The sequence below is a fragment of the Nicotiana tabacum genome, chromosome 7 (assembly GCF_000715075.1).
Source record: "Nicotiana tabacum cultivar K326 chromosome 7, ASM71507v2, whole genome shotgun sequence".
NCBI classification, from domain to species: Eukaryota; Viridiplantae; Streptophyta; class Magnoliopsida; order Solanales; family Solanaceae; genus Nicotiana; species Nicotiana tabacum.
Window position 1 is genome coordinate 102,065,191 of NC_134086.1, and position 72,089 is coordinate 102,137,279.

General features: G+C 40.8%; 1 protein-coding gene across 1 annotated transcript in view; it reads left to right on the forward strand.

Annotated features, from left to right (window-relative positions):
• The first annotated feature begins 70,666 nt into the window (after positions 1–70,666).
• Positions 70,667–72,089, forward strand: part of LOC142162205 (uncharacterized) — a 1,597-nt gene continuing 174 nt past the window's right edge. The window contains exons 1-2 of the mRNA XM_075218526.1: positions 70,667–71,009; positions 71,338–72,089. The exon at positions 71,338–72,089 is cut by the window's right edge and continues 174 nt beyond it. Of these exons, the coding sequence (XP_075074627.1) occupies positions 70,667–71,009; positions 71,338–72,089 (1,095 nt within the window). The remainder of the gene's footprint in view (positions 71,010–71,337) is intronic.

A 72,089-nucleotide genomic window follows, 5' to 3' on the forward strand; every position in this document is an offset into this window, starting at 1 on the left:
TGATGTCATTGATAAGATCAAAGAAGAAATCACTAAGCAGTTGAAAACAGGAGTGATCCGGGTAGTCCAGTACACTACGTGGTTGGCGAATGTAGTTCCAGTGCCGAAAAAAGATGGGAAGACTCGGGTATGTGTGGATTATCGAGATTTGAATAGGGCGAGTCCCAAAGACAATTTACCATTGCCCAACATCCACATCCTTGTTGATAATTGTGCCAAACATGAGATACAATCCTTCGTAGATTGTTACGCTGGATATCATCAGGTGTTGATGGATGAAGAAGACGCCGAGAAAACTGCCTTCACTACACCTTGGGGTACTTACTGTTATCGGGTTATGCCATTCGGTCTGAAGAATGCTGGGGCAACTTACATGAGAGCCATGACTGCCATTTTTCATGACATGATGCATCAAGAGATAGAGGTGTATGTGGACGACGTGATAGTCAAGTCCAGGACTCAGGAAGATGATATCCAAGACTTGAGGAAATTCTTTGAGAGACTGAGAAAGTACGACTTGAAGCTGAACCCGGCTAAATGCGCCTTATGAGTCCCATCAGGCAAGCTTTTGGGTTTCATAGTAAGCAGGAGAGGTATCGAGTTAGATCCAACAAAGATAAAATCTATCCGAGATCTACCTCCTCCAAGAATGAAGAAAGATGTGATGAGTCTATTGGGCAGGTTAAACTATATCAGTCAATTAATTGCCCACCTGACTAGCACATGTGAGCCCATATTCAAGCTATTAAGGAAGGATGCAGCGATCAAACGGACGACTGAGTGTCAAGAAGCTTTTGACAAGATCAAAGAATATCTTTCAAATCTCCCAGTTTTGGTCCCGCCAGAGCCAGAGAGACCCCTGTTCTTGTATCTGACAGTCTTGGAAAATTCTTTCGGTTGCGTCCTCAGGCAACATGACATAACCGGGAAGAAAAAGCAGGCGATCTATTACTTGAGCAAGAAATTCACCGGCTACGAGGCCAAGTACACTTTGCTGGAAAGAATGTGTTGTGCTTTGACGTGGGTCGCTCAAAAATTGAGACATTATCTCCAAGCTCACACTACTTACCTTATTAGCAGGTTGGATCCTTTGAAGTACATTTTTCAGAAACCAATGCCTACCGGAAGACTGGCCAAGTGGCAAATCTTGCTTACTGAATTTGACATAGTCTATGTCACCCGCACGGCAATGAAAGCCTAGGCGTTAGCAGATCATTTGGCCGAAAACCCGGTTGATGAGGAATACCAACCGTTGAGTACTTATTTTCCAGATGAAGAAATAAACACCATAGAAGTAGTCTCGGAAAACGCTCATGTTTGGAAGATGTTCTTTGATGGAGTCGTAAACGCCAAAGGTGTAGGAATTGGGGCAATCTTGATCTCACCCTCTGGTCAGCACTATCCTGCTACAGCTAGACTGCGCTTCTTTTGCACGAACAATACAACTGAATATGAAGCCTGCATCATGGGCATGCATATGGCGATCGATCAAGATGTTGAAGATTTATTGATTATGGGGGACTCTGACCTAATTATCCTGCAAGCCCAAGGTGAATGGGAAACTCGGGATGTCAAGCTTATCCTTTACCGACAGCACGTGGAGGATCTATCCAAGCGATTCAAATCGATAGAGTTCAGGTATATCCCGCGTTGTCAGAACGAACTAGCGGATGCACTGGCCACCTTAGCTTCAATGTTACCCTACCCAGGCAACGCCCACGTCGATCCCTTGGAAATCTAAATCAGGGAAAGACACGGTTACTATAATGTAATCGAGGCAGGATCGTGTACACAGTCATGGTACCACGATATCAAGAGGTTCTTGAAGACACAAGAATACCCCGAACATGCTACTGGAGATCAAAAGAGGACTATTAGGCGGCATGCAGGTGGTTTCTTTTTGAGCGGCGAGGTATTGTATAAAAGGACCCCGGACCTCAATTTGTTAAGATGTGTTGACGCCGAGGAGGCAGGAAGAATCATGCATGAAGTACACGCAGGAGTATGTGGGCCCCACATGAACGGGTATGTTTTGGCAAAGAAAATCCTTCGAGCGGGTTATTACTGGATGACCATGGAAAAGGACTATTTTAGCTTCGTTCGAAAGTGTCATCAGTGTCAGGTGCACGGTGATTTGATTCATGCACCTCCCACAGAACTGCATCCCATGTCTGCACCTTGGCCATTTGTAGCTTGGGGCATGGACGTCATTGGTCCGATCGAGCCGAAGGCCTCAAATGGACACAGATTCATATTGGTTGTTATCGACTACTTCACGAAATGGGTAGAAGCTGTCACTCTCAAATCGGTCACTAAGAAGGCTGTGGTGGGTTTTGTACATTCAAATCTCATTTGTCGTTTCGGTATTCCTGCAACTATCATAACAGATAACGCGGCAAACCTGAATAGTCACTTGATGAGGGATGTATGCGAACAGTTCAAAATAACGCATAGGAACTCCACTCCTTATCGGCCCAAGGCCAATGGCGCTGTTGAAGCAGCAAACAAGAACATCAAGAAGATTTTGAGGAAGACGATCCAGAGTTCCCGACAATGGCATGAATAGTTACCCTTTGCATTGCTGAGATATCGCACTACAGTACGCACATCAGTAGGGGCAACCCCTTACTTGTTGGTTTATGGGACCGAGGCTGTGATACCAGCAGAGGTGGAAATTCCTTCGCTCCGAACCATTGTCGAAGCAGAAATTGAAGATAGCGAGTTGGTTAAGACTCGATTGGAGCAGTTGACTTTGATTGACGAGAAACGAATGGCCGCGGTTTGTCACGGATAGTTGTACCAACATAGAATGGCAGTGCTTACAACAAGAAAGTACAACCCAGGAATTTTGAAGTAGGGAAGCTGGTATTAAGGCGCATTCTGCCACATCACCAGGAAGCGAAAGGAAAATTTGCTCCTAATTGGAAAGGCTCATACATCATCAGGAAGATATTGCCGAGATGAGCATTGTATCTGGGTGATATTGAAGGAAATGATCCTGAAACAGCAGTGAATGCGGATGCCGTCAAAAGATATTATGTCTGAGTTTTACTTCAGTGGTCTTGGCACGTTTGAGATGATAAAGGTTTTATTCCCACTACCCAAACACTATCAACTCTCCCTACAAGCCCTTTTGAGCCGGTCACATTTCTTTGGCTACCTTGTAAAAACAAAAAAAAAATTGAGCCTGAACTACGTCTGACTTGATTCCGAAAGGATACGTAGGCAGCCTCTCTCTGGGGTTCAGTCACACCAAAAATAAAATCCAATTTACCCTAAAGTTGAAACCGGGGCACACCAAATGGTTTAGAAGTTGTAGTTTCATCTACAATTCCTTTACCAAGCACAAGTCCTTCGGATCAATTGGCAAAGGCAGGGGAAGCCGAGAGACATCATAATTGGAGGCCGGTACATTCAAATTGAGAGAAATAAAATGAGAGAGTCTTGTCGCTGAAAACCTTCGGGCACCGTGAGGCGACAGGAGCAGAGAAATCGAAAATGAGAGAGCTTGTTTAGTAAAAACTTGCAAAGAGTGCTATCAAGCGACAACAAGAAGAGAAATGAGAGAGGTCGACTAGCGAAAACCCGCAAAGGGCGTTGTCGACCGAAAAGATGATTCCACCTCAGAAAATCTTGGCAAGGTTCCACTGGTTTGGAAACATAGATCCGTTTTGGTTCATGAGGAAATGCAAGTTCGTGAAGGTCGGGCATCCAGTCCAAAAAGCATGTCATATCAATTTAAAGTCAGCATGTTTCCTCAGATAAGTCTTCCTTGTCCTGAAAGGGACACTTCTCTTTTAAATTTGTTTTCTCCGCTCTTTGTTTTACCTTTCTTTGAATCCCTTTCATTTTAACCCCAAATTCCAAATATACTGGAAAGAATAGGTGGCAGGACCGATTTCACGGAGCTCCGTTTAGTAAGAAGTAAATACCCCGCTTCAGTGGTACGTCTGTCCAGTCCCGATTGATTATGATGTTGGTTGCCTTCGAAGTAAATCCACACACACCCACATAAAAAAAACCGACAAATCCCCATAGGGTCTCCCTTTGTACAAATCCCAACGAGTCTGCCTTGTAAAAAATCCCCACAGAGTCTCCCCTTGTAAAAATCCCAAAAGAGTCTGCCCCGACAAATCCCCAACGAGTCTGCCTTGTAAATATCCCCACTGAGTCTGCCCCAATAAAAATCCCCACTGAGTCTGCCTCGGTAAAAATCCCCAAGCAGAATGGGATGGAAGAACCAAAGCCTTACACGGGCAAATCATCGCGAAATCCGGGAATGCGAGTCTGATCAGTTTTAAAGGGGATCGCTTGTGAAACCAATCAACGACATAGTTTCTCAACAGGAATAAGGACGGGACCGAGCAATTGGAACAATCAAGGCCACCGAACCAACCACCATTTTCAAACTGACAATTGTTCTTTGTTTAGAAAATTGAAACATGTGCGATCCAAAGCAACAGTGCAAGAAGCAGGAAACAGCTTTGCAATAAGGAATCAACCCAAAAGGGAAGTTTCTCCAAAATTCTCTCATGCATTTTACTAAACAAAAATGAAAAAAATAAAAAAACGAAAAAGGAAGTAAGAAGAAAACTCAAAAAAGAGGGTTAGTTAGAATCCCCAACATTTGCTTTTAGCCGAAGTTCGGGCTCCAATCCCTGAGTTGAACATTTTTCCTTTAGCCAATATTAGGGCTCCAATCCCTGAGTTGAGTGAATTTCCCTTAAGCCAGCATTAGGGCTCCAATCCCTGAGTTGAGCAATTTTCTGTTAGCCAGCATTAGGGCTCCAATCCCTGAGTTGAGCGTTTTTTCCTTTAGCCAGCATTAGGGCTCCAATCCCTGAGTTGAGCGTTTTTCCCTTTAGCTGACGTTAGGGCTCCAATCCCTGAGTTGAGCATTTTTCCTTTAGCCAGCATTAGGGCTCCAATCCCTGAGTTGAGCGTTTTTCCCTTTAGCCGACATTAGGGCTCCAATCCCTGAGTTGAGCGTTTTTCCCTTTAGCCGACATTAGGGCTCCAATCCCTAAGTTGAGCGTTTTTCCTTTAGCTAGCATTAGGGCTCCAATCCCTGAGTTGAGAATTTTTCTTTTAGCCGACATTAGGGCTCCAATCCCTAAGTTGAGCATTTTTCCTTTAGCTGACATTAGGGCTCCAATCCCTGAGTTGAGCGTTTTTCCTTTAGCCAGCATTAGGGCTCCAATCCCTGAGTTGAGCGTTTTTCCTGTTAGCCGACATTAGGGCTCCAATCCTTGAGTTGAGTGTTATTCCTTTAACCGACATTAGGGCTCCAATTCCTGAGTTGAGTGTTTTTTCCTGTTAGCCGACATTAGGGCTCCAATCCCTGAGTTGAGCGTTTTTCCTTTAGCCAGCATTAAGGCTCCAATCCCTGAGTTGAGCGTTTTTCCTTTAGCCGAAATTAGGGCTCCAATCCTTGAGTTGAGCTTTTTTTCCTTTAGCCAGCATTTAGGGCTCCAATCCCTGAGTTGAGCGATTTGCTTTTAGCCGACATTAGGGTACCAATCCCTGAGTTGAGCAAGTTTTCTTTAGCCAGCATTAGGGCTCCAATCCCTGAGTTGAGCAATTTCCATTTAGCCAGCATTAGGGCTCCAATCCCTGAGTTGAGCGATTTTCTTTTAGCCGACATTAGGGCTCCAATCCCTTAGTTGAGCGTTTTTCCTTTAGCCAGCATTATGGCTCCAATCCCTGAGTTGAGCAATTTTCTTTAGCCAACATTAGGGCTCCAATCCCTTAGCTGAGCGACTTTCCTTTGGCCAGCATTAGGGCTTCAATCCCTGAGTTGAGCAATTTCCATTTTAGCCAGCATTAGGGCTCCAATCCCTGAGTTGAGCGACTTTCCTTTAGCCAGCATTAGGGCTCCAATCCCTGAGTTGAGCGTTTTTCCTTTAGCCGACATTCGGGCTCCAATCCCTGAGTTGAGAAATTTTTCTTTAAGCCAACATTAGGGCTCCAATCCCTGGGTTGCGCATTTTTACCTTTTGCGACATTAGGGCTCCAATCCCTGAGTTGCGCTTTGTAGACTAGAGTTTTCCAATCCCCTCATCAATTCTGTAAGTTTTCATGGCAATTAACTCACGAAATTTTCCTAGTGAAACTGGGGCAGAAAATTTCGTTCATTTGTTTTGTTGTTTCAGCAGGTCTGACCTCGAGGCGCATGGATCGAGATGACCTACGGTTTGAGTCTCAATCCAGAATAAAAGAAGAAAAATGAACGAAAAGAAGATGTTCCCAAATATTGGAACAAACGAAGGGCGGGTCGCTCAAAATTTGATCAAATTCCCGAGCTCCGCCAATCCCGTTTCACTCAATACTACAGAAATAAACAAGCGCCTACAACTTGCGAGCATCAAGATTCGGATCGAAGTCTACAAGCAGAATCAGCTAAGACCCAAGATCAAGTTGCAAAAGAATTATAGATAGGAATCTTGTAACTAGCGGTTGACAGGCATAAGTAGTTAGTTCAGTTTCAATTTCCTTTGGTTGTAATAAGGAGGTCAGTAAAGCAGTAGTGGCAACAGCAACAGCAGTAACAGCAAGCATTGCAATCTCATGGTAGTCCCAACTACCAATGTTTCACGAACTATATTGACCTGATTCCTGTTTAGCCCAGGATATGTAGGAAATCTTTGAAGCAAAGATTCGGTCAAATCTTTCAAAAATGTGCTTCACACGGAGTAGTCCAACGGGCAAAAAATCGCTCACATCCGCTCACTTTATCTTTGCACGAAAACCTCGCTGTTTTCGGGAAAAGAGGGGCAGCTATGAGCACGTGATTTTTGTTTACACGACAATTACTCCAAAAGAAATCGAAAAATAAAACAAATGGTTTTGTTGTACAATTTTTTGGAGTTTACGTGGCACTTTTGGCAGTTATTCGTAGTTTTGTTTGTGATTATTTAGTTTTGTCGAATAAAAATACAAAAAATATATGTCGCGTCTAAGTTTAGGATATCGTTCTACCATTAGGAATTAATCGAACCATAATTTGGTTTTAAAAGGAAAAATCACAAAAAATATGCATCTTTTATTCTATTTGTTGTCATTGAGTGATTTTATTTTAATTAAATGTTTAATGTGTGTGATAATTGTTGTTTAAGTATTAATTAATATTTGTATAGTTTTATTTTGATTTTATAATTTAGTTAGGAATTTTATTTAGAAATTAAAAGAAGGAAAAGAAAGGAGTTTAAATTGAAGAAAACCCGGATTTGGGCTCATGTCAAACCAAAGAAAATCAGGCCCAAAGCTATACATTGACCCAGTCCTTGGCCCAGCCTCTCAGACGAATGAAACGACGTCGTTTCGGGAGCTTTGATCAGAGCCGTTCATCTCCCTTGATCCCACGATCTTAAACACGCCTCATAGCCCGACCCGTTCCCGTTTGAGACAGACCCAGTCTCACGTTTTAAACCACACGACGTCGTTCCCACTGACGAAAGGATCCTGGCCATTTATCCCACTTGATCTAACGACCAGGATCAAACAACCCACCCCGTATATAATTCCTCATCCCTCACCCCGCACCCCCGAGCCAGACCCCCCTCCCCCATCTTCGTCTCTTTCAGAGACTGAACCCAAACACCCTTAGAACCCTAGCGCCGCCCCCCTTTCCCCTCACCGTAAACCCGGCAGCAACAACGTCGGTGACCCCCAAACTAACACCCCTAGTGCACCTCGACCCCCTGGACACGGATCTGCAAACCGTTGGGTTCGAATCAACCTACACCGTCTCGAATCTTCATCTGAAGATTCGAGCCAAACCTCAACTTGTACTAACCAACCCCAGACTAACACCCAATAATCCCCTTTAATTCCTTTCCCTTAATCCCTAACCAGATGGGCTCGAACATGAATAAAACCCGTCGACTGACGGATCTAGGGTTTCAGAGTCTCGAGGCACATCAAAGCTTCAAGATCGGTTGGCTTCTATTCAGTATTGTAGGCCTATTTCTCACAAAATAGACATATAATACTCACTAGGACTCAAATCCGAAATAACATACTGTTAAAATCTGAAGAAAGAACAGTAAGTTCCTCCTTAATTTCCTTCTTAGTTTGTTTGGTTTGATTTGAATTGTATCTTTGTTTTGATTTATTTTTGTCATGTGTTTAGTACTTTTTTTCCTTCTCGTCAGACTGTTTGTTGGATCCGAGTTCTATATGTTAGAAAATATGACATTGGTTCAGACTTGTCTTCTATATGTGATATGTGGCATTGATATTCATCAATCCTGGTCAAGTTCAGTATTATCGCAGAGTATACTTCATTCTAATTAGCTCAATTTGGAATTATGAATTAATCATTCCCATAATGTGCCACTGTTGATTTGAAGTTGACCTAGTGTGTGTGCTGATTAATGGTAATGTTGTTGTTGATTTCTTTTTCTGTTGAGCATTGATGAACTTTATTTTCAGTTCTTAGATTCAGCTTCAATGTTTCTGCTAAGCTTTGGTTGTTAGTGTTGATTTTGTTTTGAAGTTTCAACCCAGAATTTAGGTGTTTGAATTGGCTATAGCTGCAGTTTAATATAGATTTCAGAGTTCAATTCGAATTGATGTAGAATTGTTGTCCCTGTTTATCTACTTTTGAGGACAACATGTACATTGTAGTTCTTTAATGAATTAAAGTAAACTTGACAGCATGTGATGTCAGGACATACTCATGCTACCCATACTTGTTTAGTTTAATAAAAGGATAAACCATTGTAATAATGAAAAGAGGGTTGTCAGGGGGAATCTCATGGTGAATACCTTTCTTTTGAGTTTTGAGTGGAAAAACAGAAGGGTCACATGGGAGGGAATCGGTATTTTTATTGGACTAGTTGGTCTAAGAGCTGGAGGGGGAAAGGTCTGTGTGTGGCTATAAAGGGGGAAGGGGTTTCAGAAGAACAGGGGGCAGAACCCAAAAAAAAAGGGAAGGGGGACTAAAAACCAGAAAGAGAGAGAGAGAGAACAGAAAGAGAGAGGGACTGATAGATTGAAAGAGAGTTTAGAACAAAAAGAAGCTGAAAATCCTGTTTTTCTTCACCTTTTCAGTTTGAAATCAGCATTAGCTGCTTTATTCTATTGAAACTTAGGTTTCTTTCCTTGAGTGTCCAAAAATCAGAAACTTTGTTCCGCTGTTATTGCAGATCCACCTATTTCTGCCTGTTTTCAACTAAGCCTCCGGAGTCTTTTGGTTTGGATATTAGTATTGTGTTCATTGGTTTATTTCTATTTGGTCACTGGAGTTTATTCTGCCTGGGTGCTACTGCTGCTGTTGACTATAGTTGTCTGCTGAACATCTACTGCTGCTTCCACTGATCTTCATCTCCTCTTTTTTGCTTTTCCAAATACCAGGTACACAAAACTGAATACACTGGTACATCTTGTAAGCTACTCGAAGCATAAATGCGAGAAATGGGAAAAATTTGAAGTCCTAGTTTAGTGTAGTTTGCATTGTCTACATTTAAACATTCTATGCATTGCCTATGTAAATTCTGTCTACACACTGAATCTCATTTGTATGTATGTTGGCTAGTTGCATGAACTAGAATCAGTTGGTGGCCGTTTATGTATAACATGGGCTTTATCCTATAGCAGTTCAAGTCGTAAACTATTTCCCCGTAGTTTTTTTTAATTTAAATAGACTGATAGTTAATTGTAGCATCCTCCTAGTTCAATTTTGTCGATTAAACAACATGTTCCAAATATGTATCAGGCTTTAGGCGATTACTTAATAGTTCAAACTATTTTAGTTAACGATTTGTTCATCTGAATCCATAAAAATAGGTTTCATTTAGCTACCACTTTCATTTCAGATTCTTAAAGATTGAACATGTGTAGAGTCATTCAGCCGAGCCCGAAATCTAAATGAGGATGGTACAGCCCCAGTTTACCTCTCATACATCGGACCTAAGCCCATAATTGTTAATCAACTGCTCTTATTGTATCGTTTTCTGATTTAACGACTAACTTTCGGAATTCAACTATAATAGCTTGTGGGCATGTAAATAAATTAGAACTCTTGTTCTTTCATTATAGAGACGAACATAATAGAAAAAATGTAGTCGTTGTAGGTTTATCCTTTCAAAAAAAAAAATGAGACGAGCCTCGCCAAATACAAATGCAAATTGCGGGGCCCTTAATAATTGGTCATAATAAAATACTTAGAATTCGGGAAGGACTGTTTAGTGGATTTCACTACCTTCCCCAAAGATAATAACGTGTTAGACTCTTTAGGCGCGATTTAATTAAATTACATTCTTAAATTCGGGTGCGCATTTATGTGACCCAAATCCAAATCTCAACGGAGTCGGAATGTATTAACAACCACGGGCGCATTGATTGTGACGTGGTTCGAAATGCATTTTCACAACGTTGCAATTCCATAAAAGAAATAGATAATAATAAAAGTGGTTTAAACCTAATAAAAGCAGACAAGTCATAACATGTTTTAAAATCAGATATTTAGCCATTATAACAATTTAAGCAACCGTGCTAGAACCACGTGATTCGGGGGTGCCTAACACCTTCCCTCGGGTCAACAAAATTCCTTACTTAGAATTTCTGGTTCGCAGACTTCATTTGGAAAGTCGAAATTTTCCTCGATTTGGGATTCAAGATAAAACCGGTGACTTGGGACACCAAAAGCCAAACCTTTCCCAAGTGGAGACTCTGAATTAAATAAATAATCCTATTTTCGAATATTGTCACTTAAATTGGAAAAACTCCCTCACACATTTACCCTTCGGGGCAGGCGCGCAAAAAGGAGGTGTGACAGCTCTGGCGACTCCGCTGGGGAATCGAACCCAAAATCTCTGGTTCAGGGTTCAAGAATTCGAGCTTAGAATAATTGTTATATTTGGCTTTATTATCTGATCTTTATTACATGTTTGGGCATAACGTGCTAAATGTTGTCTTTTACCGCTTTGATATTATCTGAACTGTATATAAACTGTGCCGAAACCCTTCTCTTCTTACCTCCGGGGAGGAGCTTGCTGGTCAAGACTCCCTATTCTGTTAGTGTCATACCCTGAAATAAGAAAGAGGCCGGACAAGTTACAAAGCCGGACGATCTCGCGGGTCCCCGGTACGTAGCCTCCTCCTCGACTCGAGTTGTCTACTCGGGTACACAGTCTAGAACATATACCCAGGATGAACCTAGTATAACAAAACCTCATGCCGGATCCCTAGTAGGAACGCTTATTTGCATCATGTTGCATTTGACATACGGGACTCAACACAGGGGTTGGGTCCGTCTAGGACAGGCAACCTGAAATGAAAAGACCATCCTGCTGCATCCCATTTGTTTTGCGCATTTATTTGCTTCAGATCTGCATGCTGACCGGTTTCTAAAAAAAATTCAAAAAAGGGAAAGAAAATAGCAGCGTAGGTAGATAATTACTTATTTTGGATAAAACCAATGTCCAAGTAGTGTCAAAACTTCGCCGAAATTTTCTTTTTAAAAAAAAATGAAAACAAAATTTGTCTTTTAGTTTGATTTATTAAAAACCCAAAAAAAATTTGTTTAAAAATTAAAAAAAAGAGGGAAAATTCAAAATTCAAAAAAAATACATAATATTTTTCTTTTGTAGTGTCTCTTTCATAAATGCATACTAATAGTCCAAATACTTCCTTAAAAGATTTTTCGAAGTTTCAAAAAAAAAAGAGTAAAAAAAAAGTCTTTAATTCAAAGAAAAATATTTCTTTAGTCTTCATCTCTTTTCCAAAAAATAATAAAAGAAAAAACAAAAATATAAAATATAAAAATCCAAAAAAATATTTTCTCCTTTCCTTTAACAGAGTTTATTCAAAAAAAAGGTATTTAGTTTGTTTCCCCTATTTCTGATCAGCCCGAACTACGCCGGTTTGATTCTCACAGGGTGCGAGATACATAGGCAACCCTCATCGGGTCCAACCTCCCCTTTTCAAAATAGCCAAAATGTTAGAATTTTAATTTCGTCAGGAATGAGTAGGGTAATGCCGTTTTGTCAAGGATAGCCGAATGTTCCCGAAAGGGACGCCGGAAGGTTGACTTTGCACAAACGGCCATTATTGGTCATCTTTATTTTTCTTACCAAATTGCCCAACAGCCTTAGGATCCTCGTCCTCGAGGCTCTGTGAGGCCGTGTTCCCCATGTTGGTTTAATACTAAAAAAGAGTCATAAATAAATCAAGTGATTGTTTTTGTCAAAAATAGCCAAATGTTCCCGAAAGGGACGGCGGAAGGCTGATTTTGCATAAACGGCCACTTTCGGTCATCTTTTAGAGTTTTTGATCGGTTGACCCTCACAGCCTTAAAATCTTCATCCCCGAAGTGCTGAAAGGCCGTGTTCGAAAATCGGATCTTCTTTATAAAAAATATAGTCAAAACATTTTTGAGTCAAATCATTTTTGCTTAAAATCACTTTAATAAATGTGCAGGATGAGCACAATGCAAAATGAACACTTTTCGATAATGACTAAAATCGCTGTCAAGTTACGGCTATGGTGGAATGATCTAGGTGCTGAAGGGCAAGATGATCAAGAAATATTTGAAAGGTCTCACGGGTTTATTGGAAATCCAGCCTCGGGGAGATATCATAAGAGCTTTGGTCACCTACTGGGACCCAACGCACAATGTTTTCCACTTCTCCAATTTTGAACTCACCCCGACTCTGGAGGAAATGGTTGGGTACATCGGAAATGCTGAACTTCCATTAAAGCAAAAATACCTGGTTGCCCCAAGAGCTGTCACGGTGCATCGATTTCTAGACTCACTAAAAATACCTAGGACGGTCCATAACCCAGATTTGGCCGCCGATTTTTGTAATCCATGCTTCATATACGAAGGGTATGGTCATGTAGGAGGATTCAATAATCGGATTAACAAGCTATGCAGCAAAGGTAGTCATCAGAAGTGGGATGAGCACAGACGGGTGGCTTTCATGATAACATTTTTGGGCCTTCTGGTATTTCCGAGGAAAGACGGAAATATTGATCTGAAAATATCCGGGGTCGTCAGTACTTTGCTCGCTCAGAATGGTAGTACTCTCGCGTCAGTACTTTGAGTCATGGTTCCTCGAAGAAAACTTGCATAGAAGAGTTTTACACGAGAACCAAGGAGGTCAGTCTGCCCAAAAGAGTTATGGCATGGACTTCATTCTTTCAGACTCTCACTGCCAGCCAAATACAGTGGACACTGGGATGGTTGCCTGTTGATGAGTTCATGTATATGCCAACAGCTAGAACTCACTTTCTACTGATGGGACTTAAGAGCATTCAACCTTACGCGCCCTGCCGAGTCTTGAGACAACTCGGGAGATGCCAGATAGTGCCACACGAGGAAGATCTTAGTGCTCAAACAATTGAGATTAGCCCTGACGGACAATTTCCTGAAGCGAAAATACGCCAGATCTGGAATGAATGTCAATATTTGAAAGCGAATACTTGTGTGCAGGATCGGGCCAAAAGTGAAATGGCACCGGGTTACCTTGCATGGTACAGAAGAGAACTTGAACATGAAAGGCCGGCTAAAAGACCCCACATCCTGAATTTTACCGAGTCATCACAAAAGCAGTGGGATTGGTTAGCAAAAGAAAGAGGCTATCGTGCCGAAATTAGCAAATCGAAGCAACAAGTTGAAGGTCTAAAATATGAGCACAACGTGCAAGTTACTACTGATCTAGGAGAAAAGAACAGGTTGACTCAGGAAAACGAGATGCTCAGGGCCCAGATCAAACAGATGAGGATAGACGCTGATAACCAACAAAGGAGCGGTCGGATGAACGATTGATAAAAGGTTTAAGGAAGGAAATTGGGGAGTGCCGGAGTGAGTCAGAAAATCTTGAAAATACCATAGCAGGACTCGAAGCACACTGGGCAAGAAGGACAGAAAAGCATAACTGGTACTTGCAGCAAATGGAAAGGGATCACGAGCAAACCATTGCCAATCTGAAGGAAAAGGTGGACAGAGCGGTTAAGCAAACCCGAACCCTTGGAGCTGAAAATAGACATTGCCACAAGCTCTTAGCCCAAATGGAAGTAGAAATTCAACAGTGGCAAAATCAATGCCTCCAGGATTCTCGCGTTATGACAGCCCGTAATGATCAAATAGAGCACCTACTCAAAGAAAAGAGGCAAACCAGGGATACGATTAAGACCATTGCCCATGCCATCATCAGAAGGTGTCTATGATGTGAAAACATGACCAGCATTACCGTTCTCTCGGCAGTGATGATTTATGTCAAGCAGACCATGCATGAGCTGGAACAACTTGAAATGGACCTCACACTTAAGACCGCGGCGAGGCTGAACGATGCCCCGCGGGCACCAATTCTCGAAACCTTAATGTATTCATAGGTCGAGTCTATATTTTCCATCTTAGCATCTTCTGTCCGTCTTTTCGCATCAGGGTGTATTAGTCCGTTGAGTCTGTACTTATTTCAAGGCTTTTTATTTTCCCCTTTTTAAAAAAATGTTAGTTTGCAATAGATTGTTTTAGTAATAAAATGTGTGCTTCTTTTCCACTTGTCTGTTTTGAACTACGTAATGATCTGATTTACGTGGCATCGTGACACGTAGGCAATCCTCATCGGATCCGGTCACATTTTTAACTGCAAATAATGAAAACAATAATAATAGGAAATAATAAAATAAAAAAAATAAAAAAAAATGATAAATAAAGGGAAGCCTAAAGAGAAGCCGGAATGACGCATGTCTTCATTACAAACATGTATAAATTCACTTAACTGTATAGGTGCATCACGCCCCAACGTGAGATTACCTATCTGTTATCTGTTTCAAACTAACCGTTTGCTTGTTGCTAGGTTCCAGGTATTTAGAAAAGGTGGTTTGGTTCGGTGGAGGTCTGGCCTCACATTCATACTTCACGAGGTCAAAAGGGAGTGTTCAGTTGCCCGTCGTTAAGTCGAGAAGGAGTATTCACACTTACTTCACAAGATCAAAGGGAAGTATAGAGATGTCTTCGGAAATTCCTTTGCCGACAATTCCCGTCTCTGAGGAGAGTTCAATCTCGGCCGTCCCGACTCCCGAGTCAGTAACTGTTGAGGAAAACAGAATCCTGCGGCTCCGCATGTTGGAGATGTTGAATGACTAGAATAACGGAAAAGAGCCACCGAGTGTAATCCCTGGGTTCCCTGAGTTGTTCTCCAGGACAAGTGGGACTTCCAGCGTCCCCATAAGCTATCCAACTACCCCATTCGGGTACCCGGCCATTTCAACCCACTCTGCTGGATCACCCTCTGATTCTTATCCCCGGATGTCAACAACAGATGTAGCTACGAACATATTCAATGCACCTCCCTGTCCAATCGTGGCATAACCCACTACACACAGGCCGAATTTTGACTCATCCTCATTCACATTTCAAGCATCATCCTTCTCACTGGAACCAACTCGGTTCACCACCAGCACTTATCCTCAACAACCTCAATACTTGTTTGCACCTGGGCAAGATCAAAACCCCAAGGCTTCCGAACAAGATGAGATGGCAAAAAGAATGAGGAGCCTCGAGTAGAGTTTGAAAAACATGCAGGGTTTAAGCGGGCAGAAGAGTGTTTCCTATACCAATCTATGCATGTTCCCTCACATGCACCTACCCATGGGTTTCAAAACACCAAAGTATGACGGGCACAGAGACCCCATTGCTCATCTCAAGAAGTATTGCAACCAATTGCGGGGAGCCGGCGACAAAGAAGAATTGTTGATGGCATACTTCGGGGAAAGTCTGGTAGGAATAACCTCAGATGGTATATGGACCAAGACATATCTCGATGGCATATATGGGATGATCTCACCATAGATTTTGTGAGACAATTTCAGTATAATATTGATATCGCACCGGACAGAAATTCTCTGTAAAACTTGAAGAAGAAACCCTCGGAAAGTTTCAGAGAATATGCTATTAAATGGCGCGAGCAAGCATCAAGGGTAAAACCTCCCATGGACGAGATATAAATGGTCACTACTTTCCTCCAGACTCAAGAATCAGACTATTTCCAGAATATGATGTCAGCCATGGGAAAGCCTTTCGCGGAAGCAATCAAGATCGGGGAGATGGTAGAGAATGGTTTGAAAACGGGTAGAATCTTAAGTCAGGCAGCCATAAGGGCAACCTCCCAAGCCGTCCAAAGCGGGTCCGGAGGAATGGCAAGAGGAAAGAAAAAGGAAGAAACGTCCATGGCAGCATCAGAAGCGAGGGAATATCGTAATCCTAGGCCCCGTTTTGCAGAAAGAACCCTACAACATTACTACCCCCACCAAAATGTGACTTATGCTCCCCAACCCTACATGGTCATGAATACCCAGCCCTATGTCCATCCACCACAGCAAGCCAATCGAGGCCGAGCTCCACCTCCTAGAAATCAGCCTCCTTACCGGAACCACTATAATCCACAACCGCCTCAAAATAACTTCCGCCCTCAGGAACCACCTAGAAGACGGACTTTCACACCCATTGGTGAACCATATTCTACCTTGTTCCCAAAGCTAGTCCAAATGGGTTTCCTGCAGCCAGTCCCTCAGACAAGGCACAATCCGGCATCACCTGCTTACAAAGCCGGCGTTAGGTGTGCTTATCATTCGGGAGCAGAAGGGCACCATACAAATGATTGTTGGACTTTGAGAAGGGTGGTTGAGAACTTAATAGAGCAGGGGAAGATAGTATTGAGGGACGAGGAGGTCCCAAATGTGACTAACAATCCGTTGCCCGCTCACAATAACGGGCCGTTGATTGAAATGATTTGTGAGGACAAAGAGTTTGATCCTGCCTTAAAAGCTATAATCACCATTGTCGATGCAGGGAAAAACCTAAAACCGCCCCGAAGCTAGAGAAAGGGGAAAAGAAGACTAGAGCTGTCAAGGTTGAGCTTTAAGAGAAGGTCGAGACAGAGACAGTAACGATGGTGCCTGCGAGGAATGAAGTTCTTTACGTTCCACGAGGTCGAGCAGAGAAGCCGCAGAGATTCGAAGTCAAAAGGGCAAAACCAATGTACGTACCGAAAGGGGCCTATGTGGTTTGGGGGATGATTCAACCACCTCGGCTGAATGAGCCAGTGGTTATCGGACGCGTACCACAGAAGCCAATGACAGACCCATCCGTAGTACCGTGGAACTATCAAAGAACATTGGTTACGTACAAAGGTAGAGAAGTCACGGGGGAACTTCCAGAGAATACTTTCATTGGAAGATATTCAAACACTCAAGAGTTAAACAACGCCACACGGAAAAGCTTCCCACCCAAGAAGCCTGTAAGCGTTGAAGAAGCAGAAGTTTTCTTCCAAAGGATGAAAATGCCTGACTACGATGTAGTGGATCAGTTACGCAAGTGCCCCGAGCAAGTGTCTATGCTATCTCTGCTGATGAGGTCGGCTGAACACCAGAAGATCTTGCTCAAAACCCTGAACGAAGCGTACATACCAGCTGAGATTTCCGTTGAACAACTGGAACGAATGACGGAAAGGTTCTTCGCAGTTAATCAGGTTTCTTTCAGCAAGAACGACTTACCTCCAGAGGGAGCGGCTCATAACAAGCTTTACATCTGACAGTTAAGTGCGAAGACTACTACGTCAAGCGGGTAATGTTGGATGGGGGTTCAGGTGTTGATATTTGTCCGCTCTCCACACTGCAGAGAATGGAAATTGGGACTGGAAGAATTCACCCCAATAATGTCTGCGTAAGGGCTTTTGATGGCGTCAAGAGGGACACCCTCGGGGAAATAGATTTTGTGTTGATTATAGGACCGGTGGAGTTCGAAATAACTTTCCAGGTGTTTAATATGGATATGTCTTACAATTTTCTCCTCGGCAGACCTTGGATTCATGCGGCAGGGGATGTACCTTCCACTCTTCACCAAATGGTGAAGTTTGAAAATGAAGATAGGGAAATTATGGTCCACGGAGAAGACGAACAGTCTATTTATCGGGACCCATCCATCCCATATCTAGAAGCAAGGGAAGGGAGTGAGCACACGGTTTATCAGGCTTTCGAAGTTGTGTTAGCGGAGCAGCATGAAGAAGGAAGACCTTACCCCCAGCCTTTCCTGTCCAACGCCTCAATCATGGTGGCTAATGAAATGATCCGACATGGATTCAGGCCAGGGAAAGGGCTTGGATGAACGCTGCAAGGAGTAACGGAAACCATCACCTTGCCTTCCACTAAGAAACTTTTTGGGATAGGTTTTCAACCCACTCCAAAAGATGAAGAATGGGCAAGGAAGAGGAAAAATGAGGGTTAGAAGCTGCCTAGACCATTGCCACCTTTATACGAGACTTTCATCGGACCGAAATACACCAAAGAAGAGGACGACGAGGTTTTTACGGCCGAAGAGATCGAAGAGATATGTGGGGCAATGAGAGGAATGCTCTATGAAACTCACATGGTTCAACCGGGAGAAGGCACAAGCACCGCTGAAATGCTATATGTGGGGCCAAATGCCAAGCTTCGGAATTGGGAGGCCACGCCGTTCCCAACTAGGCAGGAGTCCGGGTAGACCTGTCCTGCCACCTTTTCTGCATCACGAGTTATCCTAGGATGTAATTCGAATGTTTTTCTTTAGTTTCTTGTTTTGAATTCCTGAATTATAAACCTTGTTATCTTACCAATTCCAAGGAATAAAATCAGTATTTCCTCCTTTTTCTTTTATTCTGATTTTTGCTATTTTTCCTTTATTTTTTCCTTTCAGTTATAATAATGTGGCTTTAAATAATATGACATGCTTGCGGACTTCACGCCCAGATCACAACGAGCTGTTTAATTGTGAAATAATGAACCAAGAATCGGAATATGACGAAGAAGAGGCTTTTAGGGAAATAAATCGAGAATTGGAACACTTTGAGAATAAACCTAAGCCGAATCTGAATGACACTGAACCAGTTAATTTGGGAACTCCTGAAGAAATTCGAGAGACCAAAATAAGCATTCACATGGACGAGAAAGTACGACTTGAAGCTGAACCCGGCTAAATGCGCCTTATGAGTCCCATCAGGCAAGCTTTTGGGTTTCATAGTAAGCAGGAGAGGTATCGAGTTAGATCCAACAAAGATAAAATCTATCCGAGATCTACCTCCTCCAAGAATGAAGAAAGATGTGATGAGTCTATTGGGCAGGTTAAACTATATCAGTCAATTCATTGCCCAGCTGACTAGCACATGTGAGCCCATATTCAAGCTATTGAGGAAGGATGCAGCGATCAAATGGACGGCTGAGTGTCAAGAAGCTTTTGACAAGATCAAAGAATATCTTTCAAATCTCCCAGTTTTGGTCCCTCCAGAGCCAGAGAGACCCCTGTTCTTGTATCTGACAGTCTTGGAAAATTCTTTCGGTTGCGTCCTCGGGCAACATGACATAACCGGAAAGAAAGAGAAGGCGATATATTACTTGAGCAAGAAATTCACCGGCTACGAGGCCAAGTACACTTTGCTGGAAAGAACGTGTTGTGCTTTGACGTGGGTCGCTCAAAAATTGAGACATTATCTCCAAGATCACACTACTTACCTCATTAGCAGGTTGGATCCTTTGAAGTACATATTTCAGAAACCAATGCCTACTGGAAGACTGGCCAAGTGGCAAATCTTGCTTACTGAATTTGACATAGTCTATGTCACCCGCACGACAATGAAAGCCCAGGTGTTAACAGATCATTTGGCCGAAAACCCGGTTGATGAGGAATACCAACCGTTGAGTACTTATTTTCCACATGAAGAAATAAACACCATACAAGTAGTCTCGAAAAACGCTCATGTTTGGAAGATGTTCTTTGATGGGGCCGTAAACGCCAAAGGTGTAGGAATTGGGGCAATCTTGATCTCACCCTTTGGTCAGCACTATCCTGCTACAGCTAGACTGCGCTTCTTTTGCCCGAACAATACAACTGAATATGAAGCCTGCATCATGGTCATGCATATGGCGATCGATCAGGATGTTGAAGATTTATTGATTATGGGGGACTCTGACCTAATTATCCGGCAAGCCCAAGGTGAATGGGAAACTCGGGATGTCAAGCTTATCCCTTACCGACAGCATGTGGAGGATCTAGGCAAGCGATTCAAATAGATAGAGTTCACGTATATCCCGCGTTGTCAGAACGAACTAGCGGATGCACTGGCCACCTTAGCTTCAATGTTACCCTACCCATGCAACGCCCACGTCGATCCCTTGGAAATCTATATCAGGGAAAGACATGGTTACTGTAACGTAATCGAGGCAGGATCATGTACACAACCATGGTACCACGATATCAAGAGGTTCTTGAAGACACAAGAATACCCCGAACATGCTACTGGAGATCAAAAGAGGACTATTAGGCGGCATGCAGGTGGTTTCTTTTTGAGCGGCGAGGTATTGTATAAAAGGACCCCGGACCTCAATTTGTTAAGATGTGTTGACGCCGAGGAGGCAGGAAGAATCATGCATGAAGTACACGTAGGAGTATGCGGGCCCCACATGAACGGGTATGTTTTGGCAAAGAAAATCCTTCGAGCGGGTTATTACTGGATGACCATGGAAAAGGACTATTTTAGCTTCGTTCGAAAGTGTCATCAGTGTCAGGTGCACGGTGATTTGATTCATGCACCTCCCACAGAACTGCATCCCATGTCTGCACCTTGGCCATTTGTAGCTTGGGGCATGGACGTCATTGGTCCGATCGAGCCGAAGGCCTCAAATGGACACAAATTCATATTGGTTTCTATCGACTACTTCACGAAATGGGTAGAAGCTGTCACTCTCAAATCGGTCACTAAGAAGGCTGTGGTGGATTTTGTACATTCAAATCTCATTTGTCGTTTTGGTATTCCTACAACTATCATCACAGATAACGCGGCAAACCTGAATAGTCATTTGCTGGGGGATGTATGCGAACAGTTCAAAATAATTCATAGGAATTCCACTCCTTATCGGCCCAAGGCCAATGGCACTGTTGAAGCAACAAACAAGAACATCAAGAAGATTTTGAGGAAGACGATCCAAAGATCCCGACAATGGCATGAACAGTTACCCTTTGCATTGCTGAGATATCGCACTACAATACGCACATCAGTAGGGGCAACCTCTTACTTGTTGGTTTATGGGACCGAGGCTGTGATACCAGCAGAGGTGGAAATTCCTTCGTTCCGAACCATTGTCGAAGCAGAAATTGAAGATAGCGAGTGGGTTAAGACTCGATTGGAGCAGTTGACTTTGATTGACGAGAAACGAATGGCCGCGGTTTGTCATGGACAGTTGTACCAACATAGAATGGCCCGTGCTTACAACAAGAAAGTACGACCCAGGAATTTTGAAGTAGGGCAGCTGGTATTAAGGCGCATTCTGCCACATCACCAGGAAGCGAAAGGAAAATTTGCTCCTAATTGGAAAGGCCCATACATCATCAGGAAGATATTGCCGAGAGGAGCATTGTATCTGGGTGATATTGAAGGAAATGATCCTGAAACAGCAGTGAATGCAGATGCCGTCAAAAGATATTATGTTTGAGTTTTACTTCAGTAGTCTTGGCACGTTTGAGATGATGAAGGTTTTATTCCCACTACCCAAACACTATCAACTCTCCCTACAAGCCCTTTTGAGCCGGTCACATTTCTTTGGCTACCTTGTAAAAAAAAAAAATTGAGCCTGAACTACGTTTGACTTGATTCCGAAAGGATACGTAGGCAACCTCTCTCTGGGGTTTAGTCACACCAAAAATAAAATCCAATTTACCCTAAAGTTGAAACCGGGGCACACCAAATGGTTTAGAAGTTGTAGTTTCATCTACAATTCCTTTACCAAGCACAAGTCCTTCGGATCAATTGCCAAAGGCAGGGGAAGCCGAGAGACATCATAATTGGAGGCCGGTACATTCAAATTGAGAGAAATAAAACTGTCGCACCTCCTTTTTACCGCGCCCGCGGGGCGCGTGGGGAGTTTTCTCCAATTAAAGGACAGTCGAAACGGGATTTATTTAATTATTTCAGAGTCGCCACCTGGGAATTTTAAGGCGTCCCAAGTCACCAATTTTAATCCCTAAATCGAGGAGAATATGACTCTGTTTATTATTCTCCGAACCAAAAATCCTGAGTAAGGAATTCTGTTAATCCGGAAGAAGGTGTTAGGCATTTCCGAATTCCGTGGTTCTAGCACGGTCGCTTAACTGTTTTTATTATTCGCTTAATTATCTTGATTTTTTACTAAATACGTTTTTATTGCATGATTTTACTACCGCTTTTTACTTATTGTTTACAATTATATGGACGAATTACACGTACGTATATTCGTATTATATATTTTTTATAAGTACCAGGGATTGTGCCACGCGTACGTGTACACAATAAAATTGTCCATGTTATATATATATAAAACATATATATTCGAAAATTAAAAATAAAATCCGGAACATCATCATCCTTTTATTTGGACAATGAACTACACATCTCGGGTTATATGAAATTATTTTGACATCCGCGGAGAAATACTTTAAAATATTCGCTCGAAATTGCGCGTACGCATAATCCGAATTTGCTTTTAAATATGATTAGGGTACGCGAACGCATCCCTAATTGCACAAAATACTGTAATGGTATTATGGAATTTCCACAAAATGTTTATTATATCACGAGAAATCTCCATTTAAGATACCTTTTAATTCTTGAAAAAAGAATCCACAATTTATTAAATGTTGCCCGTCGATTAGAATTTCCGCGTATAATTTATGTTCATCCAAGACTATTCAAATTCAAAATAAAGAATAAGAACATGATTAATACTATTCTTCACAAATACAACATATATACATATACCAAAGAATGAGGGACATATGAAACTCACAAAATGATTTATGAAGGGAAGAAGTATTTTTGAACAATTTTTATTTATTTCTTATTTAGTGCAAATTCTATTCTACTTACCATTGATATAAGTATTGTAATTTATGCTTGTACACCTCATTTTATTCTTATATACTTGCTTTTGATCTAATTGGCCTAATTGTTTGGTTAATTTATTTATGAGGGTGAATAGGCATCAAGTTGATAAGAAAAGAATTATTATACAAATTGATTGACAACATTGTCTTACATGCAACGTATTTGTATGTCTTGAAACATTCATAGCATTTTAACATCATAATGAGCTATAACAACTCAACTCACCATCCACTAATGGTTCTATAAATACCTGTTATCATACCACATAAGAACGTACAACTTATATCATTCCATCCATAACTAAATCAAGTATAAGAATAAACTAGCAATATGGTTTTGATATTTTTACTCTATTCTAACAACGCCACAAGGCCTAGTTAATGGCCAATCTTTATGTCATGTTTCCTACCTTGACAGTTCAAATATGATTAAACTAATGAGATGAAGGGCTAACATTATTACAAAGCTTTATACGAACTTTCAAAGTAAGACAATTAGCTCATAGCTATCAAATTGAATTCACTACTAATTAACTAACATGAAACAAAAAATGAAATTTAAACTGATGAACTTGGACAAATGGAAAACAGAATTTCAATTCAAGCTTCATTGATGAGTCATGTTGAATCTCTTTCCAACTTAAAATTTAAAAGACATGTACCTGAAAATGAAGGTAGAAGGAGTAAATTTCAGCAGTAGCAGCAATAACAAAATCAGTAGAATGTACCGATAACACAGCAAGTCTGAACAAGAATAGGATCCGAGGAGCCCAAATGCATAGTAACAAGATTTTTGGGAAAAACTTTCAAATTTAATCCAAGTAATATCAAACAAATAGACCCGGACAGATCCAAAGAAAAGTATGTTTCTGATTTTCTTTTCTGTTTCTATATCTGTTTCTGTTTTTCTTTTTCCTCCTCCTCTTCAGATTCCAAGAAGAATCTGATTTTTCTGCTGGGTTTTTCTCTTTTATCTCACTCTAGGTGTATTTTTCTTAAATTCTCTTTCAAAATCTGTTATGAAGTCTCTCTAAACTCTCTTCTCTGTCTAACTGAAAACTCTCAATCAGATTTTTCTCCTCTTCTCCTAAATCAGATTTTTCTTCTTCCAAAATCTCTTAAAATCTATCTCCTTAATTCTGTTTTCTGTCTCACTGATAAATCAGATTTTTTCTTTTAAAATCTCTCCAAACTCTCTTTTTCTGAAACTGATCCCTTCCTTTTAAATCTGTCCCTGTATTTATACAGGTATGCCCCCTTTCTTTTAGTGCTGCCTGGACCCTTTCTCTTTTTTAAAAAAATCAGAAAAGTTCCATTAAAACTACTTTTGAATACTTTATATGATCCTAACCTGATTTTAAGCAGCCCCATTACCCTTTGTTTCCCATTATCACTTTAAATAATAGCCACTAACTTTTCACTTTCAGCCCATTATGCTATCATGTTATCCTCATTGTTCTATCCCAGAAATGTCCCTGATTTACTGTTTTCTACTGGTATTACTGCCTTAAATTCAGCATCTTAACAATACAGATTTTAAAATGTGTATAAGCCTGATTATTAATCTAATTTACAATAGCTAAAAACCAATCCTAAAGTTTGGACTGAATCCTGACTAAGAATGTAACCCCCTAACACAATTATATCCAATCAACATTTGTAAACTTGAATTCAAACTTGACATTACAACAATATTACACTGGGTTCAGCATAATAATTCAAACTGATCTTCAAATTGAACTAAGATCAAACATACACAGGAACATTGTCAATATACTGACAATGCCCTGTTCAGAAAACAACATATACAGCATACATTTGAATTCACTGATTCACAAACAAACATGATTTAATTGACGAGTATTAATCAGTTGACTATTTACAACATTTGTCCATAATCAGTCTAAAACAATAGAAGCAGACTGTTTCAGTCAGCATTTTCAGAAATGAAAATTCGTAATATAACTAATCGACGAACTTAAACGAGTCGATTACACACATTGTAAACAATCACAACCAACAGAAATAATTCACATTTGGAATCAAGTAGACGGGTAGGGGACAGTATAACAAAATTGACTAGAAAATTATATAGAAAATCAAACAAACTAATGAAACGAACATAGAATACACATAGAATGCACATAAGAAACAGAAATTACCCCTGAACCTTTAAATTCAACTGAACTCAACTCGACTTGGATTTGGATTTTGTTTGAAATCAAACAGACCTTAGTCGAAGTATTTTCCACTGAAAATACTTCGACTAAGGTCGATTAAACCTCAATCTTTATTCAATCTGGACAGAATCCAAAAGTCTGGTATTTTTAGGGTTCTTGAAAGTTTGATTTGGGATTTACTCATTTCTGGTTAGATTCGTGGGAAACCAAAGATGTTCTAGGCACGAGGGAGGTCAGGGGGGTAACTGGTGTGAGTTTGAAGTAGGTTGGGATAATGTCAGGTTGTACTCGAATCTTTAAATGAAGATTCGAGTAGTTCCAGTAAGATTCGAACCATGCAACTAACAGATCCGTGATGAGGGTATCTAGGGGAAGTTGTGGTGTTATTTTCGAAGCCATCGGAGAAGATCAGGTTTTCAGGCCAACCTTCGATTTAAGATTCGAAGAGTTGGGGCCTGATTCGAAAGAAACTAAGGTCAGATTCGTGTAGAGGATGTTCAGGGGGTTCTAGGGTGTTATTTTGTTGACCGGCGGCGTTGATGCCGCCAGGTTTCAGGCGGTGGGATCCTAGGGCGGCTAGGGTTAGGAGTGGGGGTTTGGGGGACGATGATGAACAGTGTAGGAGGGGGGGTGCTTAGTTTGGGGCCGGGGTAGGGCTTGGGACTTATATAGGGGTGGGGTGGATTGATATTGTCCGTTGGATTAGATAGAATGAAGGGCCAGGATCAACTCACTTAACCAAACGACGTCGTTTGGTTTAACGTTGGGGTCGGACTGAATCGGGTCAATGGGTCGGGTTACGGGTTGCGGGTAAGGGTAGGGGATATCAGCCGTTGGATTGATTTAATCCAACGGTCCTTGATGGAGTGTGACCAAACGTCGTCGTTTGGATTTACTCATGAGTTGGACCGGACAGGTTGGTTTGGATTGGGCTGTGAGGGGGAAATTAATTCGATTTGGGCCTGGATTTTAATCCAGGTCCGATTTTGTGTATATGTATTATTATTTTATTATTTTTTCTAATTTAAATTTTTAATTATAAAATAAATCTAACTTCGCAAAAATATATTAATTATTCTATAACAATTATTTAACACATAGACAAAACATCAATCACATAGTGGAATATTTAAAATAGAACTATTGCATATTTTTGTGATTTTATTTAAATTATCTTTTAAATGAATAATTAAATCCTATATGCATGCAACATGTATTTTATTTTATTTTTCATTTTATTTATGACAAAGTACACATTTATGGTCATAACACAAATATTTAACACCACGCAAATTCAAAAATTACACCGTAAAAGAAATTTATTTTATTTTTTGATTTTATTTTGGAGTAGTTTTCGTAAGGCAAAAATCACGTGCTCACAGCTGCCCCTCTTTGTGCGGAAACTCGAAGAGTTTTCGTGCAAAGATAAAGTGAGCGGATACGAGCGATTTTTGCCCGTTCGAATACTCCGTGGGAAGCATTTTTAGAAAGATTTGACCGAACCTCTGCTTCAAAGGTTTCCTACATATCCTTGGCTATAAAGGAATCAGGTCAATGTAGTTCGGCAATTTTGGGTAGCTGGGACTACCATGGGACTGTGATGTTGCTGCTGTTTTGTGCTGTTTTTACTGCTTGCTGACCTCCTTATTACACCTTACTTTAAAGGAAATACAAAAATTAAACTAGATTATGGTACAGGAATTATAAAAATCTTATCTAGATCATGCCCTTGCGTTTCTTGTTGTCTTGATATTTTGGTGACTCTTGGGCATTTGGCTTATTCCGTATTCCTTTTCATTGTGTCCCGTATTTTCTTTTAGGACTCTTGTTATTTCTTGCTGGGGATTCTGTTGGACTCCTCTGCTTTATTGATTCTAAGTGTGCTCCTTTTTCATATGAGCGGGCTTTTGATTTCAACACTTCAATTTCATTCCCTCGTTCTTCAGGTGGGTGCCTTGACTGCTTCTTTTCTTTCTTCATCCTCATTCTCCAGGTGGACGCCTGACTTCCTTTTTTCTTCATCCTCATTCTCCAGGTGGACGCCTGACTTCTTTAATTCTTCATCCTCATTCTCCAGGTGGACGCCTGACTTCTTTTTCTCATCCTCATTCTCCAGGTGGACGCCTGACTTCTTCTTTTCTCATCCTCATTATCCAGGTGGACGCCTGACTTCTTCAATTCTCATCCTCATTCTCCAGGTGGACGCCTGACTTCTTCAATTCTTCATCCTCATTCTCCAGGTGGACGCCTGACTTCTTTAATTCTCATCCTCATTCTCCAGGTGGACGCCTGACTTCTTTAATTCTTCATCCTCATTCTCCAGGTGGACGCCTGACTTCTTTAATTCTTCATCCTCATTCTCCAGGTGGACGCCTGACTTCTTCTTTTCTTTGTCCTCATTCTCCAGGTGGACGCCTGACTTCTTCAATTCTCATCCTCATTCTCCAGGTGGACGCCTGACTTCTTCTTTTCTTCATCCTCATTCTCCAGGTGGACGCCTGACTTCTTTAATTCTCATCCTCATTCTCCAGGTGGACGCCTGACTTCTTTTTTCTCATCCTCATTCTCCAGGTGGACGCCTGACTTCTTCTTTTCTTATCCTCATTCTCCAGGTGGACGCCTGACTTCTTTAATTCTCATCCTCATTATCCAGGTGGACGCCTGACTTCTTCAATTCTTTGTCCTCATTCTCTAGGTGGACGCCTGACTTCTTCAATTCTCATCCTCATTCTCCAGGTGTACGCCTGACTTCTTTTAATTCTCATCCTCATTCTCCAGGTGGACGCCTGACTTCTTTAATTCTTCATCCTCATTCTCCAGGTGGACGCCTGACTTCTTCTTTTCTTCATCCTCATTCTCCAGGTGGACGCCTGACTTCTTTAATTCTCATCCTCATTCTCCAGGTGGACGCCTGACTTCTTCTTTTCTCATCCTCATTCTCCAGGTGGACGCCTGACTTCTTCTTTTTCTCATCCTCATTCTCCAGGTGGACGCCTGACTTCTTCTTTTCTCATCCTCATTATCCAGGTGGACGCCTGACTTCTTCAATTCTCATCCTCATTCTCCAGGTGGACGCCTGACTTCTTCTTTTTCTCATCCTCATTCTCCAGGTGGACGCCTGACTTCTTCTTTTCTCATCCTCATTATCCAGGTGGACGCCTGACTTCTTCTTTTCTTTGTCCTCATTCTCCAGGTGGACGCCTGACTTCTTCTTTTTCTCATCCTCATTCTCCAGGTGGACGCCTGACTTCTTTAATTCTCATCCTCATTCTCCAGGTGGATGCCTGACTTCTTTTAATTCTTCATCCTCATTCTCCAGGTGGACGCCTGATTTCTTTAATTCTTCATCCTCATTCTCCAGGTGGACGCCTGACTTCTTCTTTTCTTCATCTAGGTATTTCCTGACACAAATATTGTATTTGCCCCTGCTTTAAATCAAAGAAAACTTCGTTAGTTTAAAGTAGGGTGGTTGACTGGGGTATTCTTGCAGATGGTGATGCTTCTCTTCGTTTCTCTTTGTTGCCTTGGAATGGTTGAAAAGACTGTTTTGCCCTTGTAATTGATCCTTGACTATAGGATTCCCCTCTGTATGTTTTCCTTCAAACCCTTTTAACTGTAATCATATGTCCCTTCTGACTTTGCTGATCCATTTTTAATTTCACCTTTCTTACATCCATATCTTTTATCTCCCACCTTTCGTGGCTGTATTGTGTAACCTTGAATCTCGATAGTATACCTTGACATTCCTTCTTATTTGTTTGGAATAAAACTTATCTCAAAGCTTTTAGAAAAGTAAGATTATTAGTGACGAAACACGTTGATTTCGACAATTATAGAATGAAAAGAAAAATCCAATTTTGGATGACTGTTGGAGAAAGAATAAAAACTTATCTGATTGGAGTTACTGGCACCAATGATCATGGTATGCATTTCGGATTAATCAACCCAGTCTTTTAATCAATCTCCTTTCAATTGTCTCATTTTTGTTTTTGCCAAAATTTCCATAACCCAACTTCATTTTTCATTTCACAGACCTGTTGGACTTGCAACGTCTCAAAGAGTTTTCACCGATAAACTTTCCTCATTTGTTCATTTCTCACTTCCTTTTCGCCTTAGGGTGCCTATGAGGGTTTTCACCAATAAGACTCTCTCATTTTACTTTTCTCTCAACTTCCATCGCCTTATGGTGCCCGTGTGGGTTTTCACCGATAAGACTCTCTCATTTTTACTTTCTTTTCTTGTTTGTACCAGAGTGTTATGAGCCATCTTCATTTGCTTGACTCAGCATTTTTCTAAGATTGATCGAAAGGTCTTTTTGGTATGGGGTTAGAAATGGAAAAGGTATTAAAAGTTAAATAGCTTTGGTATGGGTTAAAAATTACAACTCTTGGAATCTTTCTCTTATTTGCAATACAGTTTCTCTGCCCCAGTTTTTGATTGGGGTTGCTTGACATAACTTTTTGTGCACATTATGTATATTGTGCACCCTATGACCGAGCCGTGAGGCACCTACGTATCCTTCTTTGAGGAATCAGGTCAAACGTAGTTCACTAAATAATAGTGATGTTTTTTTTTATTATTTCATACTTGATTTTTTTATTGATTCCAAGAGAGGGTAGGAAAGAAACAAGTATGGCTCAAAGGGGAAGCAAATTGTATAGTGTTTGGATAGCAGAATAAATTGCCTTTGTCATTCCAATCTTCGAAATAATGCTAAATACAAACACTCAAAAAGTTATGCATAATATCTCTTTACCACGTCAGAATTGATCGCCATATCTATGCATTTGCCTTCAATGTCTGTTAAGCATAGTGCACCATTCGATAATACTCTGGTCACAATGAATGGTACTTGCCAATTCGGGGCAAATTTGCCTTTTGCTTCAACCTGATGTGGAAAAATACGTTTCAGCACATGCTGACCTACTTCAAACTTCCGGGGACGCACCTTTTTGTTGTATGCTCTTTCTATTCTTCTTTGATATAATTGACCATGGCATACTGTGGTCAATCGTTTTTCATCAATCAAGTTTAACTGTTCTAGACGGGTTTTGACCCATTCCTCATCATCAATCATTGCTTCGGCGATGATCCGAAGGGAAGGAATCTCAACTTCTGCAGGAATTACTGCTTCAGTGCCATATACCAACAAATAAGGAGTTTCTCCTACTGAAGTGCGAATAGTAGTGCGGTATCCCAATAATGCAAATGGTAATTTTTCATGCCATTGTTTTGAACCTTCTACCATTTTCCAAAGTATCTTCTTTATGTTTTTGTTGGATGCTTCTACTGCTCCATTCGCCTTGGGCCGATATGGGGTAGAGTTACGATGTGTAATCTTAAACTGTTGACATACTTCCTTCATTAAGTTGCTGTTAAGATTAGCACCGTTATCTGTGATGATCACCTTCGGGATTCCGAATCGACATATGATATTTGAGTGGACAAAATCGACCACAGCTTTCTTGGTCACTGATTTGAATGTCTTGGCCTCAACCCATTTGGTAAAATAATCAATAGCCACCAGAATGAACCTGTGTCCATTGGATGCTGCCGGCTCAATTGGTCCAATCACATCCATGCCCCAGGCAACGAAGGGCCATGGTGCCGACATTGTGTGCAACTCGGATGGTGGAGAATGAATCAAATCTCCGTGTATTTGGCATTGATGACACTTGCGCACAAAACTGATACAATCTCGCTCCATAGTAAGCCAATAGTAACCGGCTCGGAGGATTTTCTTTGCCAATACATATCCACTCATGTGGGGTCCGCAAACTCCTGAATGTACTTCATACATGACAGCTGCAGCTTGTCTGGCATCTATGCATCTTAATAATCCAAGATCTGGTGTTCTTTTATACAAAACTCCTCCGCTTAAGAAGAATCCATTTGCCAATCGCCTAATGATCCTCTTTTGATCTCCTGTGGCTTGTGCGGGATATATTCCCATCCTGATATACTCCTTGATGTCGTGGAACCATGGTTCACCATCAAATTCTTCTTCAACCATATTGCAATAAGCGTGCTGATTGTGGACTTGAATATGTATTGGATCTACATAAGCTTTGTCCGGATGGTGCAACATTGATGCCAAGGTAGCCAATGCATCAGCAACCTCATTATGGATTCTTGGAATATGTTGGAATTCCACTGATTGAAACCGCTGACAAAGATCATGTAGACATTGTCGGTATGGTATGAGCTTCAAGTCGCGGGTTTCCCATTCTCCTTGAATTTGATGTACCAAAAGATCTGAATCTCCCATGACTAAGATTTCTCGGATACCCATATCGGCGGCTAGCCTTAACCCCAAAATGCAAGCTTTATATTCAGCTATATTATTGGTGCAATAAAATCGTAATTGAGCCATAACAGGATAGTGATGCCCTTTTTCAGAAATGATTACAGCTCATATTCCGACTCCTTTCATGTTGGCGGCTTCATCAAAGAAAAGTTTCCAGCCAGGCTTTTCAATTTGCTTCACCTCGTCAATATGCATTGTTTCTTCATCAGGAAAATAAGTTTTCAACGGCTCATATTCCTCATCGACCGGGTTTTCGGCTAAATGATCGGCCAGTGCTTGAGCCTTCATTGCAGTTCGAGTCACATAGATGATGTCGAATTCTGTGAGTAATATCTGCCACTTTGCAAGTCTTCCCGTTGGCATAGGCTTTTGAAAAATGTATTTCAATGGATCCAACCGAGAAATGAGGTAAGTAGTGTAGGATGACAAATAGTGTTTCAATTTTTGAGCTACCCATGTTAGGGCGCAACATGTCTTTTCCAGATGAGTATACTTAACCTCATAAGCTGTGAACTTCTTGCTAAGGTAGTAGATGGCCTGTTCTTTTCTGCCAGTGAGGTCATGTTGCCCCAATACACAACCAAATGAATTTTCCAAAACCGTTAAGTAAGGAATCAAAGGTCTTCCTGGCTCTGGCGGGACCAACACGGGTGGGTTCGACAAGTACCCTTTTATCTTACCGAACGCTTCTTGACACTCATCGGTCCATTTGACCGCATCATCCTTTTTCAACAATTTGAAAATTGGCTCACAAGTTGTTGTGAGCTGAGCAATAAACCTGCTGATATAGTTCAACCTTCCCAACAAACTCATTACTTCAGTTTTGTTCCTGGGAGGTGGCAATTCTTGGATGGCTTTGATTTTTGATGGGTCTAGCTCGATGCCTCGTCGACTGACTATGAATCCCAGCAACTTTCCAGATGGAACTCCGAATGCGCACTTGGTAGGGTTAAGCTTGAGGTTGTACCTGTGAAGTCTTAAGAAGAACTTCCTCAAATCCTCAACGTGGTTGGCCTGATGATTTTATTTTATGATCACATCGTCCACGTATACCTCAATCTCCTTGTGTAACATATCATGAAACACTGTGGTCATTGCTCTCATATAGGTTGCTCCGGCGTTCTTCAAACCGAATGGCATTACCCGGTAGCAATAAGTTCCCCATGGTGTGATGAATGCCGTCTTTTCTGCATCCTCTTCATCCATTAGAATTTGATGATACCCGGCATAACAATCCACGAAAGACCCTATATCATGCTTGGCACAATTGTCGATCAAAATATGGATATTAGGTAATGGGAAATTATCCTTTGGACTTGCTTTGTTGAGATTGCGATAGTCGACGCATACTCTAATTTTGTCGTCTTTCTTTGGTACAAGAACGATATTAGCCAACCAAACAGGATATCGAGTGACTCGAATGACCTTTGCTTCCAATTGTTTGGTGATTTCTTCCTTAATTCTCACACTCATGTCAGGCTTGAATTTTCTCAGCCTCTGCTTGACAGGAGGCACCGTTGGATCGGTGGGCAATTTGTGAACCACTAAATCAGTGCTCAGGCCCGGCATGTCGTCATACGACCATGCAAAAACGTCTTTGAATTCTATGAGTGCTTTAATTAACTCCTCTCGGATCTTTGGTTCCAGATGGACACTTATTTTAGTTTCTCGGATATTACTCGTGTCCCCTATATTGATGTCCTCGGTATCACTCAAGTTAGGTTTGATTTTTTCCTCAAAGTGAATTAACTCTTTACTAATCTCTTCAAAAACCTCATCTTCATCATATTCTGATTCATAATCACAATATATTTCTTGAATTAATATTTCGGAACCAGATTGATTTTAAGACTGGGCTGAGGATTCCTCATGCATGCCATATCACTAGAGCCAGCGTAAAAGGAACTGTACAGGAAAGAAGAAAAAGAAAAGAAAACTATTAGGAATGATAATAAAAAGGAAACTGCTTTTTATTGGATGATGAAAGATAACAAGGTTTGCACACTTCAAACAAACTGTAAGATAAGCTTTGGGATTACAACCCTGAAGTAACCCAAACAAACTGAAAGAAAATCAAAATAAAACTACCAAGACTCCTTTCGAATTGGGAGAGGAGTGGCTTTCCAATTATTGAGCTTTGTTTCTGGCCCAACGAATTGAACTTCTGCGTTGCTACACCCTTCTCCGCTTTCCAACATGTTCACATCACTAAACAATTTCTCGAACCTTTCAATTAATTTCTTCTCAGGATTGACCCGGGATTTAGGAATTGTTGTTATCGGGCGATTTTTAGCACCGGTCTTGACAAAAGACTTTGACAGATGTGGGACTGGTTTTTGAAGAACCCATGCTTGGTGTTTCAGCTTCCTAGCCCTTATTACGTCATTGGCAGTGGGTATGAACCCCAAACCGAATGTTCCCCAGTTCTCGGGGAGAGATACTGATTGTATAATTCCTTGCAAAGAGAAACCCAGACCTTTGCCGGGTATAAAGCCATTTTTTAACATTTCATAAGCTACCATGACTGATGCAGAGGATATCTTTGGATTTGGAAGATATTTCCCCTCTGGAATTTTCTCTATCGATACTGTGTCGGTCACTTGGTATACCCATGGTCCCTGGTCATTTTCTGTTCCCTCGACCGGTACAATGGTACTGCTGTGAGCATTTAAACTTTCTTCTCCATACACGACTACTTCTTGATGATCCCATTCAAACTTGACAGCCTGATGTAGTGTTGACGGGACTGCTTTAGCAGCATGGATCCATGGTCGACCCAACAACAAGTTGTAAGAAACAGTTATGTCCAACACTTGGAATTCCATTGTGAATTCAACTGGCCCTATAGTTAACTCCAACACTATGTCGCCAAATGAATCTCTGCTTCCACCGTCAAACCCCCGTACGCAGATACTATTTTTCTGGATCCTCTCCTCTTTAATTTTTAATTTGTTTAAAGTGGAGAGAGGGCATATGTTTGCACTTGACCCATTGTCAACCAATACCCGGGTTACTACGGAGTTTTCACATTTCACGGTGAGGTAAAGAGCTCTGTTGTGCTCAGTACCTTCCACAGGTAATTCATCATCAACAAATGTAATTCTGTTTGTCTCAAAGATTCTGTTGGCTATTTTTCCCAAATGATTTACAGAGATCTTTTCAGGAACATGAGCCTCATTCAGGATTTTCATCAAAACCAGACAGTGCTCCTCTGAATGGATCAGTAATGACAACAATGAAATTTGAGCGGGGGTCTTCTTTAATTGATCCACAATAGAATAATCATGGAGTTTCATTTTTCTTAAAAACTCCTCCACCTCTTCTTCCTCACAGCTCTCTTTGTTGGCATTGGATTGTTTTTAGTTTTTCTCAGCTCTTCGGGAGTAAAACATCTTCCCGAACGAGTCAAGCCTTGCACCTCACACACTTCTTCCTTGATTTCTTTTCCCTTGTACATTACAGTCACTCGTTCGTAGTTCCATGGGATGGCTTTGTTGTTGATGACCGGCAGCTGGATTACAGGTGCAATAATAACTCGATCTGTACGGGCCCCTTCCACGAATATAATGGGTTTGTTAGCAACCCCTGGTACTATCACTTTCGGCTTTTCTTGTTTTGCGGCAACTTTGCTCAATGATTCCTCCTCGATTATCATAGATGGTCCATTACCATTTCTGTTCTGCTTGGATACCGGCTTCTCCTCTGTTAACTGCTTATCTGGCTTGGTTTCATGAGATTTGATCATCATGACAGTTTGTGACGGCTTCTTTGTCTCCCCATCAGCTTGTATGATTTCTATCATATTAGCCTCTTGATGGGCTGGCATTGGATTTCTATTGATATTTGGGGCTTCGGGGTTTTGAACCTCGATTTTATTAGTATCAATCAGTTCTTGTATTGCATTTTTCAAATGCCAACATTTCTCCGTATCATGGCCTGGTGCACCGGAGCAATATTCACAGCTAATGGTGTAATCCAAATTCTTTGGAGGAGGATTGGGTAGCTTGGATTGTATTGGTCTCAGCATGTCTAGCTGTCTCAGCCTGTGGAACAAACTAGTGTAAGACTCTCCCAATGGAGTGTAAGTTTTCTTTTTCTGTTCCCTTTCTCCCCTGAATGCTGGCCTAGGCCTGAAACCTGGTCGGGGATAGGCTCGTGGGTAAGTATTTGGTGTGATAGGAGCACGCCAGTTGGTGTGAACAGGTGGCTGATTGTATGCTTGAGCATGGTTAATGGAAAAATGATGCTCTGAAGGGTGATAGTTGTGTTGGGATGAATCATGGTGGTAAGCTGATTGGCGAGGTCGTTGCTGATTATAGTAAAGCGGTGAACCTCTGGGTCCCGACCAAATTCCTGAATCAACTACTGTTGCTTTCTCCCTCTTCTTTCTTCCGATTCCTCCTACCCCGCCTTGAATAGCTTGAGTAGTTGCCTTAATTGCTGAATAGCTCATGATTTTATTTGTCTTGAGGCCTTCTTCCACCATACCTCCCATCTTCACTACTTCGTTGAATGATTTCCCAACCGCTGAAACCAAGTGGGCATAGTAAGTTGGTTCCAAGGCTTGGAGGAAGTAATCTACCATTTCGCTCTCCTTCATAGGAGGATCCACTCTTGCTGCATGTTCTCTCCACCGAAAGCCATACTCTCTGAAACTTTCATTGTGTTTCTTCTCGAATTTTGTCAAAGATAATCGATCTGGGATGATTTCCAGATTGTATTGGAAATGGTATGCGAATGCCTATGCCAGGTCATCCCAGGTGTACCATCTCCCATGGTCCTGGCGTGTATACCACTCCAAAGCTGATCCGCTTAGACTTTGACTGAAGTAAGCCATTAATAATTCATCTTTTCCCCCAGCTCCTCGCATCTTGCTACAGAAACCCCTTAAGTGGGCTACTGGGTCACCGTGCCCGTTGTATAAATCAAATTTGGGCATCTTGAAGCCAACTGGTAATTGTACATTTGGGAACAAGCACAAATCTTTGTAGGCTACACTGACTTGCCCACCTAATCCTCGCATGTCTCTGAATGATTGTTCTAGACTCTTGACCTTCTTGAACATCTCTTCTTGCTCAGCATTTTTGGCTGGCTTGTCAATTTCGGTTGGGAGATCAAAACGAGGAGTGGTTGAATGAATTTCGGAGGCTTTGAGGGTGGGCTCCGGGGGTAATATTGGTTGTCCTGGGCCTGGAATGTAGGCTCACTAGGAGATTTGTGGAATGTAGCCGGGGGAGGTGCTACGAAAATAGGAGTCATAGGTGGAGGAAAATATGGAACAGGTTTTAGAGGTGGAGACTGTGGTGTTTGAGAGGTGGTGCCTCGGTAGTGTTGGTAAATGGGGAAGTTTGGGGATAATTCAGTGGTGATATTATCCCGAGCTTGGGTCATTTATGGAGCAGGGTTATTTGGGTAAGATGGGGGTAACTGTCCTGTAGACCAGACTTGGTACATCTCAGTCATTTGCTGCTTGAGCTTAAACATCTCTTCTTTCATTTTCCCGACATCCATCTCCTCTATTTCCATACCTGTGTCAACATCTGGGATAGACATACTTTCGGGTATTGGTCCTTTTGATCTTGTGTGATAGTGATAATATGCCAGTATACTCTTTAGAGAAACTAACTGCTTGAATTCTGGAAATGAACAAATTTGTTAGTTTTGAGAGTTTAACACATATATAATCACACGTTGAGATGCAATGCTCCTAGACAAATAATCCCTTTCTATTATGCATTTGCTCGGCTGCTTGTGTCGTCCCAGCTTTCTTGAAATTTTTATTGTTATACACTTTTATTTATTATATATATCTTTTATCGTGGTGGTCGAATCTTAGAGATTGCCTACGTATCATGCCTCACATGAATCAGACCTTGCGTAGTTCGGACCAAAGGCAATCACTTTTATTCATTACACAAAGATGGAACTACATTTGAAAACTTTTAAGAAAATGGCTTGAAAACACACAAACTTAAATCAAAATAAAAGATACAATTCTTAACATCTCACAACGTTCCCCACTTTCCACTTTTGTTGTCAAATATTGGATTATCTGCTCAATGTGGGGCTTGACCTGGATGGCCTCCCAGCGTACGATACATCCTTTCCAACTCCATTACTAGATGACGAGCAAAAGTGGGCGCATGCTCAGTAAATCTTTCATAATCCATTCCTTGGCAGTTTACATAACTTTGAGATGTGAAGACTGCCAGGTCGTGGATTTGTGCCCTGAAACCTTGGAGACGTTGGTCTTGGTCTTGCAATTGCTGCTGACGAGTGGTGGCTATATCTCTAACACGGTTTTCACGATATAGAGCTGATTCTAACAGAGCTCGGAGTCTGGCCTGCTCTAATCTTGCTTGCGATCTTTTCCTGTCGAGGTCTGCTTGTTGATGTTCTCTGTTGCATCTTTTTACCTTTTCTATTTGTGCACGAAGCTGGTCTGCTGATCGCATCCAATAGTCTTTTTCCTTCTTGAATTGTGCCTTGTCTTTTTCGGATTGCCTATCTTGGCATTCCTTGTTAGATCTGGCTTCTTCGTTTAATTGTTGGATCCTTTCTTTTGCTTTGCTCAATGCCCTTTCGTTTTCCGCAAGAATGGAATCATAATCTTGCATTCTTTCAAAGAGATTGGCGATGGTTTTTTGATCCTTCCAGCTCCTCTTTGGCGTTTCAGAAACTCTTTTCATTTTTTAGAATCGAGCATGAAGATTTTCATTCTCACAAGCTATACTCTTTTTCTCGCCTTCGGCTTCTTGTTCTTGCAAATCTTTCTCCAAACTGAGGCTTCTTAGATTTTCTTTTAGGGCATGGATAGTTGCTTTGTACCCTTTTTCTTTTTCTCCCCAGATCAACCGCTCTTGGATTTTATCATTGAAGTTTTGAACATGGGGTCTTTTTGTTGGCCTTTTTAGCTCAGGTTCTGGTACATCATCCACGCGAGACCGTTTTTCGAACCACCTTGCATATCCAGGATTTATCTCACCCTTTGTAGCGTCTAGGACTTGAGTATCACTTTTCAAGTATCGGCACCCATTCCACATCTGCTGAAGTAGAGCTTCGGGAATAGTGGCTTCTGAGTGTAATTCGATTACTTGCCTACTCAAATCTTCATCATCAGGAACTATTTGATATCTCCCTAGTTGCCTTAGGACTCTTAGTGGTGCATACGGCTGAATGCTTCTTAATCCCAATAGTAGTAGATAACTATTTGAGGTTGACATATATATTACTTCCCTCATCGGGAGCCATCCTAGGGTCCATTCAATTTGATTTGCTGTTAAAGCCTTTAGATGAGATACCCATGCTTCTATCCCTTCTGGAACCTGATAATTTTTTGTTCTTTCCTCATAGCTTTCGATGCAATTATCATTATTTGACCAATATTGTATGATCTTGGGCTGTTGTTGGAGATGCTCCATCACCCACATTTGCAACAAAATTTTGCATCCTTCGAAGACCGTTGCTCCTGATTTACATAAAGTCAGAGCCCGATAAATATCTGATAGAATGATGGGGACAAGGGTGTGATTTTCTTTGGTGGTAAGGATTTGCACAACTTTTGCGGTGCGAATATCAATTGTTCGCTCTTTGTTTGGGAAGACCATGACTCCTAGAAAAGCCACCATGAAAGCAAATCGACGGTGAATCTGCCAAGTGTCTTTGTTTTGCTTATTGGTAAGGCCTTTCTCATGAATTTCGAACCCATCTGACTTTCCGAACCTTGAATACAAAAAGTTGAAGGAACAACATCCATTGATGACATTGCTTTTCCTGATTTGACTGCTGATGTTCAGAAGACCGAAGAATCGATGTACCGAAGGAGCCTTTGTGAATATCAAGCTTTGATTTCTTAAACTTCCGTCAAAACCAACATAGCCAGCTATCTCCTCTAATGTAGGAGTAAGCTCGAAGTCAGAGAAACGAAAAACATTGTGAACAGGATCCCAGAAAGTTACTAACGCCGCAATCAGATCATCACGGGGTTTAACTTTCATAATGTCCGTGAGATTTCCCAAATGCTTGACGACCCATTTTTGACCGTCTTCGCCTAAATCATACCACCACATTTGAAGCTGACATAGAAATTCTTCCGTACTTGTGGATGAAGGGCTTTGTATGGTGCTCATTTTGTATCTGAAATTTAATTTTGATAAAGTCAAAATTCATTTTGAAAATTTATACTAAAAAAAATCATTTTCGAAAGAAAAAAATTATTTATTAAATACCTTTATTTCAAAATTTAAAACTATTTTTTTTTCGAAATTTTTAAAACAACGTATTTTATTCCTTTCTTCTCACCATGATTTTATTTAAGCTGGTCAACAAGCATGTTCGAGGCAAATGAATGCACAAGTACCAAGTAGGATGCATCATGATGGTCTTTTTATTTTGGGTTCACCTGTCCTAGACAGACCCAACCCCTGTGTTGAGTCTCCAAGGCCAAATGCATATGATGCAAATATTCGTTCCTACTAGGGATCCGGTACATGGCTGAGTTATTCTAAGTGTAAAACCTTAGGTTGATTATTCTAAACCTGGCTTACCCAAATGGACAGTTTGAGCCGAAGCGGGGGCAACGTACCGGGAGCACGAAAGTCTGCCCGGCCTAGTTACTTGTCCCAACTCCGTCTTATTTGGTATGACTCTAACAGAAAGGTGGGTCACGCGCACGTGTACACCATAAATTCAGAAGACTCAGAAAGAAGGGGGTTTCGTAGCAGTTGTATATATTCACAATTCAAATAATATTAAAGCGGTAAAAAAAACATTTAGCATATTAGCATATAAACAGTTGAAAATCATATAGTAAATAAAGCCAATTAACACAGATATTTTAAGCTCGAATTCTTTAAAACCTGAACCAATGGTTCTGGGTTACAATAACACTTTTGTCCCCAGCAGAGTCGCCAGAGCTGTCGCACCTCCTTTTTACCGCGCCCGCGGGGCGCGTGGGGAGTTTTCTCCAATTAAAGGACAGTCGAAACGGGATTTATTTAATTATTTCAAAGTCGCCACCTGGGAATTTTAAGGCGTCCCAAGTCACCAATTTTAATCCCTGAATCGAGGAGAATATGACTCTGTTTATTATTCTGCGAACCAGAAATCCTGAGTAAGGAATTCTTTTAATCCGGAAGAAGGTGTTAGGCATTTCCGAATTCCGTAGTTCTAGCACGGTCGCTTAACTGTTTTTATTATTGGCTTAATTATCTTGATTTTTTACTAAATACGTTTTTATTGCATGATTTTACTACCGCTTTTTACTTATTGTTTACAATTATATGGACGAATTACGCGTACGTATATTCGTATTATATATTTTTTATAAGTACCAGGGATTGTGCCACGCGTACGTGTACACAATAAAATTGTCCATGTTATATATAAAAAATATATATATTCGAAAATTAAAAATAAAATCCGGAACATCATCATCCTTTTATTTGGACAATGAACTACACATCTCGGGTTATATGAAATTATTTTGACATCCGCGGAGAAATACTTTAAAATATTCGCTCGAAATTGCGTGTACGCATAATCCGAATTTGCTTTTAAATATGATCAGGGTACGCGAACGCATCCCTAATTGCGCAAAATACTGTAATGATATTATGGAATTTCCACAAAATGTTTATTATATCACGAGAAATCTCCATTTAAGATACCTTTTAATTCTTGAAAAAAGAATCCACAATTTATTAAATGTTGCCCGTCGATTAGAATTTCCGCGTATAATTTATGTTCATCCAAGACTATTCAAATTCAAAATAAAGAATAAGAACATGATTAATACTATTCTTCACAAATACAACATATATACATATACCAAAGAATGAGGGACATATGAAACTCACAAAAATGATTTATGAAGGGAAAAAGTATTTTTGAACAATTTTTATTTATTTCTTATTTAGTGCAAATTCTATTTCTACTTACCATTGATATAAGTATTGTAATTTATGCTTGTACACCTCATTTTATTCTCATATACTTGCTTTTGATCTAATTGGCCTAATTGTTTGGTTAATTTATTTATGAGGGTGAATAGGCATCAAGTTGATAAGAAAAGAATTATTATACAAATTGATTGACAACATTGCCTTACATGCAACGTATTTGTATGTCTTGAAACATTCATAGCATTTTAACATCATAATGAGCTATAACAACTCAACTCACCATCCACTAATGGTTCTATAAATACCTGTTATCATACCACATAAGAACGTACAACTTATATCATTCCATCCATAACTAAATCAAGTATAAGAATAAACTAGCAATATGGTTTTGATATTTTCACTCTATTCTAACAACGCCACAAGGCCTAGTTAATGGCCAATCTTTATGTCATGTTTCCTACCTTGACAGTTCAAATATGATTAAACTAATGAGATGAAGGGCTAACATTATTACAAAGCTTTATACGAACTTTCAAAGTACGACAATTAGCTCATAGCTATCAAATTGAATTCACTACTAATTAACTAACATGAAACAAAAAATGAAATTTAAACTGATGAACTTGGACAAATGGAAAACAGAATTTCAATTCAAGCTTCATTGATGAGTCATGTTGAATCTCTTTCCAACTTAAAATTTAAAAGACATGTACCTGAAAATGAAGGTAGAAGGAGTAAATTTCAGCAGTAGCAGCAATAACAAAATCAGTAGAATGTACCGATAACACAGCAAGTCTGAACAAGAATAGGATCCGAGGAGCCCAGATGCACAGTAACAGGATTTTTGGGAAAAACTTTCAGATTTAATCCAAGTAATATCAAACGAATAGACCCGGACAGATCCAAAGAAAAGTATGTTTCTGATTTTCTTTTCTGTTTCTATATCTGTTTCTGTTTTTCTTTTTCCTCTTCCTCTTCAGATTCCAAGAAGAATCTGATTTTTCTACTGGGTTTTTCTCTTTTATCTCACTCTAGGTGTATTTTTCTTAAATTCTCTTTCAAAATCTGTTATGAAGTCTCTCTAAACTCTCTTCTCTGTCTAACTGAAAACTCTCAATCAGATTTTTCTCCTCTTCTCCTAAATCAGATTTTTCTTCTTCCAAAATCTCTTAAAATCTATCTCCTTAATTCTGTTTTCTGTCTCACTGATAAATCAGATTTTTTCTTTTAAAATCTCTCCAAACTCTCTTTTTCTGAAACTGATCCCTTCCTTTTAAATCTGTCCCTGTATTTATACAGGTATGCCCCCTTTCTTTTAGTGCTGCCTGGACCCTTTCTCTTTTTTAAAAAAATCAGAAAAGTTCCATTAAAACTACTTTTGAATACTTTATATGATCCTAACCTGATTTTAAGCAGCCCCATTACCCTTTGTTTCCCATTATCACTTTAAATAATAGCCACTAACTTTTCACTTTCAGCCCATTATGCTATCATGTTATCCTCATTGTTCTATCCCAGAAATGTCCCTGATTTACTGTTTTCTACTGGTATTACTGCCTTAAATTCAGCATCTTAACAATACAGATTTTAAAATCTGTATAAGCCTGATTATTAATCTGATTTACAATAGCTAAAAACCAATCCTAAAGTTTGGACTGAATCCTAACTAAGAATGTAACCCCCTAACACAATTATATCCAATCAACATTTGTAAACTTGAATTCAAACTTGACATTACAACAATATTACACTGAGTTCAACATAATAATTCAAACTGATCTTCAAATTGAACTAAGATCAAACATACACAGGAGCATTGTCAATATACTGACAATGCCCTGTTCAGAAAACAACATATACAGCATACATTTGAATTCACTGATTCACAAACAAACATGATTTAATTGACGAGTATTAATCAGTTGACTATTTACAACATTTGTCCATAATCAGTCTAAAACAATAGAAGCAGACTGTTTCAGTCAGCATTTTCAGAAATGAAAATTCGTAATATAACTAATCGACGAACTTAAACGAGTCGATTACACACATTGTAAACAATCACAACCAACAGAAATAATTCACATTTGGAATCAAGTAGACGGGTAGGGGACAGTATAACAAAATTGACTAGAAAATTATATAGAAAATCAAACAAACTAATGAAACGAACATAGAATACACATAGAATGCACATAAGAAACAGAAATTACCTCTGAACCTTTAAATTCAACTGAACTCAACTCGACTTGGATTTGGATTTTGTTTGAAATCAAACAGACCTTAGTCGAAGTATTTTCTACTGAAAATACTTCGACTAAGGTCGATTAAACCTCAAACTTTATTCAATCTGGACAGAATCCAAAAGTTTGGTATTTTTAGGGTTCTTGAAAGTTCGATTTGGGATTTACTCATTTCTGGTTAGATTCGTGGGAAACCAAAGATGTTCTAGGCACGAGGGAGGTCAGGGGGTAACTGGTGTGAGTTTGAAGTAGGTTGGGATAATGTCAGGTTGTACTCGAATCTTCAAACGAAGATTCGAGTAGTTCCAGTATGATTCGAACCATGCAACTAACAGATCCGTGATGAGGGTATCTAGGGGAAGTTGTGGTGTTATTTTGGAAGCCATCGGAGAAGATCAGGTTTTCAGGCCAACCTTCGATTTAAGATTCGAAGAGTTGGGGCCTGATTCGAAAGAAACTAAGGTCAGATTCGTGTAGAGGATGTTCAGGGGGTTCTATGGTGTTATTTTGGTGACCGGCGGCGTTGATGCCTCCGGGTTTCAGGCGGTGGGATCCTAGGGCGGCTAGGGTTAGGAGCGGGGGTTTGGGGACGATGATGATGAACAGTGTAGGAGGGGGGGGGGGTGCTTAGTTTGGGGCCGGGGTAGGGCTTGGGACTTATATAGGGGTGGGGTGGATTGATATTGTCCGTTAGATTAGATAGAATGAAGGTCCAGGATCAACTCACTTAACCAAACGACGTCGTTTGGTTTAACGTTGGGGTCGGACTGAATCGGGTCAATGGGTCGGGTTACGGGTTGCGGGTAAGGGTAGGGGATATCAGCCGTTGGATTGATTTAATCCAACGGTCCTTGATGGAGTGTGACCAAACGTCGTCGTTTGGATTTACTCATGAGTTGGACCGGACAGTTTGGTTTGGATTGGGCTGTGAGGGGGAAATTAATTCGATTTGGGCCTGGATTTTAATCCAGGTCCGATTTTGTGTTTATTGTTTTTTTTTTTCATTTTTTCTAATTTAAATTTTTAATTATAAAATAAATCTAACTTCGCAAAAATATATTAATTATTCTATAACAATTATTTAACACATAGACAAAACATCAATCACATAGTGGAATATTTAAAATAGAACTATTGCATATTTTTGTGATTTTATTTAAATTATCTTTTAAATGCATAATTAAATCCTATATGCATGCAACATGTATTTTATTTTATTTTTCATTTTATTTATGACAAAGTAAACATTTATGGTCATAACACAAATATTTAACACCACGCAAATTCAAATATTACACAGTAAAAGAAATTTATTTTATTTTTTGATTTTATTTTGGAGTAGTTTTCGTAAGGCAAAAATCACGTGCTCACAAAAACGAGAGAGTCTTGTCGGTGAAAACCTTCGGGCACCGTGAGGCGACGGGAGCAGAGAAATCGAAAATGGGAGAGCTTGTTTAGTAAAAACTCGCAAAGAGTGCTATCAAGCGACAACAAGAAGAGAAATGAGAGAGGTCGACTAGCGAAAACCCGCAAAGGGCGCTATCGGCCGAAAAGATGATTCCACCTCAGAAAATCTTGGCAAGGTTCCACTGGTTTGGAAACATAGATCCGTTTTGGTTCATGAGGAAATGCAAGTTCGTGAAGGTCGGGCATCCAGTCCAAAAGGCATGTCATATCAATTTAAAGTCAGCATGTTTCCTCAGATAAGTCTTCCTTGTCCTGAAAGGGACACTTCTCTTTTAAATTTGTTTTCTCCGCTCTTTGTTTTACCTTTCTTTGAATCCCTTTCATTTTAACCCAAATTCCAAATATACTGGAAAGAATAGGTGGCAGGACCGGTTTCACGGAGCTCCGTTTAGTAAGAAGTAAATACCCCGCTTCAGTGGTACGTCTGTCCAGTCCCGATTGATCATGATGTTGGTTGCCTTCGAAGTAAAGCCACACACACCCACACAAAAAAAACCGACAAATCCCCACAGGGTCTCCCTTTGTACAAATCCCAACGAGTCTGCCTTGTAAAAAATCCCCACAGAGTCTCCCCTTGTAAAAATCCCCAAAGAGTCTGCCCCGACAAATCCCCAACGAGTCTGCCTTGTAAGTATCCCCACTGAGTCTGCCCCAATAAAAATCCCCACTAAGTCTGCCTCGGTAAAAATCCCCAAGCAGAATGGGATGGAAGAACCAAAGCCTTACACGGGCAAATCATCGCGAAATCCGGGAATGCGAGTCTGATCAGTTTTAAAGGGGATCGCTTGTGAAACCAATCAACGGTAGAGTTTCTCAACAGGAATAAGGACGGGACCGAGCAATTGGAACAATCAAGGCCACCGAACCAACCACCGTTTTCAAACTGACAATTGTTCTTTGTTTAGAAAATTGAAACAGGTGTGATCCAAAGCAACCGTGCAAGAAGCAGGAAACAGCTTTGCAATAAGGAATCAACCCAAAAGGGAAGTTTCCCCAAAATTCTCTCCTGCATTTTACTAAACAAAAATGAAAAAAATAAAAATAAAATAAAAAAACGAAAAAGGAAGTAAGAAGAAAACTCAAAAAAAAGAGGGTTAGTTAGAATCCCCAACATTTGCTTTTAGCCGACGTTAGGGCTCCAATCCCTGAGTTGAGCGATTTTCCTTTAGCCAACATTAGGGCTCCAATCCCTGAGTTGAGTGAATTTCCCTTAAGCCAGCATTACGGCTCCAATCCCTGAGTTGAGCAATTTTCTGTAAGCCAGCATTAGGGCTCCAATCCCTGAGTTGAGCATTTTTTCCTTTAGCCAGCATTAGGGGTCCAATCCCTGAGTTGAGCGGTTTTCCCTTTAGCTGACGTTAGGGCTCCAATCCCTGAGTTGAGCAGTTTCCTTTAGCCAGCATTAGGGCTCCAATCCTTGAGTTGAGCGTTTTTCCCTTTAGCCGACATTAGGGCTCCAATCCCTGAGTTGAGCGTTTTTTCTTTTAGCCGACATTAGGGCTCCAATCCCTGAGTTGAGCGTTTTTCCTTTAGCCAGCATTAGGGCTCCAATCCCTGAGTTGAGCGATTTGCTTTTAGCCGACATTAGGGCTCCAATCCCTGAGTTGAGCAATTTTCTGTAAGCCAGCATTAGGGCTCCAATCCCTGAGTTGAGCAACTTTCCTTTAGCCAACATTAGGGCTCCAATCCCTGAGTTGAGCGTTTTTCCTTTAGCCAACATTAGGGCTCCAATCCCTGAGTTGAGCATTTTTCCTTTAGCCGACATTAGGGCTCCAATCCCTGAGTTAAGCTTTTTTCCTTTAGCCAGCATTTAGGGCTCCAATCCCTGAGTTGAGCTATTTGCTTTTAGCCGACATTAGGGCACCAATCCCTGAGTTGAGCAAGTTTTCTTTAGCCAGCATTAGGGCTCCAATCCCTGAGTTGAGCAATTTCCATTTAGCCAGCATTAGGGCTCCAATCCCTGAGTTGAGCGATTTTCTTTTAGCCGACATTAGGGCTCCAATCCCTGAGTTGAGCGTTTTTCCTTTAGCCAGCATTAGGGCTCCAATCCCTGAGTTGAGCAATTTTCTTTAGCCAACATTAGGGCTCCAATCCCTGAGCTGAGCGACTTTCCTTTGGCCAGCATTAGGGCTCCAATCCCTGAGTTGAGCAATTTCCATTTTAGTCAGCATTAGGGCTCCAATCCCTGAGTTGAGCGACTTTCCTTTAGCCAGCATTAGGGCTCCAATCCCTGAGTTGAGCATTTTTCCTTTAGCCGACATTAGGGCTCCAATCCCTGAGTTGAGCCATTTTTCTTTAAGCCAACATTAGGGCTCCAATCCCTGAGTTGCGCATTTTTTACCTTTTGCGACATTAGGGCTCCAATCCCTGAGTTGCGCTTTGTAGACTAGAGTTTTCCAATCCCCTCATCAATTCTGTAAGTTTTCATGGCAATTAACTCACGAAATTTTCCTAGTGAAACTGGGGCAGAAAATTTCGTTCGTTTGTTTTGTTGTTTCAGCAGGTCTGACCTCGAGGCGCATGGATCGAGATGACCTACGGTTTGAGTCTCAATCCAGAATAAAAGAAGAAAAAAGAACAAAAAGAAGATGTTCCCAAATATTGGAACAAACGAAGGGCGGGTCGCTCAAAATTTGATCAAATTCCCGAGCTCCGACAATCCCGTTTCACTCAATACTACAGAAATAAACAAGCGCCTACAACTTGCGAGCATCAAGATTCGGATGGAAGTCTACAAGCAGAATCAGCTAAGACCCAAGATCAAGTTGCAAAAGAATTATAGAAAGGAATCTTGTAACTAGCGGTTGACAGGCATAAGTAGTTAGTCCAGGATATGTAGGAAATCTTTAAAGCAAAAATTCGGTCAAATCTTTCAAAAATATGCTTCACATGGAGTAGTCCAACGGGCAAAAAATCGCTCATATCCGCTCACTTTATCTTTGCACGAAAACCTCGCATGTTTTCGGGCAAAGACGGGCAGCTGTGAGCACGTGATTTTTGTTTACACGACAATTACTCCAAAAGAAATCGAAAAATAAAACAAATGGTTTTGTTGTACAATTATTTGGAGTTTACGTGGCACTTTTGGCAGTTATTCGTAGTTTTGTTTGTGATTGTTTAGTTTTGTCGAATAAAAATATAAAAAATATATGTCGCGTGTGAGTTTAGGATATCCTTCTACCATTAGGAATTAATCAAACCATAATTTGGTTTTAAAAGGAAAAATCACAAAAATATGCATCTTTTATTCTATTTGTTGTCATTGAGTGATTTTGTTTTAATTATATGTGTGATAATTGTTGTTTAAGTATTAATTAATATTTGTATAGTTTTATTTTGATTTTACAATTTAGTTAGGAATTTTATTTAAAAATTAAAAAAAGGAAAAGAAAGGAGTTTAAATTGAAGAAAACCCGGATTTGGGCGCATGTCAAACCAAGGAAAATCAGGCCCAAAGCTATACATTGACCCAGTCCTTGGCCCAGCCTCTCAGACGAACGAAACGACGTCGTTTCGGGAGCTTTGATCTGAGCCGTTCATCTCCCTTGATCCCACGGTCTTAAACACGCCTCATAGCCCAACCCGTTCCCGTTTGAGACCGACCCAGTCTCACGTTTTAAACCACACGACGTCGTTCCCATTGACGAAAGGATCCTGGCCATTTATCCCACTTGATCCAACGGCCAGGATCAAACAACCCACCCCGTATATAATTCCTCATCCCTCACCCCGCACCCCCGAGCCAGACCACCTCCCCCAACTTCGTCTCCCTCACCAAACCCAAACCCCTTAGAACCCTAGCACCGCCCTCCTTTCCCCTCACCGTAAACCCGGCGGCAACAACGCACGTGGCCCCCAGACTAACACCCCTAGTGCACCTCGACCCACTGGACACGGATCTGCAAACCGTTGGGTTCGAATCAACCTACACCATCTCGAATCTTCATCTAAAGATTCGAGCCAAACCTCAACTTGTACTAACCAACCCTAGACTAACACCCAATAATCCCCTTTACTTCCTCACCCTTAATACCTAACTAGATGGGCTCGAACATGAGCAAAACCCGTCGACTGACGGATCTAGGGTTTCAGCGTCTCGAGGCACGTCAAAGCTTCAAGATCGATTGACTTCTATTTAGTATTGTAGGCCTATTTCTCACAAAATAGACATATAATACTGACTAGGACTCAAATCTGAAAGAACATACTGTTAAAATCTAAAGAAAGAACAGTAAGTTCCTCCTTAATTTCCTTTGTTTCCTTCTTAGTTTGTTTGGTCTGATTTGAATTGTATCTTTGTTTTGATTTATTTTTGTCATGTGTTCAGTACTTTTTTTCCCTTCTCGTCAGACTGTTTGTTGGATCCGAGTTCTATATGTTAGAAAATATGACATTGGTTCAGACTTGTCTTCTATATGTGATATGTGGCATTGATATTCATCAATCCTGGTCAAGTTCAGTATTATCGCAGAGTATACTTCATTCTAATTAGCTCAATTGGAATTATGAATTAATCATTCCCATAATGTGCCACTGTTGATTTGAAGTTGACCTGGTGTGTGTGCTGATTAATGGTAATGCTGTTGTTGATTTCTTTTTCTGTTGAGCATTGATGAACTTTATTTTCAGTTCTTAGATTCAGCTTCAATGTTTCTGCTAAGCTTTGGTTGTTAGTGTTGATTTTGTTTTGAAGTTTCAACCCAGAATTTAGGTGTTTGAATTGGCTATAGCTGCAGTTTAATATAGATTTCAGAGTTCAATTCGAATTGATGTAGAATTGTTGTCCCTGTTTATCTACTTTTGAGGACAGCATGTACATTGTAGTTCTTTAATGAATTAAAGTAAACTTGACAACATTTGCTGTCAGGACATACTCATGCTACCCATACTTGTTTAGTTTAATAAAAGGATAAACCATTGTAATAATGAAAAGAAAGCTGTCAGGGGGAATCTCATGGGGAATACTTTTCTTTTGAGTTTTGAGTGGAAAAACAGAAGGGTCACATGGGAGCGAATCAGTATTTTTATTGGACTAGTTTCTCTAAAAGCTGGAGGGGGAAAGGTCTGTGTGTGGCTATAAAGAGGGAAGGGGTTTCAGAAGAACAGGGGGCAGAACCCAAAAAAAGGGAAGGGGGACTAAAAACCAGAAAGAGAGAGATAGAACAGAAAGAGGGAGGGACTGATAGATTGAAAGAGTGTTTAGAACAAAAAGAAGCTGAAAATCCTATTTTTTCTTCACCTTTTCTGTTTGGAATCAGCATTAGCTGCTTTATTCTATTGAAACTTAGGTTTCTTTCCTTGAGTGTCCAAAAATCAGAAACTTTGTTCCGCTGTTATTGCGGATCCACCTATTTTTTCCTGTTTTCAACTAAGCCTCCGGAGTCTTTTGGTTTGGATATTAGTATTGTGTTCATTGGTTTATTTCTATTTGGTCACTGGAGTTTATTCTGCCTGGGTGCTACTGTTGCTGTTGACTATAGTTGTCTGCTGAACGTCTACTTCTGCTTCCACTGATCTTCATCTCCTCTTTTTTGCTTTTCCAAATACCAGGTACACAAAACTAAATACACTGGTACATCTTGTAAGCTACTCGAAGCATAAATGCGAGAAATGGGAAAAATTTGAAGTCCTAGTTTAGTGTAGTTTGTATTGTCTGTATTTAAACATTCTATGCATTGCCTATGTAAATTCTGTCTACACACTGAATCTCATTTGTATGTATGTTGGCTAGTTGCATGAACTAGAATCAGTTGGTGGCCATTTATGTATAACATGGGCTTTATCCTATAGCAGTTCAAGTCGTAAACTATTTCCCCGTAGGGTTTTTTTTTTAATTTAAATGGACTGATAGTTAATTGTAGCATCCTCCTAGTTCAATTTGGTCGATTAAACAACATGTTCCAAATATGTATCAGGCTTTAGGCGATTACTTAATAGTTCAAACTATTTTAGTTAACAATTTGTTCATCTGAATCCATAAAAATGGGTTTCATTTAGCTACCACTTTCATTTCGGATTCTTAAAGATCGAACATGTGTAGAGTCATTCAGCCGAGCCCGAAATCTAAATGAGGATGGTACAGACCCAGTTTACCTCTCATACATCGGACCTAAGCCCATAATTGTTAATCAACTGATCTTATTGTATCGTTTTCAGATTTAACAACTAACTTTCAGAATTCAACTATAATAGCTTGTGGGCATGTAAATAAGTTAGAACACTTGTTCTTTCATTATAGAGACAAACATAATAGAAAAAATGTAGTCGCTGTAGGTTTATATTTTCAAAAAAAAAAATGAGCCTACCTCGCCAAATACAAATGCAAATTGTGGGGCCCTCAATAATTGGTCATAATAAAATACTTAGAATTCGGGAAGGACTGTTTAGTGGATTTCACTACATTCCCCAAAGATAATAATGTGTTAGACTCTTTAGGCGTGATTTAATTAAATTACATTCTTAAATTCGGGTGCGCATTTATGTGACCCAAATCCAAATCTCAACGAAGTCGGAATGTATTAACAACCACGGGCGCATTGATTGTGACATGGTTCGAAATGCATTTTCACAACATTGCAATTCCATAAAAAAAAATAGATAATAATAAAAGTGGTTTAAACCTAATAAAAGCACACAAGTCATAACATGTTTTAAAATCGGATATTTAGCCATTATAACAATTTAAGCGACCGTGCTAGAACCACGGGATTCGGGGGTGCCTAACACCTTCCCTCGGGTCAACAGAATTCCTTACTTAGAATTTCTGGTTTGCAGACTTCATTTGGAAAGTCAAAATTTTCCTCGATTTGGGATTCAAGATAAAACCGGTGACTTGGGAACCAAAAGCCAAACCTTTCCCAAGTGGCGACTCTGAATTAAATAAATAATACCATTTTCGAATATTGTCACTTAAATTGGAAAAACTCCCTCGCACATTTACCCTTCGGGGCGGGCGTGCAAAAAGGAGGTGTGACAATAGGCCACACTTACTTGGCCCCCTAACCCCCTCATGTCTCGGAATGATTGCTCCAGGATTTTGACCTTTCTAATCATCTCCTCCTGCTCAGGGTTTTTGGGCGGCTTCTTGGTGCCTGCCGTGAGATCAAGATGAGGGGTATAAGAGTAGGGTTCTAGTACTTTGAAGGTAGGCTCAAGGGGATAATACTGGTTGTCGTGCGTCTGGAACAGAGGTTCACTGGGGGATCGGTGTAGGGTAGCAGGCGGAGGTGCTACAAAAACGGGAGTGATTGGTGGAGGAGGGTATGAGATTTGTTTGGATGGGGGAGCCTGTGATGTATGAGAAGTGGTGCCTTGGCATTGTTAGTAGAGGGGAAATGCTGGAGATGAATTCACAGTGGGTGGCTCCTGAGGCTGAGCCAATGGTGGGATATAAGCGGGGTTAGCAGGATAAACTGGCGGTGGATGCCCCTTCGCCCAGGCTTGGTACATTTCAGCCATCTATTGTTTCAACTTATACATTTCCTACCTCATTGCATGAACGTCCATTTCTTCTACTTCTTTCGATGGGTCAACAATACTCGTATCAGATTCCGGGCCAGTCATGTTCACTTTATTTTTAGACCGGGTGTTGTATGGATGAGTTGCCAAAATGCCAAACAACTAACCACCTACCTGAACTCACACATTTAGACAACAATTTTGTTAGCGATTAGGCTTTAACAGATTGGATAACCGCACATTGGGCATGAATGCACCTATACAGTTAACCATTTCTATTATGCATTTGTTCAACCGCATGCGTCATTCCGGCATTTCCTTAGTTCCAACTGTAAGCTTTCTCTTTTCTTTTTGTTTTCTTTTCTCTCTTTATTTTCTCCTCTTTTATTCTTTTTCCTTTCCTTCCTCCTTTATTCTATTCCTTTCTTGTTTTTCCGCTCTTCTCTTCCCTTTTCTCTCTTCTCTTATTTTTATTCATTTTTCCCGCGTCTCTCTGCTTTTCCCTTTCTTCTTTCCCTTTCTTTGTTTTCTTTTCTTTACTTGGTTACAGTCGAATCCTACAGAGATTGCCTACGTATCGTGACCCCGCACGAATCAGACCAGGCGTAGTTCGTGAAAATAAGTGCCAAAATAAAGGAACAAATTTTTGGGAATTTTCAAATTTTCATTACCACAACATTCTATTACAAACTAAACATTTTGAAATGGAAAATAACAGACTCCAACTAAACTCAAATACAAACTCTGAACATACTAGAATACTTGGACGCAAAAAGAAAACAGACTGACAAACAACAAACTCTAGAATGGAAAGTACAGACTCAATCTATGAATACATTAGTGCTTCAAAAGTGGGTGCCCGCGGGGCATCGTTCGGCCTCGTCGCGGGCTTAGGTGCCAAATCCCTTTCAAGTTGCTCCAGCTCATACATGGTTTGCTTGACATAAATCATTAATGCCGAAAAGAAGGTAGTGCGAGTCATGTCTTCACATGCCCGACATCTCCTGAGGATGGCGTGGGCAATGGTCTCAATCCTATCTCTTGTTCGACCCCTTTCTATAAGCAATCGCCTAACTTGATTATTGCGAGCCTCCAACACATGAGAATCCTGAAGATGCTGATCCTGCAGCTGCTGTATTTCTACTTCCATTCGGGCCAGTAAATCATAGCAGTGTCCACTTTCGGTCTCAAAAGCTTTAGCTTGCTTAGCTGCTTTATCCTCAAGGGTGACCACTTTTCTTTTCAGATTAGCAATGGTCTTTTCATAATCCTTCTCTAATTGTTGCATGTAATAGGTGCGTTCTTCTGTTTTTTTACCCACTGTGCCCGGAGTCCCGCTATGATGCCTTCGGATTTTTACAGCTCATCCCGATACTCACTAATTTCCTTTTTCAGCCCCTTTATCAACCGCTCATCCGACCGGCTCATTTGTTGGTTATTTTCAGCTATCCTCATTTGCTGGATTTGGTCCCTAAGCGCCTCGTTTTCCTGGGCCAACCTATTCTTTTCTCCCTGATCAGCAGCAACTTGCACACTGTTCTCAAATTTCAAAGCTTCAATTTGTTGTTTCAGCTTGCCGATTTCAGCCTGATAGCCTTCTTCTTTTGCCAGCCAACCCCATTGTTCTTGTGATGATTCAGTGAAATCCTAGATGTGGGGTCTTTTAGCTGGCCTCTGATGCTCAAGTTCTCGTCTATACCATGCGAGGTATTCTGGCGACATTTCTCCTTTGCCTCGATCCTGCACACAAGTATCTGCTTGTAGATATTGACATTCATTCCAAATCTCGCGAACTTTTGCTTCGGGAAACTATCGGTCAGGGCTAATCTCAATTACTTGAGCACTAAGATCTTCCTCCCGTGGCACTGTTTGGCATCTCCCGAGTTGTCTCAGAACCCGACATGGAGCATAAGGCTGGATGCTCTTAAGTCCCATCAAAAGAAAATGTGACCTAGCTGCTGGCATGTATATGATTTCTTCAACAGGCAACCATCCCAACGTCCACTGTATCTGACTGTCCGTGAGAGTACGAAAGTATGATATCCACGCTGTTACTCCTTCAGACAGACTAACCCCGTCAATCCTTATGTAAAACTCTCCTATACAGGTTTTGTCAGATGAATCATAACTCAAGAGCCGGAAACGGTGGCATAGATGCTCGGTCATCCACATTTGTAGCAACAAGTTACACCCCTAAAAAAAGTTGCCTCTGGCTTTGCAGGCAGTGAGAGCTCGGAAAATGTCAGACACGATCATAGGCGCAAGAGTGTTTTCATCTTGAGTAAGCAAGGTACTGACGACCCTGGCTACTTTTATATCAATATTCTCGTCTTTCCTTAGGAGCACCAAGAGGCCCAAAAAAGTTATCATGAAAGCCACCCGTCTGTGCTCATCCCATTTTTGACGGTTATTTTTACTGCATAGCTTGATGTCCGTCTTGTTAAACCCTCCCACGTGGTTGTACCTGTCGTATATGAAGCGCAGAGTGTAGAAGCCTTTTGCCAAATCTGGATTATGGACTGTCCTGGGTATCTTTAATGAGTCTAAAAACCGATGCACCGTGATGGCTCTTGGAGCAACCAGATATTTTCCTCTTAACGGAACCTCAGCATTTCCGATGTACCCGTCGATTTCCTCCAGAGTTGGGGTGAGCTCAAAATCTGAGAAGTGGAAGACATTGTGCGCCGGGTCCCAACAAGTGACCAACGCTCTTATAATATCACCCCGAGTCTTGATTTCCAATAAACCTGTAAGACCTTTCAGATATTTCTTGACTTCGTCTTGTCCTTCTTTGCCTAAATCGTTCCACCTTAGCCGCAACTCAAAAGGGATTTTAGTCATTATTGAGAAAGGTTCGTTTTGCATCGTGCTCATCCTGCACATTTATTAAAGAACTTTTATTTGACTCAAAACAAAATTAACTATTTCTTTTTCCCAAATTTAAAATGAAAGACTCGGTTTTCAAACACTACCTTTCAGCACTCCCAAGAACGAAGATTTTAAGGCTGTGAGAGTCAACCAGTCAAAAATCAAAATGACCAAAAAAGACCGACTTTGCAAAGTCAGCCTTCGGGCATCCTTTTCGGGAACATTCTGCTATTTTTGACAAAAACGACATCACCTAACTTATTTATGACTCTTTTTCGTTTTTCAAATTAAAATAAAGACCCGGTATTGCAAACACGACCTTTTAACACCTCGGGGACGCTTATTTTAAGGCTGTGTGGGTCAATCAGCAAAAAATCTAAAAATGACTAAAGATGGCCGTTTATGCAAAGTCAGCCTTTCGGCGTCCCTTTCGGGAACATTCGGCTATTTTTGACAAAACGGCGCTGCCCGAATTATTTACGACGAAAATTAAAATTTTGATATATTTGGTTATTTTTATGCAAAGGGGAGGTTGGACCCGATGAGGGTTGCCTACGTATCTCACGCCTTGTGAGAATCAAACCTGCGTAGTTCGGGCCGAGAAACTAACTATATTTTGAAAACAAGACTTTTTTTTCATTTTCCATGGCAAGACAAACTATTTTTCTCTTTCTATTTTTTTGAAAACAAGACAAAATAACGACTCTTTTTTTTTCTTTTCATTTTCGACAAACAATAAACAACCTATTTTTCCCAAACTAAAATAAAAACCTTTTTTTTTCTTTTCCTTTTCAATAAAAGACTCTTTTTCTATTTTTCTTTTGCTTTTAGTAAAACAGACTATTAAAAATAAAGCATTTTGTTTTTCATTTTCTCAAAATTTCGGCAGAGTTTCGACAGTATTTGGTCATTGGTTTTTCTAAGATAATCAATTAACCCCCTAACTGTTATTTCTCTCTTTTCTCTTTTCCTCTTTTCGACAGTATTTGGTCAGGGTATGACACTAACAGAATAGGGAGTCTCAACCAGTAAGCACATCCCCGGAGGTGAAGAGAGAAGGGTGTCGGCACAGTTTATATACAGTTCAAATGATATCAAAGCGGTAACATTTAGCATATTCAGCACAAAACATGTAGGAAAATCATATATAACCAAATACAACAATTTATCTAAGCTCGAATTCTGAACCCTGAACCAGAGATTCTGGGTTCGGCCCCCAGCAGAGTCGCCAGAGTTGTCACACCTCCTTTTTCACTACACCCCGTAAAGGCATAAAGGAGTTTTTCCAATTAAAGGACAATCAAACGGGATTTATTATTATTATTATTATTATTCAGAGTCGCCACTTGGGAGATTAATGGTGTCCCAAGTCACCGATTGTATCCCGAACCGAGGAAACGTATGACTTTGTTAACAGTCCGCGAACCAGAAATGTGAGTAAGGAATTCTGTTAACCCGGGAGAAGGTGTTAGGCATTCCCGGGTCCCATGGTTTTAGTATGGCCGCTTAACTATTGTATTTTTTTTCTCTGATTTTAATACATACTAGCTTATGCGCCTTTTATTCGTAAACCGCTTTTATCATTATTTTAAAACAATTGCAACGTCGTGAAAACGCGTCTCGAACCACGTCGCAATCAATGCACCAGTGGTTGTTAACACATTTCGACTTCGTAGAGATTTGGATTTGGGTCGCATCAATGCGCACCCGAATTTAAGAAGATAATTTTATTAAAATCGTGCCTAAAGAATCTAACGCGTTATTATCTTTGGGGGGAGGCATGAAATTCGCTAAACGGCCCATCCCAAATTCTAAGTAAATTACTATAGACATTTAAAGAGGCCCCCGCAATTTATGCATCCTTTATTTGGCGGGGCTCACCTCATTTATTATTTAGGCCAATCCTAAAGCAAATTACAATTTTCTATTCACTTTGTCTCTAATAATAAAGAAGAAACCCTAATTATTTAGCAAGATATGCGAAAAAGATTCAGGCCAATTGTCTCACATGAGGCTGCAGGTGAAGCTTATGAGGCCTGGGCCTTGGGGGCAACGGCCCTGTTCAACAGAAGGCGCCAAGTGATTTTAGCTACGCAACAGGCCCAAAAGCAATTCCACATTTGGCCTTAAAAAGAAAAATTTGAGTAGGGACGGGAGATGTAATCCAGAATGGTTTTCAACCTAATAGTGACTATCTACAATTAATCCAATCCTTTTTTTAAAAATGAATGAGATTGCAATTTTCATGAATAACAAGGCAGCAAAGTTTTGACCTTTCACAGTTCAATTTCATATGGACTGGGCTAGCTGCATTACTTCCATTATTTCAAATTAACCATAGGCTAACAGGAAACTACTAAAACTAATATGAATTATTCTATTAACTTAACGTGAGATCAATCACAATTAGTACTTAACTCAAAAAGCTCATGTGAATCTGAGAAGTAACAATTTAGCCCAGTTAAGACAAACCCAACACAGATCTAACAGTATCAGTGACTTAACTCCTTAAATAAAGCCACTTCCAACTCGAACTTAGACAATCTTACAATTAATACTCATGCCCTTCTGAACACGATCCGCATATTCTAGTTAGTACCAATAGCGATTGACCAAATAGCATTTCCAAAATCAGTTATAATTTGTGCCATTTTTGAAACTGGGAGAGTTAACTAACGCCAGAAATTATTTCAATAAGCACAAACACACAACTAATAGTTCAATGAACAAACTCAATCCCAACAGTTCATCAGTTCAATACAGTCCAAGATCATTACAAAACTATAATGAAAGCATTGAAACCACTGGAAATTTCAACAAAATATGCTTCCTATTCATTTCATTTCAGCTGGAGATCTACATAGTATCGAGTTTCAGAACATGTACCTGATATTTAGAACACAAAAACGAAGAAGAAGTGGAGGTCAGTAGCACCAAAGGTCATACAACAGCTCAAAATTTGAGTTCCCAGCTTTAGCAAACAGATCAACGCTATCCAGAATTGCATTCAAAGAAGGACAGTACCGATAGTAAACCAAATAAACTTGAAAAATCCCAACAGACTCAAAATTAAACCCATGACAACTTCTGAAATCAACAGCCAATAAAACCAGCCTAAAATAGCTTCAATTGAATCTAAATCCAACTGAGATGCACCCAGGAACCTCCAGAATGTCTCAGTAAACAGACTATATGCTAAATGATGCAAATCAGGCACTGAAGCTCAAAATCAACTTGAAACTTTCAATGGAACAGTTTTTTTTTTTTGGATTTTCTCTAGTTTTTTTCTATTGTTTTTGGTTTTTCTTTGAAGAAAGCTAAGATCTAAAAGTAGTTTTGGATCTGAATTTGAATTTCAGATATGTGGAGCTTGAGGGGAAATTTGGAGAATTTTTGGGATGCCAAAAGACCTCCTCATTAAGGCACTTAGGCATGCCTTTTATAGGCAGAGCTGAGGGCAGCCCTCAGATTTTCAGTTTTCAATGTCAGTCCCTTACCTATTTATTCAATTAGTTCTTTATTTTCTAACTTGTTACCCAAGTAATCCCACTAAAATTATTGAAATCTACACTAAAGTACCACTCTAGAAGGCCCTAGAAGATTCTAGTTTCAACTACCATATGCTGCCCGATCCTATATGTCTAAACTACCCCTGAACTTAAGCTAAAACTACAGCTATAACCAAGACAGTTTCTTAAGCTCTGAATATACCCCAATTTAAACTCTTGTTGAATCTATCGATTGAACTCAGAATTAATGACCAAACTAACTACCAAACGACGACTAATTAAACTGAAACTGAACTAACTAGTAATTAACCTAAACTAAAGGAACACCAGAAATTAATTCAAACAAAACTTAGTAAAACTAATTAACAAATTATCAACGGCTTAACTAAAAATCAAACTAAGATCAGGAATTGGAATATATTAAAATCAAACAAACAACTAGACTTAATCAAAACAAATCAGGACACAAGATTAGAACAATATTGACAAAAATTAAAATGCAAATTAAACTAGACATTAACTATGGAATTCACACATGCAGAAAATCAGAAAAGGAAAAAAGAATTGAAATAAAAGAAAATGCCAACAAGAACTCACTGACAACAAAGAGCTCCGGCCAGTGGTTGTTTCTCCCAATCCCCCAAAATTTCTGACCTGTAATATCCCTAACCATGTGTTTTCATAAGAAAACACCTGGTTAGGGTTGTTAGGGTCCGAAATCATGGAGACTTTGCATTAGGGTTTTTGGTCAGAAACCTTCAATTTGATATTCGAGCTGTTCCAGGTAGATTCGAGAGATAGGGCTATGGGGGTTGGGTAGAGGAGGCCCAGGCGGTCACATTGTGTTAATTTGGTGGTGATTGGGTTACTTTGGGTTTTGTCCGGAGAATCTTTGATCGAGGATTCGACAAGCTAGGGCGGGATTTGAAGGAAACGGGTGGTGGATTCATGATGAGGGAGAAGAGGAGGTCTCGTGGTGTTATTTTGGTGGTCGATGGCATAAGTGGTGTTCGCCGGCAGCGGGGGTTCCAGCGAGGTAACAGGGGGTACGAGGAAGGTGAGTTATGTTTTAGGGTTTGGGGATATTTCGGACATATTTATTAAGTCAACCAGAAAGCACCACAACCATTGGATTATGGAGAATGAAGGGCTGGGATTGATTTGCTGTGAAACGACGTCGTTTGGGCGTCTCTGGAGATGGGTCGTTTGGACCGGCTGGGGGAAGGCCGGGTTCTGGGGATTGGGCTGGTCAGGGTCATTTTCTTTGGGCTGGGTGAAATGAATGGCCCAATTCATGCTACCTTATCAAAGCCATATTTCAATTATTTCTTCATTTCTTTTATCTATTTTTTGTATTTCAATTTGTATTTTTCTTGTATTATTCCTCTAATTTTATAAAAATGCAACAATTAAAATAAAATCCTAATATACTTCAAAGTTAAACTAATTAACTCCTAAGATTGTTTAAAAACTATTTCGTGATGAATTCACAATTAAAAATGCAAAAATGAACTATTTTTGTTATTTTCTTCATATTTTGTTTTAAAAAGAATTAACCTCTAATTAATACTAAAATATGAAATTAAATCCTAAATGAAAATGCATATTTTTGTATTTTTCATATGAATTAAAATGCACAGATAAAATGCAACAACTAACAGAAAATGACACCAAAATTCACAAAAATTGTAAAATAATAAAGAAATTATTTTGTTTGAATTTCTGGGAATAATTTGCTTTGGGAAAAAATCACGTGCTCACAATGACCACGCCTTTTCAAAGCTTCAAGATGAGCTCTCATTCCGTGAGGAAGATCTCGAGAATCTCACCTTGAAGCTGAATGAGTTGGAGGCTTCTTCTGCCCGAAAAGAAAAGGAGTTGAATGAGCTTCGGGTAAGTTTGGAGGGAGTCCACTAGGAACAGACTAGCTTTGCTGAGCAGGTAACACGACATTCTCGTGTTCATCTCTTTATTCTTGTAACTTGATGCTCATTATTCAATTTCTCCTTTGCAGATTGGGCAAAAGGATGCCCTGGTGGGGAAACTTCAGGAAGAAGTTCCAGCCAAGGACATAGAGATCCTCGAGCTGAAGAAGTAGAATGAGGTCGTGACCTCGGAGAAAGATCTTTTGAGGGGAGAATTGTCCTCAACCTAGTATCTCATTCGAGATGCTCAGAAGGAGGTCGATGAAGATGCGTCCTCATACAAGAGAGATGTTGCCACCACAAACGATCGAGCCAGATAGATATCCGAGAAGGCCGAGCAGACACTGGCTTGGGCCGTTGCTTATTCTCGTCTGCAAGCTAGGAGGCAGGCCTTGGAGGAAGCAAGAACCGAAGGTGTCAATCTCTCTGCTAAGATCGAGAATGCCAGAACCTTGGAGGAAGAATAAACACCTTCAACTACTTCAGATGAGGATTCTGGAAGTGATTCAGATGGTAGTGAGGGCGAGGAATAGTATCGCATCGTCCTCTCTGCTTCTTCTTTTCTTTTTGTATATGGGTCCCTTGGGGGAGCTTTGTAAAGACATCCTTTGTAAATGTATTTTTGGGAATGTAAAAGATTTTTCTGCCTCATGTCTTCAAATTTTATTCTCCAGTGCTCATGGGAATTTAATCTTTGAATTTTGACGTCGGCTCTTTGGAGCCCATACTCGGAGTAACCAAGATCCTCGAGATCGGGTACCATCTCGAGGCTAGATTGCTAGCTCATTTTTAGAGACCATTTTGTAGTGGCAGAGATTTTTGAGATCGGGCACCATCTCGAGGCTAGATTGATAATGATGGCTCCTTAGATCCCATAGTTAAAGTAAGAGAGATCCTCAATATTGGGCACCATCTCGAGGCTAGATCGATACGAGAATCTTGACCCCTCAAACGTTGTATGACAATGTCATTCGTGTGACATGGGCATGAAATGATTGAGGTGGTCCTGCCAGTACACTTCTTCCAAAGTGATAATGGCCTAGTCAAAATTAATTGGCCTTCAGAGTAGGCGAACAGTTGCCACTTGCCCTATATATGAGCTTGATTTCCTCTCATTTGAGGACTTTGCTATTTTGAGCATTTATCCTTCTTGTAGAGTTTTTATTCCTTGCATCAGTGCCTCAATCATTTTCATTCAAAGCTTTTGCTTAAGTTTCACCTCATTCTTCTTGTTTCACTATAATTATGGCTGCTATACCCAAATCCGTTCACCTAGAAGAGGAGAGTTCTTCCTCTGTTTCCCACTCGGTTAGTGGTACACCGCTGGCGTCTGGTGAGCTAACCTTGGGGTGCTTTGTCTCTAGGAGGGACTTTACGTTAGAGAGAATGTCCAATGTTCAGGGCCATCGGGAGCATGCATCGAGGTTTATCTCATCAATAGGAGAGGAACACCTTGAAGCGGTTAGGAGAGATTGCGGATTGGGAGAAGAGGTGGTACTTCAGGTACCTTCTATGGAAGAGAGAATCATGGCTCACGTAGAGGGGTTTTTGAACGTATACACATACCTCTTTACACTGGGCCCTCTGGATAGAGTTGTGCTCGAGTTTTGCAGAAGATATCGGGTTACCCTGGCACAGGCACACCCGTTGTTTTGGAGGATAATGTTGATGATAAGGTACTTTGTAGATAAAGCCAGGCTTGAGTTCACCCTCAACCATCTTGTTAGATTGTACCGGCCCTTACATTACCGAGGCCTGATTACTCTACAATGTCAATCCACCCGGCCCTTTGTAGCCAGTAATGAAGAAGACGGGGACCGAGGGTAGATGAGCTGATTTGTCCGAGTGCGGACTGTTGACATTATACCCGCAGAGTTCCTACCGTTTCCTGAGAAATGGAATTTCATACGTAAGTGGTACACTTGTGTTTTTGTTATTTTGTTCATGGTGGAGGCAAACTCTGTAAAGATGTTTACCTTTCCTTCTCTACAGCAATCCCGTGGCTTCCATACGAGGTCCCCGACCTGGCGGACTGGACTCGAAAACTGGCAGCTTGCTCGACTTACGATGAGTGCAAGTGGCGAGATATGTCCAAAGGTAGATGGGAGTCCAAACACCACGGTACGTGTTGTGTGGTCTATTTTCTTTGAAACGTACTTTCTTTTATATGTATTAACTCCGTCACTACAGGCATTGGAGAATTTTCTGAGATGCGACCGTGCCCCCTCAGAGAGGAGGAGGATCGTCGGCTTCGGGGCCGAAGAATGATAACAAGAGGAAGGAATCCTCGAAGGACGAGGGTGATCATAGCGAGGCAAGCTTTGCTCGGAGGTTCAAAGAAGATGTATCAGTTGAGCCTGCAGCACACGAGTCTTCTAGCCTTGGAAAAGTGTTTCCTCCTTTGTCGCCTTCTACTTTTCCTGTCGAAGGTACTTCGAGGGATAAAGATTTTCTGCCGCCATCTTCTTCTCCCGTCGAAGGTACTTCGAGGAATGTTCGAGGCCAGGGGCTACCCAAATCAAGCAGGGTCTTAGGAGTTCATATCCCCACCGAGTGCGGTACCACTAGGGCCGATAAGACCAGGCTAGTAGATGTACGCTCAACTTTTCAGGAGGCTCAGCGGCTCGGTTCTGTGGTGAGTTTTGGTTGACTTCGTTGGTTTTTCGGTTTTGCATTTTCATTTTCTCACTAAGCTTCTTTTTCATAGGCCTTTGACAAGCTTAAGTCCGAGCTGCTCCGCTGTGAATCCAGGTTGAGGAAAGCCTTGTACGGGGAGAAATCCCTCAGGCTTCTTTGTGATAAAAGGGGAAAGGAATTGAGACACCTTCGGTACAAGGCGAATCGAAGCCTGAATTATGAAGGCCGCTCGAGAAACATGTAACCTTTGTCTCAAAGGAATGCAAGCTTCTTCTTCTATCCTCGGAGATTAATATTTTGATACTTCAGTTGTAGAGTAAGACGGAGGACCTGGAACTCCTATGAGGCGAAGTTGGTCAGGCCAAGTATGAGTGTAATAAGCTAAGGGCTCAGATAGTTGCCCAAATTGCAGCCAAAAAATGCTTTGGCCAAGGCTTCTGCCCTCGAGGTGCAACTCCGGAATGCTCGTAAAAACTGCTCTATTCAAACGAGCAGGATTGCAAAGCACGAGTCTAACCTTTTGAAGATAACGGCCGAGGTCGTGGACGCCTGGGCTAAAACTGAAGAGATTCGAGCCAAGGCTGATAAGAAAGTGGTCGTCTATTTAAAAGACGTTGTTGACGCTCAAGTTAAGCTGAGAGGGGCTTTCGATTGAGAGAGCATAAGTAATGAATATGCTCGATGCAGATCCCGGAGGGAAACCCTCGAGGAGATCCACGCTAGGGGATTTAATCTCTTGGAAGAGATAGAACAGGCCATGGCGGATGAATATGACACCAAGTTCCTCGTATCTGATGCCGAAGATAATGAGAAAGAGGCCGATGGCGCCGCAGTCCTCGAGAGGAAAGTAGACTAGGCTTTTTCTTTCTGATTCTGTGTATAATTCTCTTAGAGAACATTTATAAACGAAGCCTTGTATTATTTTGCATACACATATACAAAGAAGTCTTTTGGTTTCCTCTTTCATGGATTTTTCCTTGCTTGTGTATGCCTTTTCTTCTTGAATTTTGACATTTGTCAATGATTAGCTAGATGAATTGGCCTTCGAGTAAAAACCCTTAGGTTTACAGATCGGCCCTAAGGCTTGTTGGGTGGGCCAGTAGGCTCTTACGCATTTTTTAGTTTAATCGTTTCGGGCACAGTCTTCGAGTCGGGATTCGACTCGAGCTCATCGACCCTTAAGTTTTTGAATTTTAAGATTTCTTTTAGGTTCTTACACATCAGGTCGGCATGACCTAATATAGGCTGGCGCTTGGGCTCTTACGCATTGGGTCGGTACGACCTTTAATTTAAGCTGACGATAGTGGCTCTTATGCGTTAGGTCGGTAATACCTCTAACATATGCTTTATTTTATCCTCGTTAAAGTTTCTGCGTTCGTCCAACTCTTCGACGGTTCGATGAGAACCTCGATTGTGAGCCGTTATAGATGAGCACCTCAGGAGGTTTTGCTCGATGGCTGAATTGTTTCAAAGCCTTTTTATTGTTTGGATCTGATGTGATCGATTCTCTTTTGCTTATGACGAGGGTAGCCTGTTAACTGGTTCTTTTTGAAGTATTTTTCGAAGTAATTGAAGGCTTGCGATTTTATGGCGACGATCGGGCATCCCCGAGTCGCGTTAGTTTGGCCGGAGCCTTGTGACCGTAGTCATTGTGTTTGGCCGTAGCCTTTTTGTCCCCGAGTGAGGTAGCATCGGCGTTTATATTGAGGGTATGCCTTTTTAGGCGTATTACAAGTTCGAATATAGAGCCTTGACTTTAAGATCAGGATTATGCCTTTTGTAAGGTCTTATAAATTTGAACATGCCTTACTTGAGGTCTTACATATAGTTTACTTGGTACAAGTATAATTCAGGCCTTGCTTGAGGTCTTACAGGTTTGGTATTGCCTTATGGAGGTCTTTCGAGCTCGAGATTGCCCACTTGGGGTCTTACGGCGTCGAGTTTTTCATAGCCCAATGAGGTGACAGTCGGCGACAGTCCCCGAGACATTGAGAGTTTTTGGCTATGGAGTCGTTCTTTATTGTTTCCTTATTGAGGGCTTATGAGCTCGAAGTTTCCAACCCGAAGGTCTTATGGCTTCGAGTTTTTGATGTCAGTTCCTGAAGTTCAGGAAATTTCTGGCCCTGGAGCCATTTCTTGTGAAAATAGCAAACTTTTTTGAAACGCAAAGTGTCTTGATTGTAAAAAATCAAAAAATATTCCTTGATTACTTGGTACAAGTATATGTAGTTGTTGCCGTCGAGGGTCCGATTATTCTATGCGGACACGGTTCTTTCGACCGTTTGGCCCAATACATCATTTTTCTACTGGGACCCTCTTTGGCTAGTCTTGATTTTTTCGGGGAGATGATCTCCCGGGGGGATGCCCCTCAGTATTCGAGGTTGGTTGAAGAGAACCCTTGAATATTTATTAGGTTCTCCTTAGGTAGCATATAGATGTTGCCTCGTTAAAAACCATGCCGATAAAACCCTACTTGGGATAAAATCTTATCGAAGGAAAAGAGTACAACACATGTTTTAAAACCTAAGGTCTTCAAGCTAGAAGGAGTTTCGATTCTTTTTAACCAGATGCTTGCACAAAGGTTAGTGTAAGACGTAAAATAAAAAAGGGAGACGGTTATACCTTAGTTGTGATGGCGTTCAAGCCTCGATATGCTTCCACCGCTTGCTCCGGGGATGCGGTACGGTCCTTCGCTTATTTACTCGGGTGCAGCTGAGCATGTAGCTTGTAATTACTACTTCATTGTTTGCTTATTCTTTGGCTCCTTTGATGTTGAAGGTGTCGATATCGGTGCCACATCGTGCACCGAAAACATCTCTCTTGCCGCATGATGCTCCCCTCATACCGTTTTTATTCCGTCCTTTGTTGGGAACTTCATCATTTGATGAAGGGTTGATGGTATTGATCTCATTCAGTGTATCTATGGACTTCCGAGCAAGGCAATGTATCTCATGTCTCCTTCGATGACATGAAACTTGACATTTTGGGTTGTGTCGGCCACGTTGATCGGGAGGGTGATTTCCCCTTTCGTTGTCTCGCTCGCCATGTTGAATCTATTGAGGACTCAAGAGGCGGGCACGATCTGGTCGAGCAGCCCGAGCTGCTCCACCACCCTCGACCTGATAATATTGGCCGAGCTACCTGGATCTACAAGCACACATTTAATTTAAAATGTATTTACAAAAAAAGAAATTACCAATGCGTCGTTATGAGGCTAAGAAAGGATCTCGATGTCCTCTTCGCTAAATGTGAGAGCGTCCTCAGCTATGTAACCTCGAGTTCACTTTTCCCTGGTGATGGATATTTTTGTTCGTTTGACAATGGGTTCCTATGGGATGTCGATCCCTCCAACGATCATGTGGATGAGATGTTGTGGCTCTTTTATTTCATTTTACCTATTTGTATCTCATTCCCAAAATTGATTTTTGGCTCGGTTACTGAGGAATTCTCGGAGGTGTCCTTTGTTAAGTAGTCGAGCTACTTCTTCTCGGAGCTTTCAGTAATCTTCGGTCCTATGACCGTGTCTGCCACAAAATTCGCACATTAGGTTAGGGTTCCTTTGTGTAGGGTCTGATAGTATGGGTTTTGGCCACCTGATATCTTTAATTTTTCCTAAGGCTGATAAAATGTCTGAAACATCAACATCGAAGTTGTACTCAGATAACCGGGGTGCCTCCGTCAGCCCAGTGTATCTGTCGAATCCGGATATGCTCGTGAGTTCTCGAGGATTCTGACCTTGATCTACCCTTTGGTAGTTTTGAGGTATGTTACGCATTGGGGCATTTCTTCTATCTTCAGTATATGGTTGGTACCTTTCCTTGTTTGGCTTTGGCTCCTTTGCCAGGAGCCTGATAGGACATACTGAGCCCGAGGGGGCTCCTAGTTGTTCATCCTCGACCCTAATCTTTTATTGATACCGGTTTTAGACATCTTCCCAAGTCACGGTGGGATATTGAACCAAGTTCTGCTTTAGCTGTTTCGAAGCTACCGAGCTTTGTTCATTCAAACCTTGGGTAAAGGCATGTACTGCCCAGTCACCGGAGACTAGTGGTAACTCCATTAGCTCCATAAAGCAAGATAAAAACTCCCGCAACATCTCGTTTTCTCTCTGTTTGATTTTGAAGACGTCGGACTTTCTTGTAGCAACCTTGATGGCACCGGCATGTGCCTTTATAAAAGAATCTTCCAGCATGACGAATGAGTCTATGAAATTCGGGGATAGGTTGTGATACCACATCCTGGCCCCTTTATAAAGTGTTTCCCCGAATTTCTTCAACATGATGGATTCAATTTCATCGTCCTTCAGGTCATTTCCCTTTACAACACAAGTGTAAGCAGTGACGTGCTCGTTGGGATCCGAGGTTCCGTTGTACTTTAGGAGATTGGGCATTCTGAATTTCTTTGGGATGGGCTTCGGAGCCGCACTCGATGGGAATGACTTTTGTACGAATTTCTTTGAATCAACACCCTTTAGGATCGGGGGTTCGCCCGGAATCTGATCGACCTTTGAATTGTAGGTCTCCACCTTTTTATCATTAGCTTCTATCTTCTTTTCGCCCAATTCAATCTTCTTTGTGAGGTCCTCGAGCATCTTCTTAATAGCGGGGTCGGTTGCTGACCTGTTGTTGGTCGATCTTCTTGGCATCTGTTTGGCTTGAGGGGTCGTTTCTGGTGCTTCTGTGTTTGGAGTTTTTTGGTAGCTTTGCAGTTGAGAAATTGCCAGCTGTTGTGCCAGCAACATTTCAAAAATGGCGTGAAGACTAAGCTCTCGTTCCTCCCAAGTTGTGGTTTTCTGAGTTGCTTGCTGGTTTTCTTGGCATATATTCTCGTTAGTGTAGGAGCTTATATCGACGTGTTGGGCGTTGCGTGAGACCACATCCACGGGAATTGGCTCTGGTGCGTCCTCAAGGTTTCACAGTGGTACACCGGCTCCTGGAACAGCTACACCATTCTCTCCATGGTCCTCAGGACCGTGGTTTTCAGGTGCATTCTTTGAGTTAGACATTTTGACCTAAAATCAAAGATTCTTGGTCAAGAAAAAGTGTAAAGAATAACTTGCATTTTCAATAAACCAACACGAAAACAATCACTATTATTTTTATCCCTACGGTGGGCGCCAAACGTTTTACCTTAAAAATGGTAATTACAATTAGATTTGATTTTGTGGTTCTAAAAATACGTAATTTATTTTTATGCTAGTTGTTAGGCAATATATGCTAAGTATAAGCTAAGAAAGTAAAGTGAGAGTAAGAAACAGTGTGGTTATTCAAACCGAACAGCTACAAGTCGGGGTCCTGGACCAGCCTAAGCGGGGCCTCGAGGCCGAGCTAGACGGGCTTGATCGAAGAAGATCGATGGAGGACCAACAATCCTAAGGGCCTTGATGATGGCTCTTTATGATCAATGATGAGTAATAGATGAAGAATAATCAATGAAACACAATAAATATAAGCAATAAATCAAAGGAAGGATAATAGAGAGTGTTTAAGTTAGAGAGCAGAGAATGTTCTTGTTCTTGTATTGAATATCATGTGTGCAAAAAATGACAAGGGCCCCTTTTATATAGTAGGGGGAGTCCCAACATAGTATATGTGCATTTATTACAAAGATACACAGCTGGTACATCTATTTAATGTCAAGTTACGGACTTATACTATATTTGCAAGTGTTGTCAGCTTTGAGCACACGCCTTGGGAATTTCCCGCTTGCCCACGATAGTCATCGATTTGTTCTACCCCAAGATCGAGCATAGGGAACCCTAGGGGTCGAACCTCGAGACGTGCTTCGACCCTTCTGGAGGCGGGCTGTGAAATGCCATAATGATTACAAAATCGGACTCTCCGATTTTAGCCGTATACACTCATCAATTTATGCATGTGATAACACACTCAAGTAAATTAATTATAATATTAATTCTATATTTAGTATAGAATTGAACGGTCACTATGTTTTCATTCATCATCTATATCTAATTATTTTAATTAATATTAAAATCACTTCTTAGTGTGCACTTTATTTCAAATCTCAATCCATTACAAAGAAAATATATAATAAACAATGTATGTAACTAGTGAGACAAATAACATAATTTAAATTTTATTAAGATAAAACACATAATAATAATTTACATGTTTTCTAGGACATACATGTATCAATCGAACATTAACTCTTGCTCTATACGCTAAAAGGTGCACTAGGCCAAACATCATGATAAATCTCAGTTAAAATTTCACCCCAAGGCTCTCGAAGAGAATCCGCTAAACTAGCTAATGCTTCCCAATCAGTAAATTCTATGTAATTAGCCAATTCAGCTCCTTTTAACCTAAAAAAGTGTACATGTTTAGGAATGGAAGTATCAGGGCCCAATTTAAATTCCTTAAACTCCCTAAATTTCTTTTCTCCTCCCCTTCGTTCAGCCTTTCGATCCTTTAACCCATTTTGCCTCGCCATTAGGACCTTCCTGATGACTTTAGGCTCCGAGTCTAGATATTATAGAAATGAGTCATGCGACGACATATCCTTCTACGTTGTCCCGTTCCTCGACTTCAAGAACTCCCTATCACATAACTGTGGAAGATAGCCCATGGCTTGATGTTGATGATGAAGTTTATGAGGCTCCCCTTCAACTAGAAGATGGCGGTCAATCAACTATAGATGAGCTTAAGGAACTCAATTTAGGCACTCCGGAAGATCCACACCCCACCTTCATTAGTTCACTTCTTACGCCTCAAGAGGAGAAGAAATAATCCAAGTTATTGATCGAGTATAAAGATGTCTTCTCTTAGTCGTATAGTGAAATTTCTGGTTTTAGTCCTAAGGTAGTTGTTCATCATTTAGGGATCAAAAGTGGAGCACGCCCTATGAAGAAGTCACAATGCATGTTTCGACCTGAGCTAGTACCACAAATTGAAGTCGAAGTCAACAAGCTCATCGAGGCGGGATTTATTTGAGAGATAAAGTACCCACCATAGATATCGAATATTGTACCTGTCAAGAAGAAGAATGGTCAAATATGAGTTTGTGTGGACTTTCGAGACCTAAAAAAGGCATGTCTGAAAGATGACTTTCTGTTACTAATTATTGAACTCATAGATGATGCTACAATAGGGTATGAAGCTATATTATTCGTGGATGGATCCTCCGGATACAATCAAATCAGAATGTCTCCAAAAGATGAATAGTGTACTGCTTTCCGAACTCTAAAAGGGATATACTGCTACAGATGATGCCATTCGGTCTAAAGAATTCTGGTGCCACCTACCAACATGCGATGCAAAACATCTTTGATGACATGTTTTATCATACGGTTGAATTCTACATCGATGACTTGGTGGTGAAGACGAAGAGTAGGCGTTATCACCTTGAAGACCTTCGAATTATTTTTGAAAGGTTAAGAAAATTTGACCTAAAAATGAATCCACTAAAGTGTGCATTTGGAGTTACCTCAGGAAAGTTTCTTGGCTTTATTGTGTGTCATCGTGGAATTGAAGTTGATCCCGCAATGATTTATGCCATTCAGAAAATGCCCGAGCCAAAAAACTTGAGGGAGATTCGAAGTCTACAGGGAAACTTAGCATTCATCTGGAGGTTCATCTCTAATCTTGCCAGACGATGTCAACCTTTCAATCATCTATTGAGGAAGGATATCCCTTTTTATTAGGATCAGTCATGTCAAAATGCTTTTCAAAGCTTCAAAAGATAATTGTTGAATCCACCTGTGTTAGGGGCACCAATTCTTGGGAAGCCATTGATACTCTACATTGCGGCACAAGAACACTCACTTGGGGCACTACTTGCTCAAGAGAATGATGAAGGAAAGGAACAAATCTTATACTAACTCAGTTGAACTCTGATAAGGAGCTGAGTTGAACTACACGCTTGTTGAAAAAATATTCTTAGCGTTACTTTATGCAATAAATAAACTAAGACATTATTTTGAAGCATACACCATCAAACTCATCTCTCGAGTAGATCCTGTGAAGTTCGTGATAACTCGACCTGTTCTTTTTGGACGCCTAGCAAGATGGTTCATATTGTTTAACCAAAATGAGATCACATACACACCTCCAAAGGCTGTGAAAGGACAAGCACTAGCCGATTTTCTAGTTGATTATCCTCTTCCGACGGAATGGGAGCTTTCTAATGAGTTTCCAGATGAAGACATTTTGTTCATTGGAGAATTGACACCATGGACAATGTTCTTTGATGGATCCGCACGCCGGAATGGTGTGAGAGCATGTGTTGTGTTGATCTCTCCAGATAGACAAGTCTTGCCATTCTCCTTTGTTTTAGCTAAAACATGCTCCTACAATGCTACAGAGTACCAAGCTTTGATCATCGGTCATGAAATGGAATTAGACATAAAGATTCTACAGTTGGAGATAGACTTCGAATCTAAGTTGATCATCAACCAACTTTTGGGGATTTACAATGTAAAGAATGAAGATATTTTTCCAAACCACCAATATGCTTCATGTTTACTCGAACGATTCGACCAAGTGTTCTTAAACCACGTCCCAAGAGAAGAAAATTGCATGGATGATGCTTTGGCTAACTTGGTCACGACGATGGCACTTGGAGAGAATGAGTCAATAAAGGTACATGTGTGTCATCGATGGGTCATTCCTAGACTTCTTAATCTTCAAATCAACGAAAGTCATCATACGTCCGTTGGGGTGATTGAAGAAGAGGAT